This window comes from Haematobia irritans, chromosome 1, assembly GCF_050003625.1.
Source record: "Haematobia irritans isolate KBUSLIRL chromosome 1, ASM5000362v1, whole genome shotgun sequence".
NCBI classification, from domain to species: domain Eukaryota; kingdom Metazoa; phylum Arthropoda; class Insecta; order Diptera; family Muscidae; genus Haematobia; species Haematobia irritans.
In genome coordinates, this window is record NC_134397.1 from 112,003,969 (window position 1) to 112,076,057 (window position 72,089).

At 35.8% G+C, this 72,089-nt stretch overlaps 2 protein-coding genes across 2 annotated transcripts; both read right to left on the bottom strand.

The window, feature by feature from the left end:
- Nucleotides 1-10,350: 10,350 nt before the first annotated feature.
- Nucleotides 10,351-11,296, bottom strand: LOC142231048 (uncharacterized). The gene is made up of 2 exons (XM_075301671.1): nucleotides 10,777-11,296; nucleotides 10,351-10,706 (listed from the first exon to the last, which is right to left on the bottom strand). Exons 1-2 carry the CDS (start codon nucleotides 11,294-11,296, stop codon nucleotides 10,351-10,353), a joined length of 876 nt encoding a protein of 291 aa, XP_075157786.1.
- A 101-nt stretch (nucleotides 11,297-11,397) lies between these two features.
- On the bottom strand, nucleotides 11,398-18,175 carry LOC142231058 (uncharacterized). The gene is made up of 3 exons (XM_075301680.1): nucleotides 17,856-18,175; nucleotides 17,646-17,698; nucleotides 11,398-15,191 (listed from the first exon to the last, which is right to left on the bottom strand). The coding sequence occupies exons 1-3, from the start codon at nucleotides 18,173-18,175 to the stop codon at nucleotides 11,398-11,400; spliced, it is 4,167 nt and encodes a 1,388-aa protein (XP_075157795.1).
- Between the last annotated feature and the right edge of the window lie 53,914 nt (nucleotides 18,176-72,089).

The window sequence follows — 72,089 nt, forward strand, 5'->3', positions numbered from 1 at the left end:
TTTTCGCGATGCGCGAGCAAAATTTTGATACGCTGCTCTTCTTGCTTGGACGGCATTTTGACAACTGAAGAGTGAATTCCAAAATCAAAATAGGAGCAACATTCTACACACACACCTTCAAAATGAGGGGTGTTCAGGTTTTTTAAATGCAAAATTGAAAGAAATGCGTCATGTTTATATTGACCAAATTTTGACCGTATCACCCTTTATTTTTATGTTAGCCTGACACCAATGCAGGCCGGCTTAATGTCGAAGTCATTTAAACTAAATATTATTACAATACATATTCGAGCTTATTGGACAAGTTCTTTTCAGTAATAGTACTAATTCCCTGAATCTTCTTGTCCAATAGGCTCGAATAAGTATTGTAATAATATTTAATGCTACATTTATGCATACGAATCCGCGTATGCACTGCAAGTGATCTTTGTATTAGAAAATATTGAGAGGCACCCAGTTGAGGAAGCCATCACCTGTTTATGAACCTTAATGGAAGCGTTCATTTCTGCAAATGAAATCTATTTACGCATTTGTAATTAAATACCAATACAAAACATCTTTTAACGTTACGCTGTACTTTTCTAAATAAAATCATTACAATAACATCGTTAACGGCGAATTGCGTATTCCATTCGTGGAAGCTTTGACTACCATATATTTTGGATCTTTAAATATTTGGAACATTAAGGAAAAGTACTCTTCTTGTTGCAAAATGTAGTAAACTCTGGAAATTGGAAAAATTCCCTACATTTGTAGAAAAAATGAAAAATCTGTCCTTTTTTTCCCTACAGATGTAATTTAGGAAAAAATCCCTACAAAAAAGGATTTTTCCCTACGCATGGCATCACTGGCTACAGTGAACTTCTATGAAATTGAGCTCAAAAGTACTGCTTATTCCACTTCAGACAAATTTCAAATCGATTGGACTAAACCTGCGACCACGAAATGGTCCTGAGCATATATGTGTCTATGTCGTCTCCTTCTGTACCCTCAACAAAATTTGCCTCTATAAAATATACTCACAAACATATTCTAAAACAAAAATTATGTTATGTTTCACCATAAGCATATAATTTTTAAGGTTACGAATACACGATTTATTGTGTAAATTGAATAATGTTTGGATTGAAGCATTTACAATTTTTGATGTTGATAAATGCAGGCTCATTTATCAACATAAAAAATATGTCTCTCAAGCAGAACACCATTCTCATTTAGGTTTCTCACTGTGTTACGTTGATGTGTTTCGTTATCTGTGTCTGTCGCCATCTTTATCTGTTTCTCTATTCTCTCTTGCCCTATCTAACATATCAAACATATATATGTTTATACGAAAATTCTAAATTAATAAATGTGTGCATCCAGAGATATTATAGAGTGAGTACAACAAATGTGGTATACCAATTTGTTTTTCGATAGCCAAATTTTTTGTTTTTCTCCGATGAGGCTAAGATTTACCATATTCATTTTACTTGTGTTAGCCATCTACGCAACTATGAGCGAAAAGTAAGAAACCCATAATTTCGGATATAGTTGCGAATTTATTAAAAAACACATTAAGCACGAATTCATAAAATGTGCAGGTAATGTGGTACACCATAATGTAGATTTTTTTTGTAAAAAAAAACTTTAAATTCAATATATGTATCGCAATTGCATACATTTTATGCTTATTTAGTACTCGTCAGTTAGTTATATCCGAAAATTAATAAATTGAAAATATACCTTCACACAAAACGAAATGATTAAGAACCACAAAAAACATTCGAGCACAGGTATATGTTATTTTTTTTCAACTGGCACAAAGAAAGAGTTGCAAAAATCAAACAGATCTTTGATTGCTTCATTCTCTGAAAGCCACAATCTATACAGCTTGATTTAGTTATTCGTATGTTGTTATATAGAGAAAAAAGCTACTATACCACATTACCAGCCTGTACCACATTTGCTGCATTCACCATATTTAAGAAAATGTGATGTCTCAAACATAATATGTTCTAACATATACGTCCCAAACATGTTATACTAGTTTATGAACATTATATGCTTGCACTTAAAAATAAAGTGCTAAAAATCTGAGTATGTTTGCAACACCTACATGGATATGCAGGGTTGGCCTGTCACAAACTGTGACTTTTGCGACATACATTTGCGACGGTATAATACGTATGTCGCAAAAGTCGTAAACCTACTGTAGAAAACCAAATTTTGAATAGAAGAAATCCTGCAAATTTGTGAAAGTTTTCCCATGGTCAAGCCTATTTTCTTAGGTGGTATCGAAATTCCCGTTGGTGAGTGTGCAAAATACCTTGGGGTTATATTAGACAGGAGACTGAACTTGAAAGCTAAGAAAGGACGAGAAAATCCACGGTTACGCTGTACTCGTGCAAAAGGCAATAGGGAAAATGTGGGGACTAAAACCGAAAATTGTGAATATTCCTAAGAATTGAAACTTCTTCGCACATACCATCGTCTCGCATTCGCTGCCTAGCTGACGCGACTAAAGTATTTTCAGTTTGCGACTTTTTTTTACTTTTTCTACATTTACGACGCGTATGTGACGTTTACAACTTTACGACAGTCGCAAACCTAAAAAAGTTTGATACAGACCATCTCTCTGGATATGTAGGTGTTGCAAACATATGCACTAAGTTATGCCCTTAATTTGAAGTTTTCTAGCCTAAAAATCAATGCTGGTAATACAAATTTCAGTTGACTGAGCTCATTTCAGGTGGACAATTAGGCAGCACCAACTGCATTTTCCAAACTAACACTAGGAAAGGTTATTCAAAAGATAAAATACAAATATTTGGCACTACTCTTATTTGCGACAATGATTAATATCTATGACAAAATACAGGGTGATAGGTGTTAAAAAAATGGGGATTTAGGAGAGGATGTCAAAATCACTAACTGACACCAATAACGCTAAATGAATATACGTCTCCAGAGGCTGTATTTGTTGTGGACTGTACACCCAGAAAAAAGTGACCCCTTCTTTGAGTTAAAATGAACACATTGTGAAGAAAGTTGAACTTCGTATAGCGCCAAAGACATTTTTATTTTTTTAAACGATGTTTTTCGTTGAAATTAGAATTAGAATGCATTCCATATATTTGTTAACATTTTCCCATATTTATGTACCCTTATACTACAGAATGAAAAAATTTAACTGAATTGAATTCATATATGGAATGATTTTATTGAACTTTTTTCATTCATTGGGACAAATCTTACTTATTTGTGGTAAACCTTTTTACTTCAAACTTACAACTGCTTACCTTCGTTTTTAAATACAATTTTATTTATTTATATAGGCAATTTGTTCTTTAATAAAATACACGTTTTATTAATATATTAAATCTATTTATCAACAGGATCCACTGGCCTTGAAATATTAGTTTATTATTCCACTATTTCCAATTTCCATGTAATGTCATCAACTGTAAAACGCATTTTTTCTTCTTCTTGTACCTTTCACTTTTAATAAGTTTGTCCTCCTATTACAATTTCAATACCTACAAATATAAAAAAAAATCATAAACCAATTTTTTCCCGAAAGGTTAGCGTCACTGAATGTTATCTGTTAATTGAAGATTCCAAAATGAAGACGAATGAATGGGGTTGTTATTCTGTTTTCTTTCTTTATACACCATCACGAACGTAATTTTGAGTTAAGCCTTTATTCGAGGATGATCTCACCAAGTAATTCTATCCGTGGCTGCGGAAAAATATGAAGTGTTTGATTGAATATTTCCTACCAGACAGGAAGCCTATCGATTTTCTTTTTAATTCATTTTTATAACTAGTTGAAAACTGAAATTATCTTTTGACATTTATCCATATTATTACCATCTTTAGTGCAACTCGTACAATTTCATACATTTCAAGTGTTTCTTAAACCATAATATTTTTCCGTTACAATTCAAAATTCAAAATCATTAATTTCAATACATAGTTAATTCAAAAAAGGGTTATAATTAAATTAAGTCTAAATAGTCTTGTGTAGACATGGCGCCGGAATGATCAGTTTGGTTTGTGGCACATAGAACCAGGGATCCGCAGCGGAGCAAGCCCTTTTTTTGCCGGAGCGGGAGCGGCATTTCTAAAATCCGGAGCGGTTTCCAAATGAAAAACCGCTCCGCTCCGAATAAAATATTACTTGAATGAAATGTGTAACTTTGAAATTACACTGTGTAGGTAATTTCAAATATACCTAGTACTTAGCGTAGTGTGAGTAAACGTTTAAAATGTACGATATGTATTTTTGTACGTACGTACATTGGGGAAAACACAACGTGTTTTTTTAGTAATTGTTTTCAAAAACGGCAAATGTCAAAATATATCTCCACACTGTTAAAAAATATGTTTTTCATATGTTCCGATATAAACAAAATGTGTTTCGGGCACAATATTTAAACACAATATATTTAAGTGCAAACATGTAATGTTCCTAAACTAACACTAAATGTTTGGGACACATATATTATTATGTTAGAATATATTATGTTTGGGGCATGAATGTTTCATAAAAATAATATGTGTAAATGTAAACATATATAAATTTACAAATTTCAAGTAAACATATATATGTTGTGATATTTCATTCATTTTATTTTATTCAGAAAGAGTATAGAGCAAGAAATGGAGATGAAAACCGGAAGGGTTGACGAAAGATATCAACATAACACGGCAAGAGAATCAAAAGAGAGCTATTTGTGTATGTTGTTTCGGAAAACTATTTTATGATAAGACCAAACATTTGATATGCTTAAGTCTAAATATTATTTAATTTGAATATTAGAATGAGTATGCGGAGTAAAGAGAATAGACATTCGGAACCAAGAGAATATACATTTGAAAAAAAAAAAACAGCATGTGTTTTCGACTTGAGAGCAGCATTTTATGTATGTGTGAACATGTGTTTTGTTTATCATTTTGACATTATGGGCACAATTTTTTTCTTGGTTCCTTAAAAGAAATCGGAACGTACAAGGAGTAAGTAAAAATATTCAGGCAAAGGAAATTAAAAAAAACCGTGGAAAATATACAAAAATTACAAAGGGATCTTCATAAAAATAACGAAAGGGCATGTATGTTTATACTCTACTCCACGTTCTTCTTTTGTTAGAGTTTTTGAATTCCTTTCAAAATTTCAAATTTTATACCAAAAACAGTTTTTTGTTACAAAATTGTTATTTTTGCAATAAAAAATAATATTTTATCCAAAAGCTCAGTCCATTTCGTTTATATCAAGCACTGTTCTTTTCTGACTGTAAATCTTTAATAGCCCACATTTCGAAGTTTCATTATAAACATGTAATATAGTATAAATATAAATGTATAAATTAAAAAAAAAAGGTGTTCGGTCGGAGCAGGGATTGAACCCACGACCCTTGGCATGCAAGGCAGACATGCTAACCACTGCTCCACGCGGCCAACAAATATATGTTTTTGTTAAATAATGTTATGTTTGCATGGGCTCGTGGGCGCTGCAAACTATGCTATATAAATGTAACTTATAACGATAATTGTCTACTGGTGACTATAACAGCTACGTAGCCCAGTGGATAGTGTGTTGGCTTACAAACTGTATGGTCCTCGGTTCGAATCTCCGTCCAGGCGAAAGGTAAAATTTAAAAAAATTATAAAATTGAATAATTTCTTCAAAATTATTTGTATTACAGAAAAAGGTGCTAAGAACTAAAAAATTTCGTGGAAGTGAAAATTATGTGAGGGAATGAGCACAATCTTCTTTGGGGAAAATTCTTGCAAGCATATAATATTTTTGGGGTGAAAATGCTTCCAAACATAAAATATGTTCACATAAAACAAACATGTGTTGGCAGTATCCAATAATATATGTGCTTCCTGCAAAATATGTTTGGAACATATGTTAAAGAAGCGATTTTTTTTGAGCGTGTAGTATGTGTTGTAAAAGTAACAACAGTACTTTCGATCAATTTCATCCGGTTTACTACAAAGATGTTTGTAATGAACGTCAAATAAATGCAATTAAACGATCTTATTTATATTTAATTTTTTAGTTTTCTACATTGAAAAAAATATTGTCGTGAAGTCAAAGATTTCATGTCCTTAGAATAAGAATGCAAATTTTGCTTAACATGGAAGACGCATTTCTCTAAAATAAAGTTTTTTTCCTTGTCCAAAAGTCAATAAACTTTTGAATGAAGTTGTAATGTCCTTATAATTAAGTGATTTTACTTACAAATTTGTATCATAACATGAATGATAAAATTTTTGAGGTAAGGTCAACGTGACTTTAATAATTAAGAAAAATTCTTTTTTTTATAGCATTCTATATCCTAGCATTCTCTTATTTCTGATATTAGTTCTCGAAAATTTAATTAAAATTATGGATAGTTTCAATTTTGGTTGAAAAATGTGCGCATATACATTTATTTTAAATTTTTCTCACATTGAAAACAAATGACTTGATTTGTATTATTGCATGATATCTACTTTTTTGAGAACGAACATTTCTTAAAAACGCTATTCGAAAATGTATTTTTACAATAAAGGGGAAAAAAGCGAAATTAGGTAACACTAGATCTGAGTAAGAATATTCGTAGGTATACCACGGACTGAATTCGATGGAGGTTGTTGCAAACATAAACATACACACATTACAAATATAACAAAACCTCTTCTCTACGTCTGTTGCAAAACAAAACAAGTAAGGAAAGTCTAAAGTCGGGCGGGGCCGACTATATTATACCCTGCATCACTTTGTAGATCTAAATTTTCGATACCATATCACATCTGTCAAATGTGTTGGGGGCTATATATAAAGGTTTGTCCCAAATATTTACATTTAAATATCACTCGATCTGGACAGAATTTGATAGACTTCTACAAAATCTATAGACTCAAAATTTAAGTCGGCTAATGCACTAGGGTGGAACACAATGTTAGTAAAAAAATATGGGAAACATTTAAATCTGAAGCAATTTTAAGGAAACTTCGGAAAAGTTTATTTATGATTTATCGCTCGATATATATGTATTAGAAGTTTGGGAAAATTAGAGTCATTTTTACAACTTTTCGACTAAGCAGTGGCGATTGTACAAGGAAAATGTTGGTATTTTGACCATTTTTGTCGAAATCAGAAAAACATATATATGGGAGCTATATCTAAATCTGAACCGATTTCAACCAAATTTGGCACGCATAGCTACAATGGTAATTCTACTCCCTGTGCAAAATTTCAACTAAATCGGAGCAAAAAATTTGCCTCTGTGGTCGTATGAGTGTAAATCGGGCGAAAGCTATATATGGGAGCTATATCTAGATCTGAACCGATTTCAACCAAATTTGGCACGCATAGCAACAATGCTAATTCTACTCCCTGTGGAAAATTTCAACTAAATCGGAGTTAAAAATTGGCCTCTGTTGTCATATGAGTGTTAATCGGCCGAAAGCTATATATGGGAGCTATATCTAAATCTGAACCGATTTCAATAAAATTCTGCATACTTGACTACACTACTAATTGTACCCTAATTTCAACCTAATTGGGATAAAACTCTAGCTTCTGGGACCGTATTAGTCCATATCGGGCGAAAGATATATATGGGAGCTATATCTAAATCTGAACCGATTTCAATAAAATCTGGCACACTTGACTCTAGTACTAATTGTTCTTCTTCTGCAAAATTTTAAGCAAATTAGGGTAAAACTCTGGCTTCTGGGGCCATATAAGTCCATATCGGGCGAAATATATATATGGAAGCTATATCTAAATCTGAACCGATTTCTTCCAAAATCAATAGGGTTCTATTCTGCTTTGCACATACTTGTGCCAAATTTGAAGTCGATTGGACTAAAACTGCGACCTAGACTTTGATTACAAAAATGTGTTCACGGACAGACGGACATCGCTATATCGACTCAAGAGCCCACCCTGAGCATTTTTGCCAAAGACACCATGTGTCTATCTCGTCTCCTTCTGGGTGTTGCAAACATATGCACTAACTTATAATACCCTGTTCCACAGTGTGGAGCAGGGTATAATAAAACTCAATTGAACAAATAATACAATGTTTGTACTATAATTTTCTCGAAGAGGAGCGGAGCGATTTTTTTTTCTCGGAGCGGAGCGGTTTTTTTTTTTTCCGGAGCGGGAGCGGAGCGGAGCGAAAAAAATGGACCGCTCCGGATCCCTGCATAGAACTGAAGCTAATGAGCGAATTGCGTCTGATAAAAGATACTGATTGAGAGATGTTTGAGGGGCGGATTTGGTATTGGATGGTGGGTATTTCTTGTTGACCTTCCGCTGATTTGAACCCGTCTTTACACGATTTTGTTGCGTCCGTTTTTTGTGTTGTGCTAGAGGCGTATGAGAATTTGGTGAAGGTTGCCATTTTGTCCCAACCCCAACATTTGAAGAAGCATAAACCATGTGCTCATTCGGATGTAACATGGTATGGTGGTACACCGAAAGAATTTTCTTCGTAAAAAGAACCAAAAATTTCGTTAAAAGTACGAAATTTGTCATTGTTTTACAACCAAAGAAACTTTTCCTTAAAAGTACGAAATATTTCGTACTTTTTACGAAGAAAAGTTCTTCCAAAATTTTCGTAGTTTGTAAGAAAAAAATTCGTACTCTTTATGAAAAATCTTCGTACTTTTTATGAAACAATTTCGTTCTTTTTATGAAAATGTTTCGTACTTTTTATGAAAAAATTTCGTAGTTGATTATCTTTTAGTGTACTAAACCTGTTTAGCCTCCCAAATCTAATGGGGACTTTTTATATCACCGGCGGAGCACTTCTGGAGCTATCCACAAAAAAAAAGAAAATTATGGCACAAGTTGAAAACACCATGCAGTGGCACAATAAAATTCTTGTAAAGGTTTAGTTTGTTCTCTTATTTCAGTTTATTTAAGCATTTCTTCTTTAGTTCAGTTTTATTTGTGATACAAATTTACGATTATATTCTTGCGATAATTACAATTTCAATCAAAATTTCAATATAATTTAAATTCGATGACTTCACGATGATTAAACCTTTTTTTGAACTAACACTCCTACACCAATTAATATAGTAATAGATAGATAGAGAATAAACTTAAGATTAAAGGATGGAAAAATATCCCAACTCCCACAAAGTGGCCATATTTCCACAATAACTCGATCTTAACATCCAATGAAAGTCCAGCCAATACAACTTCACAGATGGCGTTGACTTCTAACGTATCTCTAGTATCAACATCCCGGCCCCTTTGCAGTACTCTGCAAAAAAAATATGATAAAATAATTCAATTCCTTGTAAATGTTCTGGTACACCATCGATTCCAATATAACAAATTTTATAGATGAAAATTTCCCTCAAATGAAGATAAGGATAAAGTTAAGGCAAACAGGTTCCAGAGATGATATACCCAAAAATAGTAAATTGCGCGAGAGGTTTCCCGAACGTTCCACCAACGACTCCATTCCGTATAATTTTTGAATATAGATCACCCCCTAACGAAAGGTGTACCTCACCCGACATATAGAACTTGGGATCCGCCAGTTGCAGTCCTGGGTATTCGTCAATAATGCGACTATCCACTGATTTCTTTGGCGTCAATATTCTAAATCTTTTACGGACTTCCGCATATATCTGAATGGCATGGTTCATTCCGCTGCCTCCACGTAGTTCCAATGAGCACCTTACTCGGTTTCCAATTTTTACTAGCGGTTGGCCCAGTTTTCGGGCTAGAGACTCATCTATTATAGTCGTCTCCGCACTTTGATCTATTAAGGCTCGTTCATAAACATGGCGATCACCACAAACAATCTTCACAACCGCTGTCGGGCGGAGCATTATAGACTCGTGAATACTATACGAGTTAGAAGGGTTCATCAATTCCTTACGAGCAGGATCGTTTCTCGGGATGTATAGGAGACAACTTCTCTTGATTTGTTTGAGGACGAACTAGGTCCCACTTGACGCCTACTCTCGGACGAACTAGGTCCTTTTTGGCGTTTGGAGTCAGACGATCTAGGTCCTACTCCAATTTGAGATTTAGACGAACGAGGTCCTAGTCTCTTAACCACACTTTTCACAACCTTTCTGGACGAACATGGTCCTGGTTTATGAAGCAAAGTATGGTGCATATCACCACATTTCTTACATCGTCCCTAACTGCTACACGTGCGCCAGGTGTGATCGTGGGCCGAACAGCCGGCACAATGTTTGTATATTGAGACAATCCTCATTCGTTCTGAGTAGTCCATTGTCAGGAATTTTCTCGGTTCTCTGAATAATATTTCTTTGCCTTAACCATTGTACAAAATTAACTGAAAGGAAAAAAAATAAAAAGAAAGGAAAGAAATTTTCTGGTTAATCCATAGGAAGAGGAACCAGTTTAACTATGGGACGTACAAGCGGACCCTTCGACGTTCGGATCTCAGCAACCCTGACCTTTCCATCCGCTCCTGGGAAAACCTCTGATATTCGGCCTAACCTCCATTCACTAGGTGGCAAATTGTCATCTCGAATGACAACCATATCTCCTACCTTTAGATTCGACTCAACAGTTTTCCATTTATTCCGCTTAACTATCTCCTTCAAGTATTCCTCTTTCCAACGCATACACAAATTTTGGTTAATTGCTTTTACCCTTTGCCAACGATTCATGATAGAAAGGGGAGCCTCATTGATCTGTGGCTCTGGGGGTGACAAAATTGGACCACCAACTAAAAAATGCCCAGGAGTAAGGGCGTCAACACATGAAACGTCCTCCGATAAAGGGCAGAGAGTTCAAACAAGATTCAATTCGGGCTAAAAGCGTGGAAAATTCTTCAAAAGTGTATCTCAAGTTGAACGTAATTCTTCTAAAATGATGTTTGAAGGATTGGACGCCTGCTTCCCACAGGCCACCCATATGTGGCGCTCCCGCTGGATTAAAATGCCAATTTAAACCATTATTAGAGTAACTTTGAACTATCTCTGAACTTGTATTTCGAATGAAATTTCGAAAATCTGACCGCAATGCCCTTGACGCTCCTACGAAATTCGTCCCATTATCCGAAAACATTTCCTTGGGACAGCCACGGCGAGAAACAAACCTGGCAAATGCCGCTAAAAAGGTAGCTGTTGTTAAATCGCTAACAGCTTCCAAATGAATCGCTCTGGTTGCGAAGCAAACAAAAATCGACGCATAGCCCTTGGTAATCAGACAAGCTCTCCCTCTATAATTTTTGATATCAAAAGGACCGGCAAAATCAACACCCGTTCTCGTAAACGGCCTGTCAATAATTGTCGTAGCCACCGGTAAAGATGCCATAATCTGTTCCTTCGACCGTTTCGAACAAATCGCACAAATTCTGCACTTGGCTATGACAGATCTTATTAAATTTCTAGATCTTGGGATCCAGAACTCAGTTCTCAGAACTCTGAGAACTGATTTCCTCCATGTAAAGTAATTTTGTGAATAAAGGTTATCAAGAGCCGTGAAAGTTGGCTCTCGTATGGCAATATAATTGGATGTTTCTCATTAAATGACAAAGAGGTTGCATTAGCTAGACGTCCTCCTACTCGAATCAGTCCTTCCCCATCGATAAATGGATTTAAGTTAAGCAACTTGCTTGTAGTAGGCAGAGGACGGTCGTTTGATAACCTGAAATACTCGTCCGGAAAATAGACCTTCTGAGTGACAATAATTAGTTTTATTTTAACCAGTTGTGACTCACTAAACGAAGAGTGTTTTTCTGACATTTGTGACGACTTCCTCTTTACCAGTAAAACAAATCTGTAAACATATGACATTACTCGCAACGCTCTTGAGTATGATGAAAAGCGAAGAAGAATATCTTCAAAATCCTTAATATAAGTAAAATGTACATTTATGCTTCGACATTCTTCTTCAGTGTGAAATTCGTTCCCTAACTGAACATCCCAGACACTCGAAGCTCTCATCCATGATGGGCCATGCCACCACAAAGAATTTCCAATTAATCCATGTGATCGAACACCTCTTCTTATAATGTCTGCGGGGTTATGTTCTGAAACAACGTGTCTCCAACAGTCCTTCCCAACCAAATCTACAATTTTCGATACCCTGTTAGAAACGAAGGTTGTCCAGGAAGCAGGGGGTTTCTGAAGCCAAGCAAGCACGATCGTGGAATCACTCCAGCAAAAAAACTTGATACATTTATTGTCAAAGCTTAGATCCGCCCTCAAATCGCCTATTAGTTCTGCCAATAACAGTGCTCCACAAAGTTCCAATCTTGGTAATGAAATTGTCTTTAAAGGAGCTACCCTTGATTTAGCTAGCAACAAATGGGTTTGAATATCCCCATCAGCAGACTGTACCCGGGCGTACACATATGCTCCATACGCCTTCTCAGAAGCATCAGAGAAGCCATGAAATTCAATGTGGCAATTTGGGTCAAACCCAATCCAACGCGGTAGTTGAACGTTGTTTAAGTTTTCATAATCCTTCACAAACTGCCTCCATTGAAGATCACTAGACTCAGTCAAGCACTCATCCCAATCTGTTTTTTCCGTCCATATTTGCTGCATCAACATCTTCGCCACAATAATTGCGGGCCCTAACCAGCCAGCAGGGTCGAATAGAGTAGAAATTATAGATAAAACCCTCCTCTTTGTAAAAATGTCCTCCTGAAGGATAGGTTTTACCGAAAAATAGAAACTATCCTTTTTGGCATTCCACCTAATGCCCAATGTCTTAGCCTTGCTTTCCTCATCAATTTCTAAAAAGTGCTCACTCAGAAGGTCTTCGGCTGGTAAATCCCTCAATATACGTTCATCATTTGAAGTCCACTTCTTCATAGAAAATCCCGCCGAAGATAAGGCCGTGATCAACTGATTGCGAGCGTCTAGAGCCAAAGAGATATCGTGTGATCCAGCGAGAGCATCATCAACATACATCATATGTCTTAAAATTCGTGCTGCCAATGGCAACTCATCCTCGACATCCTTGGCTAGCTGCAACAAACTCCGTATTGCCAAGAAAGGCGCGCAATTGATACCAAAGGTTACCGTTTTCAGTTCAAAATCTTCTACCGGCTGCCTAGGATTGTCTCGAAAAATTACTCTCTGGAAACGGGAGTGCCTATCATCGACAAGTATTTGGCGATACATCTTCTCAATGTCGCCATTAAAAACATAACGATAAAACCTCCATCTTATGATCAACAACGTCAAGTCGTTCTGTAAAACCGGCCCGGGGTAGAGAATATCGTTTAAGCTTAGGCCACTTGAAGTCGGACAAGATGCGTTGAAGACTACCCTCAGCTTCGTGGATGTGCTCTCCGGTTTCACCACCGCATGATGAGGCAAATAAAAATCAAGATCCCCTTCCGATGACTCAGCTACTTTAATCATCTGTCCTAAAATTTCGTATTCCCTTATTACGGTATCGTACATGTCTTTCAAATCCGGTTTCCGTAACAAAGAAGATTCATTCCTCAGAAACTGCCTGAATGCCTTGGTCCGGGACATTCCCAATCCTTTTCCTTCCGCATGTTGAGGTTTGAATGGCAGACACACGATAAACCGACCATCGGTGGACCTTCTAGTTGTTCTCGTGTATAAATCTTCACAATATGTTTCCTCCTCAGTCATAACAGGGGCCATTGGTGGTTCTTCCAGTTTCCAGAATTTCTCCAATTGTTGGGTCAAAGAAACCTCGGCGCAGAAGGAAACCGTCGTGCCACTCTCACTATCGAGCTGACCAGTCAATACCCATCCAAATATAGTGTTCTGGGCCACAAGTGAGCCAAGGACATTACGCTGAATACCATACAGAATAACTTGTGGGTAAACATCTGCACCAATTAAAATATCCACCTGATCGCTTTTCGCAAAGTACGGATCTGCTAATCTTATATCACCCACAGAAAAGCGTTCCGGGAGTGAAATGGAGGAACTAGGCAATCTCCCTGTCAGATGCGGAAGTACCAAACCACATATTTCTATTCTAATGTCATCATCCCTTCCTGATGTCAATTCAAATATACATTGTTTCTGAGTCAAACCGGCCAATGCATTGTTTAAACCAGATATCCTGGCGTTTATTCTTGTAGTCGGTAACCCGAGACGCCTCTGAAGCCTTTCTGAAATAAACGATGCTTGCGATCCAGGATCCAACAAAGCCCTCGCATTGTACAGTACCCCATTCACCCTAATATTCACTATGGCAGTACCTAATAAAACATGCCTGGACGATGTAGCAAAACAGTTCTGAATATCCTGCTCCCTGTGAGAACTCTCCTGAAAATTATCTTGACCCGTAGCAGGACAGTCTACACCAACCGTGATAGAAGTGGATAATGAGGTCTGCGAATCCCTGTGTAACAGCGTGTTATGTCGAAGCTTACATCTCTCGCAGCTGAGTTTACTAGAACATTGGTTCAACCTGTGTTTATTACTAAAACAATTAATGCAAAGATTATTCTTCTTAATGACAGCAAATCTATCCTCCTGACTCATCCGTAAGAATTTATTACAATTCTTCAGAAAATGATCCTGGGAGCAGGCAAAACAACTAATTTTATTAGAACTAGTCTGGTAGGTCCTCAATTTCCTCTGTGAAGGAGGTTCGTTAACATCAACATGGGAAAAATCGAAAACGGTTTCCAACGACTGGAATCTAGCTGTCAAAAATCTATCAAGATCTGCCCATTTCGAAATTTCGGTCTTATCCTTCACTGTCTGTTCCCATAATGAAAGCGTTGTCATTGGAAGCCTGGTAGAGCACAAAAATACAAAAATTGGATCCCAGCTCTCAATGCACACTCCATGCAGCTTTAAAGAGGCAATGCAGTTATTAATCTCTCTCTGAATTCTTTTTATTTCCCCCGCGGACTCGTATTTGACAGGCAGCAAATTAAAAAGGATTTTGAGCTGACTATTAACTAGAATTCTTTTATTCTCATATCTGTCCTTCAGATTATTCCATGCAACTTCGAATCCTTCGTTAGTCAATTGAGACTTCTTAACAATCTCCAATGCCTCCCCTTGTGTATTCTGACGCAAGTAGAACAACTTCTCTACTGGGCTTATTGACTGACAATCGATATAAACAGCCGTAAACATATCCCTAAAGGATGGCCAAGAAAGGTAATCACCATGGAAAATTTCCGTAGTACAAGGAGGTAATCGCAAACGATGATCGTTACCTCTATTTTCCCCTGACTGAGAAGTCATCGGACTGGCTGAAAGCGCAGTGGACGTGAGAACGGACCTACTCAAAAAAGACTGAGAAAGTTCCCCCATCCCTGCGGCGCAGGTTATATATGCCTCCCTACACTGTCTAAAAAGATCAGACGCCTCCTTTTCCTGCTCCTCTGCGCATTCGCAGTCTACGTTAAATTTCTCGTAGGATGTCTTAACCTTGTTCCATAAACTTTTAAACTCCTCTTTACGTACCTCCACCGTATACATTGTGTGTGCCGCAGTAGACATCGCATTGTACTCCCTCTCAAATTCCAAAAATAATGCCGCAAACCTTTTAAACCGGATCCGCCATTTCGCGATATTACCCTATCTAAACCAGACTCAATCAATGTCTAAAAAATACAATCATTCTCCTTCTCTTATTGCAAATTATTTACTCTCGCTTTTAAGATCACTTCGACACCTCTTTATATGACAAGTGTCCAAGTGAATCAAATAGTAAATAGGATTCTCTTTCTCTCATTGAAAATTATTAACTTTCGCTTTAAGATCAATTTGATACCTCTTCATATGACAAGTGTCCGGCTCAAAAGTAAACCAAAAATTAACCTCGCACAGAGAAATATAAGTCATATACGTACGTACGCTGTTGGTGCACTCGCCGTAAAGGAAAAAATATAAGGATAGAAACCAAATAATTAAAGTAACATACCAGAACTCCAGACATTTACCAAAAAGAGCAAAGTAAAACAACCAAAACACACTGGTGAGAAGAGATCTTATTAACTTTTGCACAAGTTGTGTGTTCACCTTTTTTTTTTTTTGTTTTATTATTTCACTTGTCAACAGTTTGAATATAAGTTATTTTATTTTTCACTTTTCACTTTAGTTTTGATTTTGGTTTCCTTATCACATTTAATATATTGATTTATCCAAAAAAACCAACCACTCTTACAACAACAATACATTTGATCCAATCCAAATAATGAGCATGCTGGAGAGAAGGTCGAGGGTTGCCAGATCGCAGACTATAGGGAGGGATTTCAATCGTTTCAAGTAACTAAATTTTTAGTTTTTCAATATTTTCAACAATTATAATTAAAACACTGCACTTGTTTGGATATTGTGCTTCATACAAAACGCTCCTCTTGCTCCTAGATCCGGTTCGGAGGACCTTGATTATCTTTTCGTGTACTAAACCTGTTTAGCCTCCCAAATCTAATGGGGACTTTTTATATCACCGGCGGAGCACTTCTGGAGCTATCCACAAAAAAAAAAGAAAATTATGGCACAAGTTGAAAACACCATGCAGTGGCACAATAAAATTCTTGTAAAGGTTTAGTTTGTTCTCTTATTTCAGTTTATTTAAGCATTTCTTCTTTAGTTCAGTTTTATTTGTGATACAAATTTACGATTATATTCTTGCGATAATTACAATTTCAATCAAAATTTCAATATAATTTAAATTCGATGACTTCACGATGATTAAACCTTTTTTTTGAACTAACACTCCTACACCAATTAATATAGTAATAGATAGATAGAGAATAAACTTAAGATTAAAGGATGGAAAAATATCCCAACTCCCACAAAGTGGCCATATTTCCACAATAACTCGATCTTAACATCCAATGAAAGTCCAGCCAATACAACTTCACAGATGGCGTTGACTTCTAACGTATCTCTAGTATCAACAGTAGTTTTTATGAAAAATGTTCGTACTTTTTATGAAAAACTTTCGTACTTTTTTCTGAAAAATGTTCGAACTTTTAGAAAAAAAATTTATAGTCGAAAGTGCATTTGGTTGTAGTTGCAAGTGTGAAAAATGACATCACTACTTTACATCTTAAGTTTTTGAATAATTTTTAGTTTTATTGCTTCACTTTTATTCATAGCGCGCTATCACCCAAATGAGAAGTAGCATAGACTTGCATAAAAAAATAGAATAAAGGAATGCACTCAAGCACATTATAAAAGACAATTTAATGCCGCGAACGGAAATTTTACAACTTCAATGAAACTTCTTCGTTATTTCAAAGAAAATGTTTCGTACTTTTTATGAAGAAATTTTAACGCAGAATGTTTCGTAAAATATTCGTAAAAACTTCTTCACAAAATTCATGAAATGTGAAGAAAGTTTCGTTAAAAGTACGAACTTTTTACGAAGAAAAGTTAATGTAGAATGTTTCGTAAAAGTTTCGTATATTCGTAAAATGTTCTTCGTAAAATTTACGAAAATGAATGAAAATTTCGTTATTTTAATGAAGAATTCAGGGAGAATAGTTAATGAAGAATTCTTCGTAAAATTAACGAAGAGAATTCTTTCGGTGTAATTACGGCATTTACGACATTTTTTGAAAAGCATTTGGCAACTGTGTGACTCTTCGCTAAGCAATTTACGCAATATTTAAGTTGACGTACTGTTCGGCATCTGTCTATTAGCTTCATCCTTATAAATTTTGGACAGGTTCGTATACTGTGAAACCGCTTACACAACATGCAGCGATATATCTCTGCATTGCGTGATTCGTTGGAGTTAGCTGCTCTGTAAGGATAGAAAGTAAAGTGTGGTTAAAGTGAAAATAACTCTCCAATTTGTTGGAGATTTTGAATTAATGTAAATTTGATTCGGGTACGTTTAAGCACGGCAGTAAGCATAGTTTGACAATGGGCCGTTTTATGAGACCCATAGCAGTACGCACTTGAAAACACGAGTTTTTCCATCTAAACAGGGTTGAGTCTCTTCGATTCGACCAAGCCGCCATTCACTAGGCGGTAGTAGTTCGTCAATCACTACTACCAAATCACCTTTTTTGATATTACATTGTGGTGCTTTCCATTTGTAACGTTTTTGAAGCGGCTTCAAATAGTCTTCTTTCCAACGAATGGCGAACTGATGATAAATGGCCTTCAATCTTGTCCAACGATTTATTAACGAAAGGTTCGGAGATAGTGGTTCAGGTAAGGCTACCATCGGTGATCGTTTAAGGAAGTGGCCAGGTGTTAACGCACTTAGATCCATTGTTTCTTCCGAAAGAGCTGATATGGGACGGGAGTTGAGAACGCCTTCTATACAGCTAACAATGTGGCAAGTTGCTCAAACGTAAACCCATGTGTGCCTGGTAATTGTTTAAAATGGTGTTTTAAACTTTTAACAGCTGCTTCCCATATGAGGAGCATGATGTGGGATGAAGCTCCATTCGAGGCCATGGGACGAATATTTATTCGAAATATCAGATTATGAGCTTTTTATGAATTGGGCTCCTACAGTTTCGTCCATTGTCCGACACTACCTCGGAGGCCGCAGAAGACAAATCTGAGCACGGTTCCAAATGTACCGCTTTCGTTGCAAAACACACAAATACGTATACATATGCCTTAACAGATGGTGATTTACGTAAATATGACATTTTCAAGTCGAATGGACCGGCAAAATCTATTCCAGTTACATGGAAAGGTGGGGAAATAGTACAACGGTCAAGTGGTAATGGAGCCATCATTTGCGAGCACTGGTTTTGCTTAAAAATAACGCAGATTTTACATGTATGGATTATTGTTTTAACCCGCGGTTTAAGTCTAGCTATGTAGAATTTCATCTGCACCATTCTGCACATGAGCACGCAGTCTGCATGAGCTAAAAACTCATGCAATTGGGAAAGGTAGAGATAGAGAAATCTGGAATTGAACTGAAGAACAATTGGATGGCGCTCATTATAAGGAAGTGTCGATTGGGATGAACGTCCATTTACACGAAGAAGTTTGTCTTTGTCAAGAAATGGGTTCAGTGTTGACAAATAACTTTTTTGTGTCGTCCAGAAGAGAAGTGTACTCATCTTTAAAATAATAGCGATGAGATAGTTGAATTAGCCTTCGTCTTACAAACCATATCTCCTCGTGAGATAAATTTACACTGGAAAAGGTGTACTCAGATTTTGTACTAGGATGTAACCGTCGATAAAAACGAAAAATATAAGAGATAACTCTTAAAGTTCTATTACAAGAGGAAAATCTATCCAAAATATCCATATTTTCAGCCGTCACATGAAGATTTTGTACTAACTTTTTTGGTTCTAGACTACTTATGGGAATCATTTCTGGTCAAGAAGATAAAGAACCTGTAATCCATGAGGGACCATTCCACCATAACTTTGGGTCAACTACATCTTGAGGTTTGCAACCTCTTGTGCCTAGGTCCGCAGGGTTATCATGAGAGGGAACAATCAGAATTAACCACAACGTACACACAAGCACAATAAGCCGCTTTAGATGCATCAGCGAAGCCATGGATTTGAATGCGATCTGAAGGCATATATCGAATCCATCGAGGAATTTTTATATTCGCTATGTGTGAGAAATCTTCCATAAGAGACTCCCATGTTAGATGTGTGTCCAAGCCTTCCAGCCATAGCTGTTGCATAAGCATTTTGGCTCGTATGATGATTGGGGTTATCCAACCCACTGGGTCAAATAGTTGCGCGACTGCCGAGAGAATAGTTCGTTTTGCTATAGGTAAGGTTAGGTTAGGTGGCAGCCCGATGTATCAGGCTCACTTAGACTATTCAGTCCATTGTGATACCACATTGGTGAACTTCTCTCTTATCACTGAGTGCTGCCCGATTCCATGTTAAGCTCAATGACAAGGGACCTCCTTTTTATAGCCGAGTCCGAACGGCGTTCCACATTGCAGTGAAACCACGTAGAGAAGCTTTGAAACCCTCAGAAATGTCACCAGCATTACTGAGGTGGGATAATCCACCGCTGAAAAACTTGTTGGTGTTTGGTCGAAGCAGGAATCGAACCCACGACCTTGTGTATGCAAGGCGGGCTTGCTAACCATTGCACCACGGTGGCTCCTAAGCTCGTTTTGCTATACCTTTAGTTGTTTCTGTGTGATTCAAATATATGAAAAACTGTCTCTCAATTTGATTCCTAAAGTTTTTGTAGAACTATTCTCATCCAGCCTTAAAAAGTCTAGGTCATAGATATCTTCGGGAGGCAAATGGGCCAACTGCTGCGAATCATTGGCAGTTATTTTCTTTAAAGGGCAACCCGCTGACGTAAGAGTAAATATTAATTTGATTTGGAGCTCTTTTGTCTCTTCTAAAGAAAATCCACCGGAAAGTATGTCGTCCACATAAGTTTCTTTCCTTAATGTGTTAGATACTTCCGGGAACTATGTTTCATAGTCTGACGCAAGCTGAAGAAGGGTTCTGATCGCCAAAAACTGCGCTACACCAAATGTAACAGTGCGTAATTGATAATCTTTAACTGCGCTATCAGATGATATCTGATAGAGAATTCCTTGATATGGACGATCATTATTGGGGTGCACTACAATTTGCCGATACATTTTTTGAATGTCACCGCTGAAGACATATTTGTATTTTCTCCAGTTCAATACCGTAGATATCAGATCTGTTTGTAGAGTGGGACCAGTTAACAAAACGTCATTGAGGGAATATCCCGATTTAGAGAGGTATTGAACACAATTCGTACCTTGGTACTTTTGTGCTCGGGTCGAACTACTGCGCGATGCGGGAGGTAGAAAGAACAAAATTTTCCATCCGAAAAAAATTCTTCACACGAGGTTTCTTCCATGTGGCCCATCGACAAATATTCATCTAAAACCGCGTTGTACTGCACTTGTAACCCAGGGTTCTTTGACAAGGACTGTTCCATTCTGGACAATTGACCAGGGGCAATGAATCTTGAAGACCCAAGATGCATTGTTTCAGAAAATTCTTTCTTAAAAGGCAGTCTTACAGTGTAACGACCGTCAGATCCACGTACAGTGGTATTCCTGTACAATTCCTCACAATACTGATCCTCGTCTGATACTGGATGAGATGTGGGAATTTCTTCTAGTTCCAAAAATTTCTGCAGAATTTCATTAAGAGAGGAAATCTCAGAAGGAGATACATGGGTGGTGAATGTCTGAACTCGTTCTGCTCTCATGGGACCACTTAACACCCAGTCAAATACAGTGTTATAAGCAGATGCTTCCCCACAAATATTCCTCTTAATTCCGTCGATATTTAGTAGTCTTTCGGAGTCATTGCCCAGAATAAAGTCAATTTGCGAGGATTTATTGAAAGAGGGATCTGCTAGATCAATTTCTCTCAGATCGCTTGGGCATGAAACTGAAAATTAAACAGAAGGCAAACGCTGTGTTACCTTTGGGAGTACAATAGCAGTTATAGGTATCCTGAGATTGTATCTGGATGAGAAAAACACTAGTTCGCACTCTTTATTCGAGGATAGTTTTTTGTTCACCCATGCCAAAAATATCAAACGAGGCTTTCCGATATGGAATTCGAAGAATATCACGGATTCTTTCCGACAAAAACGTTCATTGCAAATCAGGGTCTATTAAAGCCCGAATTGTAAAGAGTTTCCCCCAGTGTTCAATTTGAACAAGTGCTGTACGAAGCAAAATAGTCTCATTGCTTGAAGAATAATTTGCTTGAAGCTGAACATTGCGTACAAGACCCGATGTCGACGGCCCTTCGTTCACATCCTTTCTATGGTTTCGACGAATTTCTGTTGTAATCGAGGCATTTTCCACCCTATCGCTCCCAGGCGCTGTGATAGTTTTACCTTTTAAATGCAAAAGAGTATGATGCGATTTGTGACATATAAAGTATTTATTTCTACTTTTGCATTTCTGTCTCTTATGAAACGGAGAGAGGCAATTATTGCATAACTTGTTTTTAAATACAAAGTCTATCCTCTCTTGCTCCGAAAAATTTTGGAATTTAGGACAAATACGCAATGAATGATTGCCCTCACATAAGGGACAAGAAGAATGCAATTTTTCCTGGGAATGGTAAACCTGAGTTCGATTAACCCGCTGGTCAGTGTAATTCTTTTGTAGAGCGAATGCTTGATAAACGCTCAACAATCTCAAAACGTTCGATGAGGAACTCATCCAGTTGAGACCACATCGGTAAATCGTTGTGGGATTTCACGGATTGTTCCCACAAGGATAATGTCTTATCTCGGAGCTTTTTCGAGATTAAATAAATCAAAATAAGATCCCAGTGCTTTATCTTGACATCGCGTGTGTTTGAGGGTAGACAAGCAGTCATTTACCGTTGACTGTATTCCCTGGACAGACTCGCTTGTCTCCACTTCTGCCACCGGGATATTAAATAATATTTTAAGTTGGTTGTCAACCAACACTCACTTATTTTCATAGCGAATCTTTAGAGCCTTCCACGCTAAGTCAAAATTTTCTTCACATAAAGTGTATATTTTTACTATTGCGCCGGCTGAACCCTGAGTTTTATTCCTGAGATGGTATAATTTTTGTGCGGCAGTAAGTTTATGGTGGTTTACGTAGACCGCCGTGAACATGTCACGGAAAGACGGCCACTCTTCTTATCCACCTCTGAACACCTCCCTGTCACAGGGAGGCACTTTTATGTACACATTGGGTGAATCGATAGCTTGGGTCTCAAGACTGTAACGCGGTATTGGGAAATCACTCGGTGATATCCCTATTCTAGGAGCCTCTGCTCTAGGATTTGTGGAGGAAGTTACCCTCGATATGCCCAATAAACAAGACCTAGAAGCATATATGCCTCAAAACATACTGTAAAATTAACCCGAGCTTTCTCCCTCACTTCTTTGGTTATGGCCGAATCGGAGGATAGCATTAGGGACTCGTAAGAAAAATTGAAACTTGTCCATCGAACTACCAAATCTTCCATTTTAGCCTGCACCAAAGATTCGGTTTGTTGAACCAAATCCACATTCTCGACATAACTACAGAGCATAAGTAAATGATCATAATCAAAATAAAACTTGCGTTCGGTTACAGTTATAACCCTTTCCCTTTGGGTGGTATCGTCTAAAGAATCGTTCGACATTTCCCTCGAATGGAACCAAAAACTGGTATCGTGAAGATTAATATGTAATTTATGTCGTTACAAAATAGGCAATTTATTGCAATATACAGTATATTCAGAAAGATCTGTACACTTTATAGTATTTAAACCAGATTTCGTTTCACCTTTCAAAGTAAATATCGATGTCTACATTCCAAAGTGCGTTAAGTCTAAAAAGTGAATTTTACAGGACACAAGTTCAAAGTTTTGCTTTTTGAAATTTCTCAAAACCCGTATAAGATAGAAATTCCCTTATTTTCGGTCTTAAAATCATATTTTTTATAACTTTTTTTTTTAGTATATACGAATAGTGGTAATAGACCATGGCTAAAAATGACTTAGATCACTTTAGACCCAGCAAAGCTTTTTGCCCTTTTGGTTGGACATTTTTTAAAACTTTAATAACAGGCTAAGTACAATATTAACCATAACTTTTGATAGAAGTGTCCAATTAATTCCAAATTTTTACAGGATGCATTTCACATCAAACAGCGAACTCCATCAAAACATGCTAAGTCGACTTAGCGTACTCTGGAATGAGGCCATCGATATGTATATGGCGAATATAAGAAAATATATAAGACTTAACACAAGATTATATATACATTAAATAACTGTATCAATAATCCCAAAAATTGGAAAATTCATGTAAATAAAATAAGTAAAACAAGTAAGGAAAGTCTAAAGTCGGGCGGGGCCGACTATATTATAACCTGCACCCCTTTGAAGATCTAAATTTTCGATACCATATCACATCCGTCAAATCCGTTGGGGGCTATATAAAGGTTTGTCCCAAATACATACATTTAAATATCACTTGATCTGGACAGAATTTGATAGACTTCTACAAAATCTATAGACTCAAAATTAAAGTCGGCTAATGCAATAGAGTGCAACACAATGTTAGTAAAAAAATATGGGAAACATTTAAATCTGAAGAAATTTAAAGGAAACTTCGCAAAAGATTATTTATGATTTATCTCTCGATATATATGTACTAGAAGTTTAGGAAAATTTTTACAACTTTTCGACTAAGCAGTGGCGATTTTACAAGGAAAATGTTTGTATTTTGACCATTTTTGTCGAAATCAGAAAAACATATATATGGGAGGGAGTCACCGTGGTGCAATGGTTAGCATGCCAGGAATCGAACAAGGTGGTGGGTTCGATTCCTGCTTCGACTTTTCATCGGTGGATTATTTTTCAGCGGTGGATTATCCTACCTCAGTAATGCTGGTGACATTTCTGAGACTTACAAAGCTTCTCGAAGTGATTTCACTAATTTCAACCAAACTGGGGCACAACTCTGGCTTCTGGGACCGTATAAGTCCATATCGGGCGAAAGATATATATGGGAGCTATATCTAAATCTGAACCGATTTCAATAAAATTTGGCACACTTGACTATAGTACTAATTGTTCTTCTTGTGCAAAATGTTAAGCTAATTAGGGTAAAACTCTGGCTTCTGGGGCCATATAATTTCATAAATTTCAGTTCAACAGATAGAGAGATTCTAATTAATTCTTATGAACACTTTTACATATATATAAATCCTTTTGGACAAAGGCAATAATTAATTAATCAATTAATATTTTTCTATTTTCTTTACACCGGTCAAATTTCGAAGATTTTTTAACATGCAATTCCCAAAATAAATTATGAATACGAAAACATAACTTTACTCATGCAACCAAAACTACGTGCGGTGTAAAACTTTTTCTCGATATTAGCACTTTTTATGATCGGAAATTGGCAACTCTTCCAGCAAAATTCTCCTGTAAAATACGATCCACATTGGCAATGAGAGCGAGATATATGTGGAAACCAATTATCATTCGTTGTGTGAGAAACACATATACATATATACTAAATATAATAAGATTACCCACATTGTCAAGCAGGAGGACTATGTTAAATGTAACTTTTGTGATATTCAAGGAAAAATTGAATCAGAATTTCTCCTTGGTAGAATTCTGATCAACGCTCCGATCAGAACGAATAGAAATTTTTGCGAATATCTTACTATGGAGCCAATTATGCTAATAATGATCCTTATCGGCCATTATGCCTACAATTTAATCAACTTAATAGGGAGCCACCGTGGTGCAATGGTTAGCATGCCCGCCTTGCATACACAAGGTCGTGGGTTCGATTCCTGCTTCGACCGAACACCAAAAAGTTTTTCAGCGGTGGATTATCCCACCTCAGTAATGCTGGTGACATTTCTGAGGGTTTCAAAGCTTCTCTAAGTGGTTTCAGTGCAATTTGGAACGCCGTTCGGACACTTGTCATTGAGCTTAACATGGAATCGGGCAGCACTCAGTGATAAGAGAGAAGTTCACCAATGTGGTATCACAATGGACTGAATAGTCTAAGTGAGCCTGATACATCGGGCTACCACCTAACCTAACCTAACCTAATCAACTTAATGGTATTATAAACTTGTCTGAAAATCGAGAATTATTAAAGATAAATATTATTTTACATTTAAATAGATACGAAATAATGTACATATTGGTCTGTAAATATGTATATAATAAATGCAGAATGATTAAGACATGGCAATTACCAGACATAAATATTTCTTATCACCAAGCAACAAAGATTTTTGAATATTGTTAAAACATAATTAAAAAGGAATTAGTCCGGCGTCCTTTCACCTTCACTCAATATTCCATTCAATTATCATTTTAAAGGTTAATCGGAAGCAGCTACTATACTTTATAAACTTATATTCTAATTTTAAAAGAAATATTTATCAATGGCTATGAAACTCACACTGAAAAAAATATTTACGTGGTACTAAAGATTGCGCAACCTAAATTTTAGGACGCGCAATTTACAAAATACAAAATTCTTAAAAAAATACAAATTTCTTTAAAATAATGCAATTTTAATTAAAAGAAAGTTTATAATCTTTGTATCAAAACTTGTTTTTATTAAATGTTGGAGATACAATTTCGAAATTTGCGTCCCTCCCTTAAAGTTGTATGTCTTCGAACTAAAGCCAATTTTCCTTAAAATAAATGAACACACTTTTGATTTAAAGAAATAGTCCTTAAATTAACTAAAATATTGAATCTTTAGATTTAACATAAAACGATTCAAATATAGGCTAAGAATTATTTTGGGGATCTTGCATCTTTGGTAGAACGCATCTTTTTGGAATTAAGATAACATTTTTTTACTTTGAAGTACCCGTCCTAATGTGGATTTTTAAATTGACATATTAAATAATAGCGTTATTAATATATCGTGAAAAGAGAATGAAAATTCGATAAATGAGATCTGTATCCTAATTTTCATCCTAGATTTACAGCCAGATAGGTCGCTAAAAATGTCTTTATTCTTAAAGAAGCTTTATCTTTGGCTCGGAATCAATACCAAAATCCTTACAGGAAGGTCAAAATCTCTGGATCAAAGTAAACTTTTTATAGAGTGCGGAGAACATCATATTCAAAGAGTAAAATAATTTATCGGTGTTATTATACCACACTTTCATTTTTATATTATGTGACATACTGTGTAACAGGGTATTATAAGTTAGTGCATATGTTTGCAACACCTAGAAGAAGACGAGATAGATATATGGTGTCTTGGCAATATTTCTCAGGGCCGGTCCCTGAGTCGATGTAGCCATGTCCGTCCATCTGTCTGTGAACACATGGTTGTGTCGCAGTTTTAGTCTAATCAAGTTTCTGCTTTGAGTCAGATTGATTTCGGAAGAAATCGGTTCAAATTTAGAAGACGAGATATATATATGGTGTCTTGGCAATATTGCTGAGGGCCGATCCCTGAGTCGATATTGCCATGTCCGTCCGTCTGTCTGTGAACACATGGTTGTGCCTATTGATTTTGGTAGAGCAATATTGCCAAGGCACCATATATCTATCTCGTCTTCTTCTAGGTGTTGCAAACATATGCACTAACTTATAATACCCTGTTCCACAGTCTGGCAATAAAATATAAAAATTAACGTATGGTGTAATAACACCGTTAAATTAATTTACTCTTTGAATATGATGTTCTCCGCACCGGCCCTGAGCAATATTGCCAAGACACCATATATCTATCTCGTCTTCTAAATTTGAACCGATTCCTTCCAAAATCAATAGGGTTCTATTCTGATTCAAAGCAGAAACTTCATAAGACGAAAACTGCGACACAACCATGTGTTCACAGACAGCTGGACGGACATGGCTATATCGACTCAGGGACCGGTCCTGAGCAATATTGCCAAGACACCATATATCTATCTCGTCTTCTTCTAGGTGTTGCAAACATATGCACTAACTTATAATACACATTTTTAGCGACCTAAAATGTCTTTATTTTCCTATACTTTTAATACATATCTATCGACCGATACATCATATATACACTTTTGCGGAGTTTCCTCAAAATTGGTTCAGATTTAAATGTTTCCCATATTTGCAGAGTATAATATAGTCGGCACCGCCCCACTTTAGACCTTTCTTATTGCAAAATAAACCAAAAAAGCCTAGTGATAACCCACTTTTTACTACAACCACGGCTGTTGACTCGAACGGACTTTAATACATCATTTTCAACAGCTTCAACTCCGACTCCGAAGTCGGGTCCCCGTTATTTAACTAAATCATATTTTGTTAATATTCGATTTGTAATTTTATGGTGCAAGGTACCGAAATAAATTATCTTATTTGCCATATTTATTTATGCGTCCAAAGGACCACTAAATTTAAATTTTGACGCGAATTCCACTTCGACAAACTTTAGCATTTTATGCGAATCTAATTTGTGTAAATTAGAAGAAGCGAGTTTTTTGTGAACAAAGACAATCTACCTAATCAGGTTTGAGGGTAAACATTTTTAAAATAAAAATATGAAAAAGGCTAGTTATAAAAATATTCTTCATTCAACCGTCGAACTGAACGGACGTGTTTTTAATAGCGGATTATTTCATCGCAATAAGTATTTATTACGAATTTCAAGTGTAGTGATCAGGGCTGTGGAGTCGAGCCAATTTTGCTCGACTCCGACTCCGACTCCAGCATTTTTCATCAGCTCGACTCCGACTCCGACTCCGGAGTCGACTCCGGGTACTATAACTAAATCTCATTTTAATACCACTAATTTGTAGTTCTATTGTGGGGGTACCGTAAGTTGATCGATATAAAGTATCGTATTTATTTATGTGTGCAAAAAAAAGGTCTTAATTTCACATTAGATGCCAATTAAACTCTCTATTTAAAATTTGGGGCAATGTTTAATAAATAAAATAATGCTATAAATACCCATCATAATATGAGAAGATACCAACAGTATATGTATTTGTGGACCAAAATTATTGATACTACCTCAAATTCTTTAAATTTGTTGCGAGCTATATAAAGGTTTATATTCCCATATGCATGAATTTGAATCTGAATCGATTTAGACAAAATTGTATATACTTCTACAAAATCTATGTACTTTAAATTTAAATCTAACGTTATGGGACGTAACGCAATTTTAACAAAAAATAAAAATGCAAGGAAAGTCTAAAGTCGGGCGGGCCGATTATAATATACTCTGCACAACTTTGTATTTAGATCCTTATTTTGATAAAATCTCAAATCTCGGGCAATATTTGGGAAATATTTATAATTGTTTAGACAATTTCGCAAAAATGCATTTATGATTCATTCATTGAAAAATTTGAAAATTTGAGTCATTTCTACAAGTTTTCGACTTAGTAGTGAGCATCAGTGAGCATACAATTTTGGAAAAATTTTTTTCTAGTAAATAAAATTTTGCAAAATTTTCTACAGAAACAAAATTTTGACTAAATTTTCTATAGAAATAAAATTTTGGCAAAATTTTTTAAAGAAATCAAATTTTGACCAAATATAAGAAATAAAATTTTGAATAAAATTTTTATAGAAATAAAATTTGGCAAAAATTTTTATAGAAATAAAAGTTTGAAAAAGTTACCAATAGAAATACAATTAAAAAAAATGGGTAGCAAATAAAATTTTGCAAAATTTTTTATAGATATAAAATTTTGCAAAATAACATAATCTATAGCAAAATGTTGACTAAATTTTCTATAGAAATAAAATTTTGAATAAATTTTATTAGAAAAATATATTTCTATTGTAATAAAATTTCGAATACATTTTTTATAGCAGTGAGCATAAGTAAGAAAAAAATTTTGAGAAAATTTGCTATAGAAATAAAATTTGACAATTTTTTCTTATAGAAATAAAATTTTGAAAAAATTATCAATAAAAATACAATTTTAGAAAAATTTTTGTGTAGTAAGTAAAATTCTGCAAAATATTCTATAGAAACAAAATTTTGACAAAATTTTCTATAGAAAAAAAACAAAATTTTTTATTACTATAAAATTTTGGCAAAATTTTCTATAGAAATAAAATTTTGACCAAATTTTCTAATAAAAAATTTTCTATAGAAATAAAATTTTGACGTAAATTTTTATAGAAATAAAATATCAATAGAAATAAAATTAAAAAAAAAAAATTGTGTAACAAACAAACTTTTGCAAAATTTTCTATAGAAATAAAATTTTGCAAATATTCAATAGAAATAAAATTTTGACTCAATTTTCTATAGAAATAAAATTTTGACTAAATTTTCTATAGAAAACAATATTTATATAGTAAAAAAATTTTGAATAAATTTTTTATAGAAATAAAATTTTGACGAAATTTGCTATAGAAATAAAATGTTGACAAAATTTTTATAGAAATAACATTTTGACAAAATTTTCTATAAAAAGCAACTTTGAAAAAATTTTCTGTCAATATTCCACATATGCATATGGCCTTAAAATAAAATCTGCTAGTCTAACATTCTAGGAAACATCAAAAGATAGCCGTAATTGGAAGTTGATTTTCATTTACAATCATGCTGTACATTGATCGAATGAATAACGCAATGGAAACTAATTTGCCTAAAAACTTGCTTAGTTACAAAAATGTGAAGTGTTTTAAAAAATTTGGTTTAGCCGGAGTCGGAGTCGAGCAAAACTTTTACGACTCCGACTCCGACTCCGACTCCAGCAAAATCTTCAGACTCCGACTCCAAGACTCCGACTCCGACTCCGGCTCCACAGCCCTGGTAGTGATAAATTAAACCATCATGCAGCGAAATTCTAAGTCCACTGGGTTGCAAACTTCAGGGCCCAGTGGACGGGTATCGACTGAAGATATAAATTTAGGCAATGACTAAGAGTTAGGCCCTGTAGACGGGTCGACAGGTTGCGATAATTTGACAAGTCGAACCTTCCCTAAGGTAACGACATCAAAAGGAGTTAATCCCTCCAGAAAGAGATTTAATTTCATTTCAGACTTAAGAAACGCAGAAAACGCGCCTTGTTTATCCTAAAGAAATTAGGATCAGTCGACCCAAGCACGTTGTCGACTAAGCAAAGCAATTCCTTAAAATGGGCGCAAGGAATTTTTGAAGCTGGAAAGAGGGAAAGATCGTCGGATGAACTGCCAACTTCCAAAAGGGATCAAAGATCGTTTGCCTCAGTGGCAAAAACCGTCTTGTGATGGCGATTGTTAACAGGTGAGCAGTGGACGGTATTGTTCCAAAGCACAAGTGGGGGCAAATTGAGAATGCTTTGTCTGGCGTCTACTCACATGTGCTAGAAAAGTTTCCCGACCCAGATCCTCGACACCAAGAGTCTGGTTGGTATAAAGGACGATTTAAGCTTGTCGCATTTGAGGACCAGAGGTCTATAGAATGTTTTAAAGCTACGTTGATATTAATTGGTGAAGTTCGGGAAGGAGCAGCTCTAGAGATATTATCGAGAAGAAAGACATACCGGCTAGACCTAGAGCACATGCGTGGATACCTGCAAACCCTCCTCACCCTGAATCTATTTTAAATCGACTGCAACAATGCAATCCAGATCTTCCAACAGCTGATTGGAACGTTGGCCATTTGGATGAAGTGGATGGACCAAGACGGCTTGCAGTGTTTATATTGAACACTCAGTCTTTGCCACATCTAGCAAAGTTTCAGGGCCGTGTATGTTATGGCTTTCATTATATCCAAATGAAGGTATATAAAAACGATCATCTAAAGGATTCAGAAATGGACAAGAATCTGTCTGAATCAGAAGTAGGCGGATCCTTTTGCGAAGCCGAGGGAGATACCAAAGTTGAAGACATGGATAGATACCGTATGCGAGAGGAGATTTCTACTGCCTCAAAACTCACCAAAGTTGAACCGATGGTTATTGCGAGAGTCACCGAGATCTGTGAAGAAGACATTCTTGATGACTCGATTGAAACGGCTGATGTGACGTTTGTTGAAAATATCGATGGTCCTACGGATTCTCCAGATAAATCTCCATCATTGTAAGGCTGCATATGCTGCCTTAAAAGTTCTCCTGATGAAAGGGGACATAGACATAGTTCTTATTCAAGAATCATATGTTTATTAAAAACAAAATATGTGAATTAAGTACTTCGGGGTTCAAACTATTGCAGTATACTGGTAATGATGTAAATCGAGCCTGTATATTTGCTAAAAACGAGCTTAACTTGTTTCTGCTTCCTTCAATGTGCAATGCAGACACTGTCGTTGCCAATTTAGAAATAGCCAAATGCAAATATTGGGTATCTTCGGTCTATATGGGACATGACAGGGAGATGCCTCCATGTGCCGTTAAGACCTTAGTGGAGGAGTCACTGAAAACAAAGACAAAACTCAACCACCATGGTGGAGTTAAGTAATACGAGGAAATCCTGCTCTTTAACAAAGCAAAGTCCACCAGAGCTCCTGAGGATTGGAACGCTTACAAGAAGAATCTGAGAGGATACAACTGAGAAAGGCTCACCATAACTCTTGGAATCATTACTGCAGCAGTATTGAGAATACGTCCGAGGCTTCCAGACTACGGAAGGTACTAGCATCCACTAACTCCGCTCCAGGTTTCATTAAAACATCGAAGGGCAATTGGACAACGTCCAGTGAGGAAACGCTGGACACAAATTTTCCTGGAATTCAGATGGTCGAACCATCTTCTGGCGGTGCTACAGTGGCTCAGCGCCCATTTCCAATCGAGGAAATTGTATCGGAATCAAATCCCCCGGACCTGATGAAATTACTACGGCGGAGTAACAAGCAGTGACTGACAGAATCATCCCCTGGTTGTCGGCGTTATATATATGATGTATCCACTTAGCATATATTCCAGGAAAGTGGAGGGAAACAAAAGTCGTTTTCATACCTAAAGTGGGAAAAGCCTCGCACTCGAGTGCGAAGGACTTCCGACCAATCAGCTTATCCTCATTCCTACTTAAGACTCTGGAGAGGATGATAGATATTTATCTTAGAACTAGCATCGATTCAAGTTTGCTCTCGAAACGACAGCATGCATACTCGAAGGGCAGGTCTACTGAGACCGCATTACATGAACTAGTCAGCTTTATTGAAAGCTCACTATCTGTCAAAGAATACACAATCGTGGCGTTTCTAGACATCGAAGGAGCGTTCAATAATGTCCATCCGAGCTCGATATTAAATGGACTGACAACTCTGAATGTTGATCCATGTATACTTAGGCTGTTAGACGAACTTCTAATGAAGAGACGTATTTCAGCCAGACTAGGACAAGCAAACATACAAAGGTATGTGAACGGAGGCACTCCCCAAGGAGGAGTTCTATCACCTCTTCTTTGGAATGTTGCTATAAATAACCTTCTGGTCACCCTAGAAAAAAAGGATAAAAGTGGAGGCATACGCAGATGATGTGGCGCTAGCATTCAGGGGAAAATTCCCATCCATCAGAGATATTATACAGAGAGCCCTCCGGATGACTGAGAAATGGGCGAAAGATAATGGTCTTGGAGTAAATCCTTCATAGACCGAATTAGTCATGTACTGCAAAGATCGCAAAACTCCCACGGTTAAGCCCATATCCTTAGGGGGTATTGAAATTCCCTTTGGTGAGTGTGCAAAATACCTTGCCGTTATCCTGGACAGGAAGCTGAACTTTAAGCTTAATATTGAAGAAAGAACGAGAAAAGCCACGATAGATTTGTACTCGTGCAAAAAGGCAATAGGAAAAAAGTGGGGACTAAAACCGAAAATTGTGTATTGGCTATACTCGGCAGTGGTTAGACCTATAATGCTATATGGTGTTGTAGTCTGGTGGCCGGCACTTCAGCAACCGACAGTTTTAGATAAAGTTCAGCGTATGGCGTGCTTGTGTATCTCAGGCGCATTCAGTAAGACAGGAACAGATTCCCTTAATGTCATGCTGCATCTGTTGCCTTTAGATATTTTGGCCAAACAGTCAGCTGCAACAACGGCTGTGTGGTTGCGCGAGCTATCGCTGTGGTCGGATAAAATGTACGGTCACAATGCCAGATGTGCCTAACGTAGTGGATTACACCCTGGCGAAACCACTTTTCGACAAAAAGTTTGAAACTCTAATTCCCAACAGTGAGGCGTGGTGTACACAGACCCCGGGGAATAAAAGATGTATAGATTTCTACACTGATGGCTCCAAATTTGGTGGACAAGTGGGTTTTGGAGTATATTCCAAAGATCTGGAACTACGAATAGCGGAAAGATTACATACCACTGTAGTGTTTTTCAGGCTGAATTAGCACAAAGAGAGGTGGCGATTTGGCTGAGAAGTAATGTTCCAAAAAATGTCAGTCAACCTGCAATAAAATCCTTGGACTCTGTGTTCCTTAACTCGAAAACGGCCATCGACTGCCGCAAATCTCTCAACAAGTGTTCTCAAGACGTCAGATATCACTCTTGATATCTGCTATAATGGGTCGCTGCTTTATAGGCGATTTTGCAAAAACTATTGGCGTGAAGTATAATGACAGCTCATACAATAGTCATGTAATCTTTTCTTGTGTGAGTGCTCTGCATTTTGTGTAAGGCGTAAGCAATAGAGGTGTACACGTGAGTAATAGATTACTAACGCTCACGCACACTCACGACTGAAAAATCATACTCACGCACGATATTTCTTGGTAGGACTCACGCACACTCACGAAAAGAAAATTTGTACTCACGCACACTCACGCAAATTTATTAATTTTATGATTAATTTACCTTACCGAAGTGTCTGAAAACATGAGCATTATTAAACTCTTAACATCCCAGGTGTCACTAAAATTGTAATTGAATTTAACTCTTAATCGTTTTATGTTGGGAGCAGGAATATTTTCGTGAGTGTAATTCGTTACTCACACACACTCACGAAGATATTATTTTCGTGACTCACGCACGACATTCTGGTTTGTTAATCACGCTCACGCACACTCACGCTGTTATTATGAGCGTGACTCACGCACGAATCACGAAAATTTTCGTGGGTCACTACAATTTCGTGTCACGTCCACACCTCTAGTAAGCGAATTTTAGAGGCATATAGCTTTAGATTACTGGCGGACCTGGTTAACTTAAGCAGTCTGCTAATGTTTTTGGAACAATCTGGTTGGTTCAACAGAAGAAAATAATCGATAAAGTTCAGCGGTTAAAACTAGAAGTGCCCATTTGTAATAGGTATTTTCAGCTAATGTGGTATCAGAATGGACTGAATAGTCTAAGTGAGCCTGAAACTTAATCGGGCTGCCACTTTAACCTAACATACCCTGCAAAAAATTTTGGAAGTTCTTCCAAAGGCACAACTTTAAAAGCACTTCCAGAAGATGTACTCACAATGATGTTCTTAATTTTAACTACCCAGGAAGTTCTTTTAATTCAACTTTTTATATCTTTGTTTTTTTCATACTTTTAATGGATAATTTTAACTTTTTTTGTTTCAAATGAGTTAAAAACAGAGCAAAAATTCATAAAACGGAACAAATCATTTAAATTTTGACGAAAAAAAACAAGTATATACGGCCGTAAGTTCGGCCAGGCCGAATCTTATGTACCCTCCACCATGGATTGCGGCCGATGGCATGCCATCTTAAAACTTCTTAACATCATCTTCTAAATTGTAAGTGAGTCCATGCGGGATATATAGTAGACAAAAAAGGTCGATTAAATGCGTATATTTAGTTCTTGACCGGTACATATAGGGAAGAAATAATTACGAACCGATATGAACTTTTATGCGGTAATTATAGATCCGGAATTGAAATATGGGGGTCGCTTCGGATAGGGAGTATATATACAATTATGAACACGAGTCTACCACTAAAATTGTAATTGAATTTAACTCTTAATCGTTTTATGTTGGGAGCAGGAATATTTTCGTGAGTGTAATTCGTTACTCACACACACTCACGAAGATATTATTTTCGTGACTCTCGCACGACATTCTGGTTTGTTAATCACGCTCACGCACACTCACGCTCTTATTATGAGCGTGACTCACGCACGAATCACGAAAATTTTCGTGAGTCACTATATATAATATAGATCGATACGGGATAATTTTGGCATGGTGGCAATCGGCCATATACTAGCGACATGTACAAATTTTCAACCGTATCGGATGAATTTTCCTCCTTCAAGAGGCTCCGGAGGTCAAATCTGGCGATCGGTTTATATGGGGGCCATATATAATTATGAACCGATATGGACCAATTTTCGCATGGTTGTTAGAGACCATATACTTACACCACGTACTAAGTTTCAACCAGATCGGATGAATTTTGCTCCTCCAAAAGGCTCAAAAGGCCATATCTGGGGATCGGTTTATATAAGGGCTATATATAATTATGAACCGATATGGACCAATTCCACGTACCAAATTTCATCCGGATCGGACGAAATTTGCCTCTCTTAGAGGCTCCACAAGCCAAATCTGGGGATCGGTATATATGGGGGCTATATATAATTATGTACCGATGTGGACCAATTTTTGCACAGTTGTTAGAGACCATACTTACACCACGTACTAAAATTCAGCCGGATCTGATGAAATTTGCTTCTCTTAGATGTCTGTTGAAATCACGCTAACTTCCGAACGAAACAAGCTATCGACTTGAAACTTGGCACAAGTAGTTGTTATTGATGTAGGTCGGATGGTATTGCAACTAGGCCATATCGGTCCACTTTTACGTATAGCCCCCATATAAACGGACCCCTAAATTTGGCTTGCGAGGCCTCTAAGAGAAGCAAATTTCATCCGATCCGGCTGAAATTTGGTACATGGTGTTAGTATATGGTCTCTAACAACCTATCAAAAATTGGTTCACATCAGTCCATAATTATATATAGCCCCCATATAAACAGATCCCCCGATTTGGCTTGCAGAGCCTCTAAGAGAAACAATTTTCATCCGATCCGGCTGAAATTTGATGCATGGTGTTAGTATATGGTCTCTAAAAACCATGCAATAATTGGTCCATATCGGTCCATAATTATATATAGCCCCCATATAAACCGATCGCCCGATTTGGCTTGTAGAGCCTCTAAGAGAAACAATTTTCATCCGATCCGGCTGAAATTTGGTACATGGTGTTAGTATATGGTCTCTAACAACCATGCAAAAATTGGTTCACATTGGTCCATAATTATATATAGCTCCCATATAAATCGAACCCCCAATTTGGCTTGCGGAGCCTCTAAGAGAAGCAAGTTTCATCCGATCCGGCCGAAATTTGGAACATGGTGTTAGTATATGGTCTCTAACAACCATGCAAAAAGTTCGTATCGGACGAAAGATATATATGACAGCTATATCAAAATCTGAACCAATTTCAACTAAATTTGGTATGCATAGTAAAAATGTTATCTCCATTTCCTGTGCACAATTTAAAGTAAATCGGAGGAAAATTTTGATCTACGGTGGTCATATCTGTAAATCGGACGACAGATATATGTGGGAGCTATATCTAAATTTCAACTAAATTCGGTACGCATATTTATAATGTTAATTCTACTCCCTGTGCAAAATTTTACGTAACTCGGGGTAAAACTTTGGCCTCTGGGGCCATAGGAGTTTAAATCGGGCGGAAGCTATATATGAGAGCTATATCTGAATCTGAACCGATTTAACGGATATTTGCAAAATTTACGAGACTCACAAAATATTCGATTATACGAAATTGGAAGAAGAGCGGTTAATAAATAATAAATTTATGACCAGATCGGTTATAAATATATATGACAGCTATATATAAATCTAAACCGATTTTTTCCAAAATCAATAGGGATCGTCTTTGAGCCGAAAAAGGAAGCTGTGCCAAATTTGACGACGATCGGACTTTAACTGCGACTGGACTTTGCACACAAAAATACATCAACAGACAGACAGACAGAAAGACGGATATCGCTAAATAAACTCAGAATTTAATTCTAAGCCTATCGGTATACTAAAAGATGTCTACGGTCCCTAAAAAAGATGGCTACTCCTTCTTGCCGTTACATACAAATGCACAAATTTATTATACCCTGTACCACAGTAGTGGTGAAGGGTATAATTATAGCTTCCAAGGACATCGGTTGTATATGGATATTTCCCAAGTAATTATCTCCATACACAAAATTTGGGCCGAGGGGAAATTTCCGTATTTATTTATGGATCTCAAAATTCTCTAAATTCAAAATTTATGACAAATGAAAATTTTAGACTGGGAAAAATTTCTTAAAACAAATCGGAAGATGGGTTTATATGTAGGTGCTATATCACAAAATTGTCCGTTATGACCCATCTTCGAACTTGAATTGCCTGCCAAAAATTCAGAACATTAGGTTCTACTGCTGTATTGCCTTAAAATTGTATCCTTATCAGGAGTACATATAGGGTCAAAAATCGATATTTTAATATGTTAACAAGTATATACGGCCGTAAGTTCGGCCAGACCGAATCTTATGCACCCTCCACCATGGATTGCATAGAAACTAGAGTTGGGTAGTTCCGGAGCGAACTAGCTCTTTGGAACTATTCCGTGGCTGGAACTAAATGAAGTGGATCCGATACCTTTACTCTTTCAGCTCCTCAGTTCCTTATATTAATTTCGTTGTGTACTCATTCCATTTCTTTCGCTCTTTATGACAACAGCCCTCACTTGAATTGAAGTTGCATTTTCTAATTTTAGTCCCAAAATCTTTATTGTACAAATTAATGTTCCAGAAATTTGATTAAATTCTTGTGAACTTTTATGTTTTACTTAAATTTAAGACTGTCATCCACAATCGAATTACTTTGGGTGTGGTATCTTAAAACTTCTTAACATCGTTTTCTAAATTGTGAGTTAGTCAATACGTGGTATATATTGGACAAAGGTATGGGTGTACCTACCCATAGAAAAATTATTACCATACGGGCTCCAATCAATACCGTACATTATTGATAGTTAGCCAAGCCCGTATGGTACAATATGAATACCGAACGGTACAGGCGGTACACAAAGCATGAAAGTACCATACGGTATTATGAGAATACCAAAATGGTATTAAAATAATACCTAAGAGGTATTAATATTTATACCATTAAGTTATTGATGTATAAACAGTGTGGTATTACCAAATAATACCAAAACGGTATCGGGTTTAATACAAACCCTGTATTTATTGTTATAATACATATTAGTTCAATAAAACACACGTAACAATGACTTTTCCTTTAATACATTTATAAAATACATAGTACATACACTTCACCACTTTTTTCATGCAAAATTAATCTTTGCATTTTATGTCCCATCATAGGCTCTGTATGCCTCAAGCTGCCTGTCGTGAGATTTGGAAAGCTTTTGTATGTCTCTTACGTATCTAATGAGAGAATGGTTCCGAATTAGTAAACACTAATAATACCAAAACATTTTATACTTACGAATACTTCGCTATATCCACAAATTTAGTTTTTTCAGTCATAATGTTTTCCAAGAAATATTGCAATTAACGCGTCTATTTACTTTATGTGAACAAACTAAACTACTAAGGCGACAACTTAGTTTTTAGCAACGGCGACATATCTTATGCTACGGGTATGTGATAGTTACTACCATAATAATGCCGTATGTAAATGATTTGATAGAAAGTGGTATCAAAATTAGAAGGTAATGTGAACCAATCAATTAATACCAAACGGTAAGGGCCACGTACCGCCTTTTTTCTACCAGTGTAAGTCTACAAATAATTACGAATCGATATGGACTTTTGCACGACACGTAGAGAGCCAGAATTGAAATATGGGGGTCGCTTATGTGGAGCTATATACAATTTTGAACTTGATATAGGCCAATTTTTGTGTGATTGGGGATCATTTATCTGAGGGCTATATATAACTATAGACTGATATGGACCTAGTTAGGCATGGTTGTTAACGGCCATATACTAGCACAATGTACCAAATTTCAACTGACTCGGATGAAATTTTCTCCTCCAAGAGGCTCCAAAATTTAATCTCGGGATCGGTTTATATGGGGGCTACATATGATTATGTACTGCTATGGACCACTTTTGGCATGGTTGTTAAATATCATATACTACCACCACGTACCAAATTTCGTACCAGATCGGATGAATTTTGCTTCTCCAAAAGGCACCGGAGGTAAAATCTGGGGATCGGTTTATATGAGGCTTATATATATATATATATATATATATATATATATATATATATATATATATATATATATATATATATATATATATATATATATATATATATATATATATATATATATATATATATATATATATATATATATATATATATATATATATATATATATATATATATATATATATATATATATATATATATATATATATATATATATATATATATATATATATATACATATACATATATACAGTGGTGGTCATACAATTAGAAACGCTATTTGTGTACTGAATTTTTTATCACCTTTGCTCCTATAGAGCAGAATTTAAGTAAATATGCAATACATATTATAGCTAGTACTTTATCATATATATCCTTGCTATTTATCCTATGTTTTGTCTTATTCCCGAAGATGGCTTATTACAGTTTCGTCTTAAATCCAAAATTGTTGTGGTCACATTATTAGAAACAAAAACAAAAATTAATTTTATTCCAAATTTTCTGTGAATTATAAAACATTTAAATTAATATAACCAGCTTCACGGCATCGTGAAGCTGGTATCGAATTCCAAACTTCCCTTATATTTCGAAAGTGATCTTCATTATTTTTAGGAGTCTTTGTTTTTAACATTCGTTGCACATCCCCCCACAGGTTTTCTATGGGATTTAAATCTGGACTTTGCGGTGGCCAGGACAAAACCGTGGTTTTTGTATTTTTAAACCATTGTTTTACTACACGCGAAGTGTGCTTCGGATCGTTATCCTGTTGAAAAATGTACGTTACAGGCATATGCGCGAATGAGTATGGTTCCATTATATTTTCCAATATATTTTTATATTGATGTTGGTCCATGCGTCCATCTATGCGATGTATCGGGCCAATACCATACCAACTGAATGCTCCCCATACCATCACATTTCCGCCTCCGTGTTTAATTGTCTTGATTGTGTATTTGGGATCCAATGATTTGTTCAGAGGCCTTCTAACGTAGCATTTTCCATCCGATCCGAACAAATTAAACTTTGATTCGTCACTCCATAGAATTTTTTTCCAGAAACTTAGAGGCTTCTTCAAGTGCTCCTTTGCAAATTCTAACCGTTTCTTAATATTTTTACTTGTAACTAGCGGTTTTTTTCGTGCAATGCAGCCATAAAGCCCAGCTTCATTAAGTCTGCGTCTGATAGTTCTGGATGAAATAGGCTGCGAAATTTGTGGGCTTACAATATCATTTATTTCACCCGGAGTCAAAAATGGATTGGCTTTGCTCGTTCTAGCAATAACTCTATCGTCCTGTTGAGTTGTTTTTCTAGGTTTTGGAGCTCTTTTTGGGTTCTCGAAGCTTCCCGTATCTCGATAAGTTTGTATCGCACCAAAAACCATTTTTTTGGAACAACAAAATCGTTTTGCTATGGTGGACATAGACTGCTTTTCTTCGTAATAGCAGCGAACAATCAACTTGCGAAGTTCCGGGGTACATGACTTATTCTTGCCCATATTTTATCTGAATTATTTTATAATGTAGTTGGATGTTAATTAAAAATAAAAAGAAACACTACTTACCTTGAGGTAATCAAGATTTGCACCAAGTATAACGGCGTTTCTAATTATATGACCACACTCAAGAACACGTGTAAGACAAATTGACACAATTATTTCAAAATGGTGCAAATGTTTATTTCAATATACACTTGCAACAACATGTTGAACAGTAGTGAGAACATAACGGGAATATCGAAAGAGAGAGATGAACTTTGAGAAAGTTGTGAACTCAAACGCAAATGAAAACTCGTCGTTTCTAATTATATGGCCACCACTGTATATATATATATATATATATATATATATATATATATATATATATATATATATATATATATATATATATATATATATATATATATATATATATATATATATATATATATATATATATATATATATATATATATATATATATATATATATATATATATATATATATATATATATATATATATATATATATATATATATATATATATATATATATATAATTATGGACTGATATGAACCAATTCCTACATGGTTGTTGGATACCATATACTAACACCACGTACCAAATTTCAATTGAATCAGATGAATTTTGGTCTTCCAAGAGGCTCCGCAAGCCAAATCTGGGGATCGGTTTATATGGCGGCTATATATAATTATGGATCGATGTGGACCAATTTTTGCATGGTTATTAGAGATCATATGCTGACACCATGTACCAAATTTCAGCCTGATCGGATGAAATTTGCTTCTCTTAGAGGCTCCGCAAGCCAAATCGGGGGATCGGTTTATATGGGGGCTATATATAATTATGGACCGATGTGGATCACGTTTTGCATGGTTGTTAGAGATCATATGCTGACACTATGTACCAAATTTCGGCCGGATCGGATGAAATTTGCTTCTCTTAGACGATTCGCAAGCCGTTTATATGGGGGCTATACCTAAAAGTGGACCGATATGGCAATACCATCCGACCTACATCAATAACAACTACTTGTGCCAAGTTTCAAATCGATAGCTTGTTTCGTTCGGAAGTTAGCGTGATTTCAGCAGACGGACGGACATGCTCAGATCGACTCAGAATTTCACCACGACCCAGAATATATATACTTTATGGGGTCTTAGAGCTATATTTCGATGTGTTACAAACGGAATGACAAAGTTAATATACCCCCATCCTATGGTGGAGGGTATAAAAATGGACAATACAATTCAGCAATTCAGTTCACATTCTAGTAAAACCTATTTTTTATATCACCGTGAAATGTCATCCATATAAATACACTTTAAATAGACTGAAATCCAGCACTTCGTTTTTCGTTGTTCGATTAAAAACCCTAATCTATCTAATTTGTCAAATATTTCTTTAGTTAAAATATAGGAATTTTTCAAATCTTGTTTCGCCGGAGTCGGAGTCGAGCAAAATATCTACGACTCCGGCTCCGACTCCAACAAAATCTTCAGACTCCGACTCCACAGCCCTGCTTCTGCTTCAAACTACACGGAAACACTTCTCACGGCCCAATGAGCATGCACATACAGTTGGGTCAAAATCGGTCCAGTAGTACACAAGAACATAAAACGCTAAATATTGTGCCGTTGTCGGACAAACTTCAAACTACACAAGAACACTCCTGACGGCCCGCAGAACATGGATATAAAACGGTCGAGTTGTTTTTGAGTTTATTATTCACGAGCATACACTCCATTTTTATTTATATAGAGATATTTCATATACAATATAAATATCTACACTGTAAAATATATTTGTTTTCTTAAAGTAGTGGCATGCGCAGCTGTGATGCTCTGCAATCGTTGTCATTGAAGCAGTCGTCAAAGTAAATACGACTAATTATCAGGAGATGATTTTCGAATCAGCTTTGGGCCGACAAGACTCGACCTCGTCATATAACTCGCAAGAATGGCTAAAGACCCATATTTTTACTTTTTGCACAAAAATTTTCCAGATGAATTAAAGCTGCTCTTCATCTTGAATGACGAGCGTATTGCTCGACATCAATTATGAATAAAATATTCTATGGTAATAATTCAACACAAATGTTTGTTGCAACAGGGTGATATCATTTTACATCTCATATCCCATAAATATAACATTTACTAACATGTATGTACAGATCAAGTAATGAATTAAACGAAGGTTTAAATTCAAACCAATAACACATATAAAAGGCATTTTGCAGTTTAAAAATTTAAGCCTGTAGTGCACAATTAATTTCTCGTATTTTGACACATTAAACGAAACGAATTTCAATGCAATACAATTATATCCATTCCTTTAATCCTAGGCAATTTCAAGTAAAGTAATTAAACATTTTATGACATCTTTTCAACTCACTGACATCCCAAGCCACTTATCTTGCCCTGGCTCTTCACTTGCCTCATCATCATCGTTGTTTTATTCCAACTGTGGTCATGATTTATTCATTTGATTTGGCTTTCATCGCACACAAAGAGACAGGGGCAACTATTTAATTGCCTTTCGCCATTTAAATACGAAATATCCACAAGTCACCGCACCACATCCTCATCACCGAATGTAGAAGCAAATACAGCCATTTGAAATCCTTGTCATGGTCCAGGGGAAATGGGAGAAAACTATAAAATAAAAGCTTCAAGATAAAAAGCGATCAAACATCAGAACCATAAGACAAAATAATCATTTTACTCAAGAATATTGGCCTGCGGTTACAGACATACTCAATACCAGACCACCTGACTGTTGTGACCCCAACCCACGTCCTCTGATATCCTAGTCGGAATGGTAGTCAAACATTCATATAAAAATCCTTTCTAAGATGCTTAACTCACAAGTGTTCGTTGTATTTTCCGTTGTGAAATTCCCCTGATAATTTTGGCTTTTATGGCAAAGTAAAATAATTCCATTTGCTTCCTTTGGCAGACCTCTCTCATTGTTTGCCCAGTGCCTGAATGCATTCTACGCAAAGTCAATCTAATAAAATTTCGTAGAAAAAAGGAGAAAAAGTTAAATTTGATTGCAAACAAATTTAACTCATAGGCAAAGTTGCGGACAGGCGGAGAAAATGCATGAAACTTCTCTCACATTAGTCCCAGAACTAATCTTGATGTTTGGTTACAAGTTGTTATGTTTTTCTTTCTCTCTCTCTCTTTCTCTCCCAAAATGCATACGAGTGCCACAGAAAATGCATTTTTATCAGATTAGAATTTTTATCTAGGAATAGAAATCGATAAAAAAAAATGGAAAAGTCGAAGGCGGCTATTTGTAATTTTGAAATATGGTTAAATTTGGGCCTGGACTTTTTTGGTATTCAAAATCCGATAAATCGGCAAATTGGCATTTTCGCCATAAAAGTCCACTGAGCGATTTTACTTTCATAAAAAATAGAGAGGTGAATTCCAACATTCCCGTCATCTTAATGTCCCATAAGTACGAGTATTATAAGCTGGAACAATTTTACAGAGTCAGCAAAAGCCCAGAATCCAACAATGTAGGAAATGCAGTATGATTTGTTGTCAACATAGTATTTTCATCTAAAGAAAGAAAACATCACGTTCGATGTAGGAAACTCTTCTAATAGCTTGAGATGGACAAATGTAAATCACAATTACTGTTCAGACAATTTTAACAAATTCACTACACTGTCTGTTGACGGAAATATTCATATCCCTCAATCAAAACTCTATAGCTTATCGTCCCAATCAAATTAGCTCCACCGGCTTTCAAATCTCTCTTTTCATGATAGCAAAAACATCATTATCATCATCAAAATATCATAATTACCTTGCTGCTAAACTAAGTTCGATTATAACTGCTGCTATGGAGTCAAACATTACTGGGTGTATCTGTCCCCTCACTTGTGCAAAGATAATAAAAGAGGAATATGGGAGATTGGCTTGCGTCATACCAAATGTTGCATTTACCAGATTAGTTTAATACATGTTTGTAATCTTTTAGTTGTTTTTCGTTTTTATTTTTTAAATGAAAAATGCAATTTTCTTAATGAAACAATGTTAAATTTTAGGCAACAACAAAAAAATTAAATTTTCCCCTTCATGGAAATTTATTTCGTGCTCTTAATTTCTTTTTATTTGCATTTTAATGCTATGTCAATACTTGTCGTATACGCGTTTGGTTCGAGTATTAAACTAATGTGGTAAATGGTTTGATGTGCTCAGTAGCCAATCTCCCATCTACCTCTTTTATTATCTTTGTACTTGTGAACCAATGTAGCCGTCGAACCTATACATACATCAAACTTAATTGCAACCAAAGATTATAGAAGAGGAAGATTGGCTACTGAGCACATCAAACCATGTACCACATTAGTTTAACCCTTCGTTGCATGACATTGCATATATGCAATGATAGTTTCTTGCCTGTCTAGCTCCTATTCTTTTACATATTTTACCATAATTTTTTTTTTGTTATTCACATTTTGGAAGCCCTAGATTATATTTGATAAGGATTTTGTCCAGTATCGTAACAATTTCATTTAAATAAAGCGAAATTAAAATAAGCATTTTGAGTACCTCGAAAAATTTAACTTATTTGTTTTAATATTATGAAACTTTCTTAAAATTTTTTTAAATGTAAATATAAAATGAAAAGTTTACTCTATTCTAAACGCTACGTATATAGTTTTATAATACAAATTATATTTGCAAGTGCTCTACAATGAATGATATCATATCTGCAATTTTATGCGTTTGAGCCGATATGAACTGTCGTTGCATATATGCCATATAATTGCATATGTGCAATGTCATGCATTCAATCAATTTTTGTTACTACTAGGACACTTAATATGAATGTGAATATAAATCCGAGTATTTTGATGATGATGGAGATTTAAACACCGAGTTTGATATAAATCGAGGTCGTAGAAGAAGATTCGAGTTGATCCTTGCCCTACATCGTTGGAGAATCGTATAACATACAAGCTGCTGGGTTGTAATTGTTACACGTATAGCATCGTGACAGATATGTTAAATGGGTTCAACATTTTTTTGCGGTGGTCTATCCCCTGTCAATATGTTGGTGACAATTTTAGGTGTTTAAAAGCTTCCTCATGGTGGAAGACCGTTCTAACTCGGAACTATAGAGCTTAATATTGAATCGAACTACACTCAGTGATAAACAGAAGGTCAATATTGTGGTATCATAATTAACTGAAAAGTCGCCATTATACCTACCCTAAGTAAAAACTAGGGTCCAGATTTCCGTGTATCATATAAGCTGGTATATACCAAAACCAGTTTTCAGCATGTGGAACGCTCCAACTTCTTTGTTCCATCATCCGATTCATAAGCGTAGAATTTGACATAAACAGAGTTCCAAAGTCTCTTTTTCGACATACACAAGCATCCGCTGCTCTTACTCGGCACAGATGTGGCTCCAATTCTAGGTATCAGGTAATGATTGTTATGACGTTTCTGTTCCTCTTTTCTTTAAGCATGGTAGTTCTCCAGTCTTTTTCTTGTTTGGGTCACTCCCTATGTTAGAAGTTTCGTCGCCCCTCCTACCATTGCACTGTTCTACGTGGAACAGTGCAATGGTAAACGGCAAACGGTCTCGCATCTATGGGATTGCGTTCTCCAAGTTCACATCCCTTTGTGTTAAATGCAAAACTGAGGAACTCTGTACATCAAAAAAGTCAGAAATTATTTAGAATCCCAAGAGTTTGACTTTTAATATTGCACCCCGAGAAGGAATATGATCACCTCAAACATGTTTCAGAAGTAAAATGTTAGTTTTCGATGGGGAACATGTAACATGTTTGACGCAACCATGCTATCTGATTTTGTCAAACATTTTATATTTGGCGAGAAAACAATTTTTTTAGTAAAAATGTTCCATTTTCCCCAACCATCAATAAAATTGTTCATTTAAAACATGTTTGATCTCATCACTTTTCTCCTCTACCTGTGATATATAGAGATAACAACGTTGACTAAAGAAATTGATTATCTGCATGAAATTGCATATATGCAATGTTACGTAACTTTTGCTTCAGTGATCAGAATCGAACGAAAATTGGTTTACGGTATCATAACTCCATATACAACAATTCTAACATACTAAATAATTTTTATCCTTGCTCAAATTAAATCATGCAACGAAGGGTTAATACTCGAACCAAACGCGTATACGACAAGTATTGACATAGTATTAAAATGCAAATAAAAAGAAATTACACGCAAAAAAATAATTCTTTCCTCCCAAACGAAATTTTAGACAAACAAAGTTCGTTTCTCATTTCCTTTTCGTTGAAAGGAAGTGTATTTGGAAGAAAAGTATATACTTTATGTGATAAACGTTTATTCTTTTCCAAGATGTAAAAACAATTTCATAAAGACTAACTCAAAAAAAAAAAAATTCTGGCTAATTGCATTTTCCCCTCACATCTTTCTCACTTCCACGAAGTTTTTAGTTCTTATCACCTTTTTCTGTAATACAAACAATGTAGAAGAAATTATACGATTTTATAAATTTTTAAATTTTTTTACCTTTCGCCTGGACGGAGAATCGAACCGCGGACCATGCAATTTGTAAGCCAACACACTATCCACTGAGCTATGTAGCCGTTATTGTCATCAATAGACAATTACCTATATAAGTTATATTTATATGGCATAGCTTGCGGCGCCCACGAGCCGATTAAACAAAGTTTATTTCACAGAAAAAATCATTTAGTTGGACACCATGGAGCAGTGGTTGCTACGTCTGACTTGCATGCCAAGGGTCGTGGGTTCGATCCCTGCTTCGACCAAAGTTTTGTTTTTGTTTTTTGTTTTTTTTTACATATATTCCAGATATGTTAGGAAGATTCCAAAAAAATGTTTAACATTACATTGTAGTATATTAAAATTTGAACTGTAAAATGTGTCTTATTAAAAACCTAGAGTCAGAAAAGAACAGTGTTTGATATAAACGAAATGGACTGTGTTGTTGGTTCAAAAATAACTTTTTTTATTAAAAAAATTAACACTTTGTAACAAACGAAGTTTTTTGGTGATAAAAGTGTATACTTTTCGAAGCAATTCAAAAAACTCTAACAAAAGAAAAACGTTTTCGGTACACGTTTTGCAAACGTTTTTTTTTCTTTGCGTGTAAGAGTACGTAATAAATTTCCATAAAGGGGAAAATGTATTTTTTTTTGTTTTTGCCTAAAATTTAACATTGTTTCATTAAGAAAATTACATTTTTCATTTAAAAAATAAAAACGAAAAACGAAAAACAATTAAAGATTACAAACATGTATTAAACTACGCCAATCTTCCTCAAATCTATAATCTTTGATTGCAACAACAACAGAACATATCAGCAAGGCCGTAGCCAGGATTTTAATTCGGGGGGGGGTTCAACTTAAAAAAAAAATATTCATATAATCTCATGTGTAGAAAATTTTATTTATGCATAGGTATGTATACAATATTTTTATACCCTAAACTACATAGGGGTTATTATACCCTAAACAACATAGTGGTTAGGGTATAATAAGTTTGATCTACCAAAAAATGTGCCTACCAGAAATATTGATTTTAGACCCCATAAAATATATACCGATCGACTCAGAATCACCTCCTGAGTCGATCTAACGCATGGTGTCCGTCCGTCTGTCCATGTATTTGTTGTTCACAGGATTCCGGTCGCAATTATTAACCGATTTTGATGAAATTTGGTACAGGGAGTTTTTTGGCACAAGGACGAACGCTATTGAATTTGGAAGAAATCGGTTCAAATTTAGATATAGCTCCCATATATGTATCGCCCGATTTCGACAAATGGGGTCACGTTGTGCTTTTTTTCAAACGGATCGTCACCAAAGTTGGCAAAATGTAATATTTTTACCGCCCTTCAAGTCTGCAAAATTTCATCCAAATCGGTTCAGATTTAGATATAGCTCTCATATATATGTATCGCCCGATTTTCCCAAATTTGGCCACAAACCCCTAATTTATCAACCGATCTTATTCAAAGTTAGCTAAATGTAATCTTCCATAGCATTAACTATATGTGTAAAAAATCATCGAAATCGGTTCAGATTTAGCTATAGCTCCCATATATATGTACCGCCCGATTTTTCTAAATTCGGCCATAAAACCCTTATTTATCAACCGATCTTACTCAAAGTTGGCTAAATGTAATCTTCTTTAGCACTAAATATATGTGTGAAATATCATCGAAATCGGTTCAGATTTAGATATAGCTCGCATATATATGTATAGCCCGATTTTCCCAAATTTGGCCATAGAACCCTTATTTATTAACCGATCTTACTCAAAGTTGGCTAGATCCAGTCCACTATAGTACTAACGGTATGTGCAAAATTTCATCAAAATCGGTTCAGATGCAGATATAGCTCCCATATATGTATCGCCCGATTTTGAAAAATTCGCCCCTAATAACCTTATTTTTGACCGTAGAGGCCTCATTTCTTAACTGATCTTTCTCAAATTTTGCACAAGGTAACCTTTTGTGATATTAATCAAACTCGCAAAATATTATGCAAATTGGTTCAGATTTAAATATAGCTTCCATATATATGCATCACTCTATTTTCCCTAAATTGGCCATAGTACTCTTATTTATTAACCAATGTTACTCAAATTTTAAATTTTGATGTACTACCCGATCGTATTTATACGTACTTGTAGCTCTTACATAAGAATATTGCTCGATTTTTACAAATTTGGAGTTATTACCTACACTAATTGAACGATTTTCTCTTTTTTAATAATGGGCTCAATATTAGTGGCATACTAACTCTTTTTTGGTGCAAAATAAACTATAGCTCCTAATATTAGACATTTCTGCTCAGATTGTGACACGACACCCATAAACATGTACCCCCTTTTATGTTCTCCAAAACCTATACCAATGATACCCCAAATGCTTATGTTTACTAATTCAGTAGGGGTGGTTTAGGGTATGATATAGTCGGCCCCGTCCGACTTTCTACTTTACTCACTGGTTATAATATTAAATTGAGCCGACGGGCTTTTTGGGCAGCAAATAAATCAATGACTTCTTCAGTCGGCACATTTATTCGGCAATGAACCGACATTAATGCCAATCCTTTCTTTGAGTCTACTCTCGCTACTCGAATTTCTTAGATACGCCTTTAATCTCTTCATTGTTGAAAATGAACGTTCGGATGAGCACGTAGTAACTGCAGGGATAGAAAATGCAGTACTATAGTACTTTTTTCAAACCTTTTTCACCCCGGTCAGTACCGTAGTGCCCCCGCGAATGATTTAGTACCTTTTGTGTAGACATTTTTGAGTCGACATCAGATTTATGGTACAATAGCTTTGACAAAATATTTTAATATTTTGAGAAAGTCTTTATCAACCTTATTTGCTAATAGTCTTTTACAAATATGGCAAAACAGACATGTTCATGTGGGAAGAAAATCTCGATTTTGTAAGACATAGTCAAAAACAGGATTTTATTGAACATCAAGAAAGTTTATGCGATTCTATATTATCGATTTTTTATTTCGGTAGAAAATGTTGTCAAAATTTTATTTCTATATAGAATTTTTGCAAAAGTTTATTTTTATAGAAAATTTTGTCAAAATTTTATTTCAATTGAAAATTTTGTCAAAATTTTATTTCAATTGAAAATTTTGTAAAAATTTTATTTCTATAGGAAATTTTTGCAAAATTTTATTTCTATAGAAAATTTTGTCAAAATTTTATTTTCTTTAAAATTCAGTCTCTCGACAATAATCTTTCCGCTCAAAAAATACCTTTTTTTTCCTTTCCTAAAAATTGTATTTTCCATCCCTGAGTAACTGGCAAAGTGACCAAAATTTTTAAAAGAATATGCACGTTTGGAAATATCTCTTTATTGCTTCCATCGCTGAATTAGGCAGGTTTTTTCGCAGGTTTTGCGCCATTTCATTTACACTTGTGTGTTTGGCTGTTTCGTTGTTGTTGCTATGGCCAAACAAAGCGAGTCATGTTCACAAAAAGAACAACAAACACACATAAAAAGCAGAAATACATTTTCCAAAAATGAAATTTGTGGTGCGAGAACAAAAACAATTTGTTTTTTTCGACCGTCGTTTGACGGGCTTTTCAACTAGTATTCTATGATTTGTGCAAGTTTTATAGGTAAGCGTTTTTCAAAATAAAACCTCCAGCTTTTCTTCAACATCTTCGATAAGATGTTTCTATGCAGCTAAAAATATATATTTATTTATATAAAAATATTCATTCATTTCGGGGGGGGGGGTTTGATCCCCCTCATCCCCCCCCCTGAATACGGCCTTGCATATCAGGAAGAGCAGAATAGCAGCAAGCAGATCAATATTATTGGTGTTTGCACAAAAAAATAAATATTTCTGATTCAATCACGAAGTTGGTTGATCCAATTAATTTTTTAATTGAAATGTCTTCAATCACAGAAATGACAGTATCAATTAAAAAATTAATTGAAAGTCAAAAAAAAATTAATTGACCCAATTTAAAGATTTATTGATACTATTAATTTTTGTAATTGATTTTTGTGTCAATTAAAAAATTTGTTGAATCAATTAAATTTTTAATTGAATATTTTTTAAAACTTAATTAAGACTTTAAGTGGAAACATGTTCCTGAAAATTTTTTCTGTGTATCGATACAGATCAATTCTTATTGATTTGCAATTGATTTGTAAACAACATCGAACATATTTGAATAAATATATTAAAGTGAATGTATATATGTTTCTACGAATAATTATAATATAATTTTATTTAGTTTTGCAAAACCAATGATTATAGATTTGAGGAAGATGTGAGATTGGCTGGCGTCATACCAAATGTTGCATTTACCAGATTAGTTTAATACATGTTTGTAACCTTTAAGTTGTTTTTAGTTTTTATTTTTTAAATGAAAAATCTAATTTTCTTAATGACACAATGCTAAAATTTGAGGCAACAACAAAAAAAAAACTACATTTTCCCCTTTATGTGAATTTATTTCGTGCTCTTAATTTCTTTTTATTTGCATTTTAATGCTATGTCAATACTTGTCGTATACAAAGATTATAGATTTGAGGAAAATAGGAAATTGGCTTGCGTCATACCAAATGTTGCATTTACCATGTTAGTTCAATACATGTTTGTAATCTTTTAGTTGTTTGTCGTTTTTATTTTTTAAATGAAAAATTTAATTTTCTTAATGAAACAATGTTAAATTTTAGGCAACAAGAAAAAAAATACATTTTCCCCTTTATGGAAATTTATTTCGTGCACTTAATTTCTTTTTATTTGCATTTTAATGATATGTCAAAACTTGTCGTATACGCGTTTGGTTAGAGTATTAAACTAATCTGGTAAATGATTCGATCTCCTCAGTAGCTAATTTCCTATCTTCCTACAATTTATAATCTTTGGTCGTATACGCGTTTGGTTCGAGTATTAAACTAATGTGGTAAATGGTTTGATGTGCTCAGTAGCCAATCTCCCATCTTCCTCTTCTATAATCTTTGTGCAAAACCATGTTTCATTGTATATAATACCACAGACTTCTTGTTCGAAATGTTGAAATAAAATAGTTCTCTTCGTTTGAAACTATCAACTGAACAATACTAAGTATCCTTCAATTGTACATCAGTTTAAATAAATTTTTAGTCTCTTTTTTTATTTTGCCATTTTGTTTCGATTTATGAAATAATTTCTCTGCTTAAAATAAAAGGGGTAAATTTCTCAAAGCTTTCTTTCATTTTGCTAAATAGATAATTCTGGAAGTTTTCAATGCTTTCCACTATTTATTTTTCTTTGTGCGAAAATGTTGAATTGATCTTTGACACAAGAAGAAACAGACCGAAGTAGATAAAAAGCGCCTATCAACCCACGAAAATAAATGTACGTTTAATACTACTCTTGTAGCGGCTCTGTTTTCTTTTCTATTCTATGGTTAGACTTAAGCATATTAACATTTGGTATGACGCAAGCCAATTTCCTATCTTCCTCAAGTTTATTGTCTTTGTCCACAACAACACATTTCGCCCAAGTAGTATCATAATTAGAGGTGTGAAATTTCACTCACACTCACGCACATTGACGAAGCAAAGTGTTTATTCACGCACGCTACGTGTGGTCGCCACTAACACTCATGCACATTCACGAAATGAAATCCAGCACTCACGCACGAACTACTTTTAATGACTCACGCTCACGTACGATTCGTCACAATTCACGTAACTCAGGACAAATTCACCATACTCACTATATTTTCCAACCGGGAATGAGCAAAGGTAACAAAATTCATGAATAGAATGTAGTTCGACAGCTAAATTAATTTCAATTAACATACGAGTAAGATTTAAATCTTGATTTTTTTCATGAGCGTGATATTGCAGAAATTTTAGTCACGCACATTTACGAACCAATTTTATTTCTCACGCACGGCACATTTGTTTCAGTCCCATTCACGCACATTCAAGGGAATTGCTTCAGATTTCGTTCACGATTCACGTGATTCATGCGTGTCACGACAATTTCGTGTCACACGCACACCTCTAATCATAATGTCATACATAATGCTCGAGAAAATACAAACATGTTACATATTTACCGTCCAAATATAATACTTTGCTCTGGGATGTGATCAAATTCCTTCTTTGGATGGATGATGGGCGTATTTCAGGTGCGTATAATTTGGAACTCTTCCTATGTCACAGCACTGCCGTTAAAAAAAATAATAGCGAAATGGTACAGGAAATAGGAACTAAAAGCATATTAGGGAATAAGGGTAAGGGTATGCTGGAAAGAAGATGTCTGAGTGAACATTGAAATAGGCCGCCATGACTCATGAAACAGGATTCTCTTCTCACAATATCGGTATATCAAAGACATTCGTTTTTTAAGGGAGTATTAACTTTAATTTTGGTAGAAAATTGCGATTTTCAGCAAAAGTCAAACTTTATAATTTTCGTCCAATTTAACGAATTTTTCTAAATGGCGAAACGGCCTGACAATATATCGTTCGTAAAACCGAGCTTCGACTGTATAACAGGTTGGCTGATAAGTCCCCGGTCTAACAAAGAAAAACACATTTTTGTTGTCAAAATTGGTTTTTATTATTCAACATAGTTCCCTTCAAGAGCGATAGGTTAGGTTAGGTTATGTGGCAGCCCGATGTATCAGGCTCACTTAGACTATTCAGTCCATTGTGATACCACAGTGGTGAACTTCTCTCTTATCACTGAGTGCAGCCCGATTCCATGTTAAGCTCAATGACAAGGGACCTCCTTTTATAGCCGAGTCCGAACGGCGTTCCACATTCCAATGAAACCACTTAGAGAAGCTTTGAAACTCTCAGAAATGTCACCAGCATTACTGAGGTGGGATAATCCACCGCTGAAAAACTTTTTGGTGTTCGGTCGTAGCAGGAATCGAACCCACGACCTTGTGTATGCAAGGCGGGCATGCTAACCATTGCACCACGGTGGCTCCTGAGAGCGATACAACGATTGTAATGACCTTCCAATTTTGTTATACCATTTTGGTAGTACTCCTTCGGTTTTGCCTCAAAATAGACCTCAGTTTCGGCGATCACCCCTTCATTGTAGCCAAATTTTTTCCTTGCGAGCATTCTTTTGAGGTCTGAGAACAAGAAAAAGTCGCTGGGGGCCAGATCTGGAGAATACGGTGGGTGGGGAATCAATTCGAAGCCCAAATCATGCCATCGTTCTCAATGACTTGTGGCACGGTGCGTTGTCTTGGTGGAACAAGACTTTTTTCTTCTTCATATGGGGCCGTTTTGCCGCGATTTCGACCTTCAAACGCTCCAATAACGCCATATAATAGTCACTGTTGCTGGTTTTTCCCTTCTCAAGATAATCGATAAAAATTATTCCATGCGCATCCAAGAAAACAGAAGCCACCTGTCGCTGTCCACTCAGCCGACTGTCGATTGGGCTCAGGAGTGTAGTGATGGAGCCATGTTTCATCCATTGTCACATATCGACGGAAAAACTCGGGTATATTACGAGTTAACAGCTGCAAACACCGCTCAGAATCATCAACACGTTGTTGTGTTTGGTCAAATGTGAGCTCGCGCGGCACCCATTTTGCACAGAGCTTCCGCATATTCAAATATTTATGAATGATATGACCAACACGTTCCTTTGATATCTTTAAGGCCTCTGCTATATTGATCAACTTGATTTTACGGTCATTCAAAATCATTTTGTGGATTTTTTATGTTTTCGTCGGTAACCACCTCTTTCGGGCGTCCACTGCGTTCACCGTCCTCCGTGCTCATTTCACGACGCTTGAATTTTGCATACCAATCAATTATTGTTGATTTCCCTGGGGCAGAGTCCGGAAACTCATTATCAAGCCAAGTTTTTGCTTCCACCGTATTTTTTCCCTTCAGAAAACAGTATTTTTATCCATTTTTTCCATTTTTTTCACAATAACAAAAGTTGCTTCACAAAAGACGCTCTATCTCACTAACTAATTGACTTACAGACGTCAAATTTTGACACGAATCATTTGAAGGTTGGCACTATATAAAAATAATATGCATTTAATACTAGCGACACCATCTATGTATCAGACCGGGGACTTATCAGCCAACCTGTTAATACCAGCGACGCCATCTTTGTGTCAGACCGGGGACTTATCAGCCAACCTGTTATATATAAATTTTGCATATATATGTGCTCTATTTGAGAGATATATTTTGTTGTGGATATATGGGATTGAATTCAAATTTTTGAGGGTGTGCAATAACGAACATACTCTCTCTCTCTTTCTCTCTTACATACAGTCAGCAAAAAAAGTTGTACATCAATCAATGTGAAATAAATTGTGAAACGACATAGAAAATATCGAGTAAATATATACGTTTTATACCTTGAATTAAAGCTTGAGATCCCGATCCCAGCTACAAAATAGAAAGAAAATTAATTCACATTTATTTCGGTTTAGGGAAAAACAATAACAAAAACAAACAAGTATATACAGCACTAAGTTCGGCCGGGCCGAATCTTAAATACCCACCACCATGAACCAAATATTAGGGTTTCCTTTGAAATTTCAGGAAGGCTTGAGGACTTGAGGACACTTCCCGAAGATAAATTTGAAGATTTCACCTGTGAGGACTATATCAGATTCTGGATTTATAAGAACCATTTTGGTTTGAGTTTTAGAGGAATCATTAACATCTCTTGTAAGTGTGCAAGAAAATTATAAAATAACATCTTGATTTGAAATCAAGAAAAATCGGGAGATCGGTTTATATGGGGACTATACCAAAACATGGACCGCTACTCACCATTTTTGGCACACCTCTTTATGGTTCTCAAATACCTCTAGAATTTGAAATTGAGGCAAATTGGATAAAAACTACGGATTCTATAAGCCCAAGAAGTAAAGTCGGGAGATCGGTTTATATGGGGGCTATACCAAACCATGGACCGACACTCACCATTTTTGGCACACCTCTTCAAGGTCCCAAAATACCTCTAGATTTTCAATTTCGCGCAAATTGGATGAAAACTACGGTTTCTATAAGCGAAAGACCCCAAATCGGGAGGTCGGTTTATATGAGGGCTATACCAAAACATGGCCCGATATAGCCCATCTTCGAACTTGACCTGCGCGCAGACAAAAGACGATTCTGTGCCAAATTTCAGGACGATAGCTCCATTATTGAATGCTGTAGCGTGATTACAACAGACAGCCAGACAGACAGACAGACGGACAGACGGACAGACGGACATGCTTATATCGTCTTAGAATTTCTCCCTGATCAATAATATATATACTTTATATAGTCGGAAATCGATATTTCGATGCGTTACAAACGGAATGACAAACTTATTATACCCCGTCACCATTCTATGGTGGTGGGTATAAAAACATTTAATTTCGCATATATCAATAAGGACGTTTTTGAGAGTTTCTTTGCTAGAAATATTAGATTTCTTCAGCTTTGTTTTGATATATGCCATAGGTGGTCAAATGGATTCAAGTCCGGGCTCTTTGGAAGGTGAGGTAATACTTTTTTGGTGCTGTATATCAAATATTGTTTAAGAATATGGGACGAATGCTTGGGGTCATTATCTTGGACACACACAAATCCAAATTCCAGACTCATTTTTGGGCAGATTCGGCCAAATTATTCTTCAGAATTTGTAAATTATCTATTTGGTATATGTTTTTCCGACTGTATATGTTTACACAAAATTTCTAAATTTATATACCTTCTGTTTGTATTCAGTCACATTAAATTTAAGACAAATATATAATATGTTCTAATACTTTAATATTTATGTCCCAAACATTTTATACCAGTATATGAACATTATATGCATGCACTTAAATATGACGTGGTAAAGAATTGAATTCCAAACATATATTTGTTACACCGAAACATACGGAAAAGAACCCTTTTTCTGGATGAATGTTGACGATTAACTATATTAGATTGGGGACGTTCTAAAAGGTCCTTTTGCTTTGCCCCTAGTACATTTACTTTTGCATACATGTTAATATGGTTACGTGAACTTCAGTGCGGCTTGAAGCAATGCTGCTGATAGAATGCTGAGCATTGGACTGTTGATGCCTGCCACCAAGGCCAGCTTTAACCGACAGGACTGACAGAAAAGTAAAATGAGCATTTGGCTGCAGCGTTGCCAGCATTGCTTTAACAAAAACCGCAAAGATTTCCCCAAAAAATAGCTAAAAAGGGCTAAAAAAATAGCTAGAAAAAAAGCTAAATTTTTTTGTATCAAAAGTCACATTTTTGATTGAAATTTAACAAACATAAAGGCTTAATTTCCCTCAAAATGCATATTATTTTCATTTTAATTCCACTTCTGTGAGACTGTAACAATATCTAAGTCATATTAGCTCTGTTTGCGTATTCGATACATTTTGATTACTATCACAAATTTTTACTGGAAGTCCTTCGTTTTGTGGAAACTACCTTCCCAACACCTCTATTTTATTTACTTGTTGTTTTAAAATATTAAATGATCTAAGCATGCTTTGGATTTGGTAAAAAGATGATTTGACATTTTTTTAAATTAAAATTTTAGTTTGGTTTTGAAATTGTGAGAAATTCGAAATACATTACTTTTATTTAAATTGTAGAAAATACCTACAGTTTACATTTCCCAGTAAAAACAATTTCCTGTTCTTCATGAGCTATCAAAGTGCTTTAAAAACGTGCTAACTCCAACTTAAATTTCCAAATTCAGACTCGACTACAGATACACTGTTAGAAAAATATGTTTTTCATATGTTCCGATATAAACAAAATGTGTTTCGGGCGCGATTTTAAACCACAATATATTTAAGTGCGAACATGTAATGTTCCTAAACTAACACTAAATGTTTGGGACATCTATGTTAATATGTTAGAATATATTATGTTTGGGGCATGAATGTTTCATAAAAATAATATGTGTGAATGTAAACATATATAAATTAACAAATTTCGAGTAAACATATATATGTTGTGATATTTTATTCAGAGAGCGACAAAAAGAGAGTATAGAGAAAGAAATAGAGATGGAAACCGGGAGGGTTGACGAAAGATATCAACATAACAAAGCGAGAGAATGTGAAAAAGAACAATTTCTGTGAAACCGCTTGTATGTTGTTTCGGAAAACTGTTTTATGATAAGGCCAAAATTTGATATGCTTAAGTCTAAATATTATTTAATTTGAATAAAGAGAATAGACATTCGGAACCAAGAGAATAGACATTTGAAAAACAAACTGCATATGTTTTCGCCTTGAGAGCAGCATTTTATGCATGTGTGAACATGTGTTTTGTTTATCATTTTGGCATTATGGGGACAATTTTTCGTTAAAATAAATCAGGGGTCTTCATAAGAATAACGAAAGGGCACTATACTCTTTTTAGAGTTGGGACAGTAAAATGAAATAAGGAGGAAATAGTGAAAAATTACACAGTAAAATGTAAAAAAACAAACTTTAGTTCCTCTTTATTAAAAAGTAGTCCACGAGGAGTTGACGGACACCATCAACTATAAAAGCGGGCATTAAGTTCGAGTTTTACAGCTAAAACAATTTAAAAAGTTTATTTTCATTAAAATGAATTATTAAAGAAAAATAAAAGGAATTTTAGAGCGATGGTGTTAAATGCTAGTAAAAAACTGTTCACTCCTAAATAAATTTATGTTTATATTATAAAATTATGTATGTATGTTTATACTCGACTCCACGTTCTTCTTTTGTTAGTTTTTGAATACCTTCCAAATTTTAAAGTTTTGTACAAAAACAGTTTTTTATTAAAAAATTGTTATTTTTGCAATAAAAAATAATATTTTATCCAAAAATTAGTCAATTTTGTTTATATCAAGCACTGTTACTGACTATAAATCTTTAATAACACACATTTCGAAGTTTCATATAAAAAAAAATTAATATAGTATAAATATAAATGTGTAAATTAAAAAAAAAAAAAAAATGTTCGGTCGGAGCAGGGATTGAACCCACGACCCTTTGTATGCAAGGCAGACATGCTAACCACTGCTCCACGTGGCAAACAAATGTATGTTTCTGTTAAATAATGTTATGTTTGCATGGGCTCGTGGGTGCTGCAAACTATGCTATATAAATGTAACTTAAAACGATAATTATCTACTGGTGACTATAACAGCTACGTAGCCCAGTGGATAGTTTGTTGGCTTACAAACTGTATGATCCTCGGTTCGATTCTACGTGCAGGCGAAAGGTAAAATTTAAAAAAATTATAAAAGTGAATAATTTCTTCAACATTATTTGTATTACAGAAAAAGGTGCCAATAACTAAAAAATTTCGTTGAAGTGAAAATTACGAGTATGTTAGGGAATGAGCACAATCGTGTTTGGGAAAAATTCTTCCAAGCATATAATATTTTTGGCTCAAAATGCTTCCAAACATATAATATGTTCACATAAAACAAACATATTAATGTTTCGGCAGTATGCAATAATATATGTGCTTCCTGCAAAATATGTTTGGAACATATGTTAAAGAAGCGATTTTTTTTGAGGGTGTAGAAATTATTGTGTGTATACGTTTTTAAAATAAAGTGTTGAAAAACATCTTCTTTTTTGAACGCTATTTTGGTTTGTGGTCAAGATACAAAAACTCCTCACAATTAAAGACTATTTCATTAATTTTAGAATTTTTTAGAATTGACCCTAGCCTTCTTGCATGGAAAGATACCCATACTCTTCAACCGTCGAACTGAACGGACGTGTTTTTTAATAGCGGAGTATTTCATCGTAATAAGTACTTATTACGAATTTCACGTGTGGTGGAAATAATAAACCACCATGCAGCGAAATTCAAAGTCATCCACTGGGTTGCTAACTTCAGGGCCCAGTGGACGGGTAACGACTGAAGTTATAAATTTGGGCATCGACCAAGAGTCAGGCCCAATTAGTCGACCTGTAGACGGGTCGACTGGCGGTGACACTTTGGCAAGTCGAACCTTTTCTAAGGTGACGACATCAAAAGGAGGCAATCCCTCTCGAAAGAGATTCAAGGAACGAAGAAATGCTTTGTTTATCCTAAAGAAATTAGGATCAGTCGACCCAAGCACGTTGTCGGCTAAGCAAAGCGATTCCTTAAAATGGGCTCAAGGAGTTCTTGAAGCTGGAAAAAGGGAACGATCACCGGATGAGCAGCCATCCTCTAAACGGGATCAAAGATCGTTTGCCTCAGTTGCAAAAGACAGCCTTGTGATGGCTATTATTAATAAAGGAGCATTGGACGGTATGATTCCAAGGCAAAAATGGGGGGAAATTGAGAACGCGATGTCTGGTGTCTACTCAGAGGTGGGAAAAAAGTTTCCCGGACCAAGTCCTCGACGGCAAGATGCTGGATGGTATCAAGGACGATATAAGTTAATAGCTTTTGCAGACCAGAGGTCTATGGATTGCTTTAAAGCTGCATTGATGCTAATTGGTGAAGTTTGGGAAGGAGCCGCTTTGGAGTTAGTCGATAAAAAAGACATACCGGCTAAACCTAGAGCACATGCATGGATACCGGCAAACCCTCCTGATCCTGAGTCAATACTAGAGAGACTAAAAGAATGTAACCCAGATCTTCCAACCGCCGATTGGAAGGTTGGTCGTTTGGATGAGGTGGATGGACCAAGACGACATGCGGTGTTTATATTAAACATAGAGTCGCTGCCACATCTAGCCCAGACCCAAGGACGCGTAAGTTATGGCTTTCATGATATTCATATGAAGGTATACAAAAGCGATCAGCCAAAGGATTCCGAAACGGACAAGCCTCCGGTAGAGTCAGCAGTGGAAAAATCTCCTAGCGAAGCCGAAGGAGACATAAAACCTGCAGACTATGGCGAAAATCATATGCGGGAAGTTTCTACAGGCTCAAGCCTCACCAAAACTGAACCGCGGATTGTTGCGAGAGTCACCGAGATCTGTGAAGAGGAAGCCCTTGATGACTCAATTGAAGCGGCTGATGTGACGGTGGTTGAAAATTTGGATGGTTCTACGGTTCCTCCAGATAAATCTTCACCATTGTAAGGCCGCTTGTGCTGCCTTAAAAGTTCTCCTGATGAAAGGAGACATAGATATAGTTCTTATTCAAGAACCATACATATATAAGAACAAGATCTGTGAATTAAGCACTCCGGGTTTCAAACTTTTGCATAATACCGGTACCGATATAAATCGAGCATGTATAATTGCTAAAAACGAACTAAACTTGTTTCTGCTTCCTTCATTGAGCAATGCAGACACTGCCGTAGCCAGTCTAGAGATATCCACATGCAAATATTGGGTATCTTCGGTCTACATGGGACATGATAGGGAGATGCCACCCTGTGCCGTTAAGACCTTAGTTGAGGAGTCACTAAAAACAAAGACAAAACTCATTATGGGATGCGATGCAAATGCACATCATAGTATTTGGGGAAGTAGTGATACTAATGCAAGGGGAGAGTCGCTAATAGAGTTTATTTTGCGTACTAACCTGGTAGTTTGCAATAAGGGAGATGCACCAACCTTCGTCACCAGGAACAGACAAGAGGTTTTGGACGTAACGTTGACCTCTCCGGAACTGAACGATAAGATATCTGAGTGGCAAGTTTTGAGGGAACATAGCTTCTCAGATCATCGCTACATCAGTTTCAGATTGGCTGTTCGTACTTCAAAGACCATATTTCCGCCAAATGTTAGGAAAGCTGATTGGAATAGGTATAGGGAATCGTTCAATTCGATGATACCGGAAATGCCGGAGACAAATATGAGCACTGTGCAAGATATCGAACACGCAGTGGAGCGGATTACTAAGGCCTTCAACATTTCACTGAAAGCTGCTTGCCCTAGAGGAAAGCCAAGGGGAAAAAATCGGCCGCCATGGTGGACTACAGAGTTAAGTAATATGAGGAAATCCTGCAGGAAGCTCTTTAACAAAGCAAAGTCCACAAGAGCTCCGGAGGATTGGGACACTTACAAGATGAATCTGAGAGAATATAAACGAGAACTGAGAAGGTCTCAACAAAACTCTTGGGATGATTACTGTAGCAGTATTGAGAATACGTCAGAGGCTTCCAGACTACGGAAGGTACTAGCATCCACTAACACCGCTCCAGGTTTCATTAAAACATCGGAGGGAAATTGGACAACGTCCAGTGAGGAGACGTTGGAGGTACTTTTGGACACACACTTCCCTGGAAATCAGACGGTTGAACCATGTTCCGGCGGTGTAACAGAGGCTCAGCGATCATTTCCTATCGAGGAAATTGTGTCGGAATCTAGAATAAAATGGGCTTTAAATAGCTTTGGACCATTCAAATCCCCCGGACCTGATGGAATTACTCCGGCGGAGTTACAGGCAGTGGCTGAAAGAGTTATCCCCTGGTTGACGGTGATATATAAACGATGTGTAAACTTAGCATATATTCCAGAAAAGTGGAGGGAAACAAAAGTCGTCTTCATACCTAAAGCAGGAAAAGCCTCTCACTCGAGTGCGAAGGATTTCCGACCAATCAGCTTATCCTCATTCCTACTTAAGACGCTGGAGAGGATGATAGACATGTATCTTAGAACTAGCGTGGATTCAAGTTTGCTCTCGAAACGACAGCATGCATACTCGAAGGGCAGGTCTACTGAGACCGCATTGCATGAACTAGTCAGCTTTATTGAAAGCTCTCTATCTGTCAAAGAATACACAATCGTGGCGTTTCTAGACATCGAAGGGGCGTTCAATAATGTCCATCCGAGCTCGATATTAAATGGACTGACAACTCTGAATGTTGATCCAGGTATACTTAGGCTGTTAGACGAACTTCTAATAAAGAGACGTATTTCAGCCACACTAGGGCAAGCAAACATACAAAGGTATGTGAACAGAGGCACTCCCCAAGGAGGAGTTCTATCACCTCTTCTTTGGAATGTTGCTATAAACAACCTTCTGGTTTCCCTAGAAAAAGAAAGGATAAAAGTGGTGGCATACGCAGATGATGTGGCGCTAGCAGTCAGGGGAAAATTCCCATCCACAATCAGAGATATTATACAGAGAGCTCTCCGGATGACTGAGAAATGGGCGAAAGATAATGGTCTTGGTGTAAATCCAGCAAAGACAGAACTAGTCATGTACTGCAAAGATCGTAAAACTCCCACGGTTAGGCCCATTTCCTTAGGGGGTACTGAAATTCCCTTTGGTGAGTGTGCAAAATACCTTGGCGTTATTTTGGACAGGAAGCTGAATTTTAGGCTTAATATTGAAGAGAGGGCGAGAAAAGCCACGGTAGCTTTGTACTCGTGCAAAAAGGCAATAGGGAAAAAGTGGGGACTAAAACCAAAAATTGTGCATTGGCTATACACTGCAGTAGTTAGACCTATAATGCTATATGGTGTTGTAGTCTGGTGGCCGGCACTTCAGAAACCGACTTGTTTAGATAAAGTTCAGCGTATGGCTAGCTTATGTATCTCAGGCGCATTTAGTAAGACAGGAACAGACTCCCTTAATGTCATGCTACATCTATTGCCTTTAGACATTTTGGCCAAACAGTCAGCTGCAACAACGGCTGTGCGGTTGCGCGAGCTATCGCTGTGGTCGGAAAAAATGTACGGTCATAGTTCGGTCCTCAAAATAATGCCAGATGTGCCTAACGTAGTGGATTATACCCTGGCAAAACCACTTTTCGACAAAAAGTTTGAAACTCTAATTCCCAACAGTGAGGCGTGGTGTACACAGACCCCGGGGAATAAAAGATATATAGATTTCTATACTGATGGCTCCAAATTGAATGGACAAGTGGGGTTCGGAGTATATTCTAAAGATCTGGAAATTCGAATAGCGAAAAGATTACCTAATCACTGTAGTGTTTTTCAGGCTGAAATATTAGCAATAAGAGAGGTGGCGAATTGGCTGAGAAGTAATGTTCCAACAAATATTGGCATTAATATATACTCAGACAGTCAACCTGCAATAAAATCCTTGGACTCTGTGTTCCTCAACTCGAAAACGGCCATCGACTGCCGCAAATCTCTCAATGAGATGGCTGAGCAGTACAATATTCACCTAATATGGGTGCCTGGCCATAGGAACATACCGGGGAACTGCGAAGCGGATGAGTTGGCAAGGCTAGGGACTACCTTACATATTCCAGGGGAACTGGAATTTGTTGGTATGCCCCTAGCTACCTGCAAGCTCATGCTGCGTGAGAAGGCTGTTAGGATGGCAAATGTTCGATGGGAGAATTGCAAGGGTTGTAACGACACCAAGCAAATATGGCCCCATTTCAACTTAAACCGCACACTAGATATGCTAATGTTCTCGAGACGTCAGATATCACTCCTGATATCTGCTATAACGGGTCGCTGCCTGATAGGCGATTTTGCAAAAACTATTGGCGCGAAGTATAATGACTATTGTATGAGCTGTCATGATGCGGAGGAAAAAGAATCAATTAAACACCTCTTGTGTGAGTGTCCTGCATTTTGTGTAAAGCGCAAGCAACTTTTAGGAGCATATAGCTTCAGATTACTGGCGGATCTGGAAAACGTTAACTTAAGCAGTCTGCTAATGTTTTTGGAACAATCTGGTTGGTTCAACAAAGAAAAATAATCAAGAAGGTTCAGCGGTTAAAACTAGAAGTGCCCATATGTAATAGGTACTTTTAGTTAATGTGGTATCACAATGGACTGAATAGTCTAAGTGAGCCTGAATCTTAATCGGGCTGCCACTTTAACCTAACCTAACCTACCCATTTTTAAGTTGAATTACTTAACTATAAGGACAAAACGACTTTATCGGCTTTTGGACAAGGAAAACAGTTTATATAAGAGAAATTCACAAATGCTATTATAACCAAAATTCGCGTTCGTACACGCAGAGAAGAAACATGATTGTCACAACCATATTCGAAGAGCAAAATAATATGATAGGAGCTATTTTTGCGGCGACCATGTAACATTTTAACCTGCAACCATGTTGGCTCAGTGAACATGGTTCTAAGAAAAATATAATTGTCCTCATCTAAAATGTTATTATATTGATAACAAGTAAGGAAAGTCTAAAGTCGGGCAGGGTCGACTATATTATACCCTGCACCACTTTGTAGATCTAAATTTTCGATACCATATCACATCCGTCAAATGTATTGGGTGCTATATATAAAGGTTTGTCCCAAATACATACATTTAAATATCACTCGATCTGGACAGAATTTGATAGACTTCTACAAAATCTATAGACTAAAAATTTAAGTCGGCTAATGCACTAGGGTGAAACACAATGTTAGTAAAAACCAGTAAGGAAAGTCTAAAGTCGGGCGGGGCCGACTATATTATACCCTGCACCACTTTGTAGATCTAAATTTTCGATACCATATCACATCCGTCAAATGTGTTTGGGGCTATATATAAAGGTTTGTCCCAAATACATACATTTAAATATCACTCGATCTGGAAGAATTTGATAGACTTCTACAAAATCTATAGACTCAAAATTTAAGTCGGCTAATGCACTAGGGTGTAACACAATGGTAGTAAAAAATAAATATAGAAAACATTTAAATCTGAAGCAATTTTAGGGAAACTTTGCAAAAGTTTATTTATGATTTATCGCTCGATATATATGTATTAGAAGTTTAGAAAATTAGAGTCATTTTTACAACTTTGCGACTAAGCAGTGGCGATTTTACAATGAAATTGTTGGTATTTTGACCATTTTGTCGAAATCAGAAAAACATATATATGGGAGCTATATCTAAATCTGAACCGATTTCAACAAAATTTGGCACGCATAGCAACAATGCTAATTCTACTCTCTGTGCAAAATTTCAACTAAATCGGAGTTAAAAATTGGCCTCTGTGGTCATATGAGTGTAAATCGGGCGAAAGATATATATGGGAGATATATCTAAATCTGAACCGATTTGGCTGGTATTTTGCAAGTTTTTCGAGACCCATAAAATATTCGGATGTACGGAATTTGAGGAAGATCGGTTGATATACACGCCAATTATGACCAGATCGGCGAAAAATATATATGGCAGCTATATCTAAATCTGAACCGATTTTTTCCAAAATCAATAGGGATCGTCTTTGAGCCGAAACAGGATCCTATACCAAATTTTAGGACAATCGGACTAAAACTGCGAGCTGTACTTTGCACACAAAAATACATCAACAGACAGTCAGACAGACGGACAGACAGACAGACGGACATCGCTAAATCGGCTCAGAATTTAATTCTAAGCCGATCCGTATACTAAAAGGTTGGTCTATGATTACTCCTTCTTGGCGTTACATACAAATGCACAAACTTATTATACCCTGTACCACAGTAGTGGTGAAGGGTATAATGAAAATCTTATAATTGCAGCTATATATAGGTCCCCAAGTTATAAGGAAAACGAATTCTATGAACATTTCGAAGACATGATGGAGACAATAATTGAATATAATACTGATGTTGTAATATCTGGTGATTTTAATATTGATTGGTGCAAAAATAGTACACAAAAGAGTAAAATACTTAGTATGATACAGGACAATGGAATGAAACAGATAGTCAGCGAATATACAAGAGTAACAATGACATCAAAGACAACTATTGACTATGTAATTACAAATTCAAAAAGAATTAAAGTTAAAACAAATGATATGTACAAAATCTCTGATCATGAATGCATAGATATTATGGTAGAATGCGGCTGTAAACAAAATGAGAACCATCGTTAACGAATGTTTCAAATACAATACAAAACTGTTTAGAAAGGAATTATGTACAATACTGGATTTGGAAATGCAAAACAAGAGATATGAATATCCCAATATATTGAAAATACAATAAAGAAATTTACAAAAACTCTTCAAATAGAATCTACTAAACATCAAACTGCATGGTACAACAATGAACTGTTTGAATGAAGATGCAAAAAATGGAGAAATATAGAAAAGCTAAGCTTGAAAATACAGTGTACTCATGGAATATTTATAAAAAACAAGAAATATGTATAAAGCGAAAATAATAAATACCAGAAATAACTATACAAAAAACAACAATATAAATGGAGCGAAAGATCAAAAACAAATGTGGAGGGAGATAAAAGATTTGGTACTAAGGAATGAGGAATGTGCAATAGAGTCTGTGATATTTAACCAAATAGAATATAAGGACAGCAAAATGATAGCGAATAAATTCAACGAATATTTTGTAAATAGTATTAGAACGATAACAGATGAAATAGACGATGTGCAATACCAAAATACAATACATATGACTAGTACCAAATTCCAATTCAGGACCATAAACATGAACGAGCTTTTGGCAACTTGCAAACAACTTAAAAATAAGCCAGACTTTAACAATGTATCGACAACAATAATATTAGATAATTGGGATAAAATTGGAAATATGATACTAAAGACGATAAATGATTCACTTGAAAGGGGAGTTTTTCCAGAGAAATGGAAAAAGACTATGGTGATACCAATCGAAGAAGTTCAGAGAACAAAGAAATATGAAGAATTTCGACCAACAAATACATTATTGACGTGCGAAAAATTTCAAGTGAGCATTTGAAACGATTGATACACTCTTAGAAAAATATGTTTTTCATATGTTCCGATATAAACAAAATGTGTTTCGGGCACAATTTTAAAACACAATATATTTAAGTGTAAACATGTAATGTTCCTAAACTAACACTAAATGTTTGGGACATCTATGTTAATATGTTAGAATATATTATGTTTGGGGCATGAATGTTTCATAAAAATCATATGTGTGAATGCAAACATATATAAATTTACAAATTTCGACTAAACATACATATGGTGTGATATTTTATTCAAGGCGACAGAGAGAGTATAGAGAAAGAAATAGAGATGGAAACCGGGAGAGTTGACAAAAGATATCAACATAACACAGCGAAAGAATCAAACGAGAACAATTTCTGTGAAACCGCTTGTATATTGTTCCGGAAAACTGTTTTATGATAAGGCCAAAAATTTGATATGCTTAAGTCTAAATATTATTTAATTTGAATAAAGAGAATATACATTCGGAACCAAGAGAATAGACATTTGTAAAACAAACTTCATATGTTTTCCCCTTGAGAGCAGCATTTTATGTATGTGTGGACATGTGTTTTGTTTATCATTTTGGCATTATGGGCACAATTTTTTTTTCTTGGTTCGTTACAAGAAATCAGGGGTCTTCATAAAAATAACGAAAGGGCACTATACCAGTAAAAACTGTTCACGCCTAAATAAATGTATGTTTATATTATAAAATTATTTATGTATGTTTATACTCGACTACACGTTCTTCTTTTGTTGGAGTTTTTGAATTCCTTCCAAATTTTAAAGTTTTGTTACAAAATTGTTATTTTTGCAAATTGCAATAAAAAAATAATATTTTATCCAAAAATCAGTCAATTTCGTTTATATCAAGCACTGTTACTGACTATAAATCTTTAATAACCCACATTTCGAAGTTTCATTATAAAAATTTAATATAGTGTAAATATAAAAATATGTAAATTAAAACAAAAAAAGTGTTCGGTCGAAGCAGGGATTGAACCCACGACCCTTTGCATGCAAGGCAGACATGCTAACCACTGCTCCACGTGGCAAACAAATGTATGTTTCTGTTAAATAATGTTATGTTTGCACGGGCTCGTGGGCGCTGCAAACTATGCTATATAAATGTACCTTATAACGATAATTATCTGCTGGTGGCCATAACAGCTACGTAGCCCAGTTGATAGTGTGTTGGCTTACAAACTGTATGGTCCTCGGTTCGATTCTCCGTGCAGGCGAAAGGTAAAATTTAAAAAAATTATAAAAGTGAATAATTTCTTCAACATTATTTGTATTACAGAAAAAGGTGCCAAGAACAAAAATATTTCGTGGAGGGGAAAATAACGAGTATGTTAGGGAATGAGCACAATCGTCTTTGGGAAAAATTCTCCCAAGCATATAATATTTTTGGGCTCAAAATGCTTCCAAACATATAATATGTTCACATAAAACAAACATATTAATGTTTCGGCAGTATCCAATAATATATGTGCTTCCTGCAAAATATGTTTGGAACATATGTTAAAGAAGCGATTTTTTTTGAGGGTGTAGAGATATCTTAATACAAAAATTATATATGTATGGAATACAACACAAGGAACTAAAGTGGTTTAAATCATATTTAAGCAATAGAATACAAAGAACTAAAGCAAATGACGTGATTTCAGAAGATATTAGAAACGAATACGGAGTTCCACAAGGTTCGATACTAGGTGCATTACTTTTCATTATATACATAAATGATATGGCAAATGTATTGGAAGAAAGTGAGATAATATTTATGCAGATGACACATTAATTTTTACAGAAGCTGAAACGGCACATGAATGCTATATACAAATGGAAAAAGACATAAATGCGCTTAATATTTGGTTAAATATGAATAGAATAAAACTTAATGAAAGTAAAACTAAAATTATGGAAATAAACATGAACACTGATAGAAGAATTAGAATAAACGACAAAGAAATAGAAAAAGTAACTAATATAAAGTACATTGGAATAATCATTGACAAAGATTTAAAATTTAAAGAACGCCTGGAACATATATGCAAAAAGATAGGAAAAAAACTTTGATTTTTCAAAAGAATAAGAAATCAAATTTCAACGACAACAGCAATAAATATATATAACACGATGGTTAACCACATTTTGAATATGCTTCAACAGTGATATATACGTGTTGTACGCAGAATCAAATTGAGAGGCTACAGAAACTGCAAAATAAAGGTATGAGATGTATACTAAGGATGAATAGATATGCAAATATAAGATGGATGCTGCACTGTTAGAAAAATATGTTTTTCATATGTTCCGATATAAACAAAATGTGTTTCGGGCACAATTTTAAAACACAATATATTTAAGTGCAAACATGTAATGTTCCTAAACTAACACTAAATGTTTGGGACATCTATGTAAATATGTTAGAATATATTATGTTTGTGGCATGAATGTTTCATAAAAATAATATGTGTGAATGCAAACCAGGGATCCGGAGCGGTCCATTTTTTTCGCTCCGCTCCGCTCCCGCTCCGGAGAAAAAAAAACCGCTCCGCTCCTCGCTCCGCTCCGAGAAAAAAAAAATCGCTCCGCTCCGCTCCACGCTCCGCTCCTCTTCGAGAAAATTATAGTACAAACATTGTATTATTTGTTCAATTGAGTTTTATTTTATTTAGAAAAATCGGGCGGTACATATATGGGAGCTATAGCTAAATCTGAACCGATTTCCATGATTTTTTGCACATATAGTTAGTGCTATAGAAGATTACATTTCGCCAACTTTGAGTAAGATCGGTTGATAAATAAGGGTTTTATGACCTAATTTGACAAAATCGGGCGATACATATATATGGGACCTATATCTAAATCTGAACCGATTTCGATGAAATTTTCAGACTTAAAGGGTGATACAGAAGATTATTTTGTGCTAAATTTGACGACGATCGGTTAGTAAAAAAAGTGCAACGTGACCCCATTTGTCGAAATCGGGCAATACATATATATGGGAGCTATATCTAAATTTGATCCGATTTCTTCCAAATTCAATAACGTTCGTCCTTGTGCCCAAAAAAACTCCCTGTACCAAATTTCATCAAAATCGGTTAATAATTGCGACCGAAATCCTGTGAACAACAAATACATGGACAGACGGACGGACGCCAAGCGCTAGATCGACTCAGGAGGTGATTCTGAGTCGATCGGTATATATTTTATGGGGTCTAAAATAAATATTTCTTGTAGGCACATTTTTTGGCAGATCAAACTTGTTATACCCTAACCACTATGTGGTTTAGGGTATAATGACTTTAAAACAATGTGTTGAAATATTTTATTAATTTTGAAGATTTTTTCAGAAATATTAAATCCATTTTGACTTCATTAAAGGAAGTATTCTAGGAAGCATATGTTAATTTTTCATTTTTTTAGATTTTTTTCGTCAGTTGTTATCAAAATCCTTTAAAAACGAGTTAACGAGTTATTTTTTTTCCATATTAAGACTCGACTTCCAGTAGAAATTATGCTATGTTTCAAGTAAAAAGCGTCTTTAAAATAAAGTGTTGAAAAACATGTCTTATTTTTTAACGATTTTTTGCTTTGTAGGCAAGATGCAAAAAGGAAACAAATTTAAAGACAATTTTATTAATTTTAAAGAATTTTTCTTATTATTAAAGTCACGTTGACCTTACCTCAAAAATTTTATCTTTCATGTTATGATACACATTTTTAAGTAAAATCACTTAATTATAAGGACATTAGGTTAGGTTAGGATAGGTGGCAGCCCGAAGTATCAGGCTCACTTAGACTATTCAGTCCATTGTGATACCACATTGGTGAACTTCTCTCTTATCACTGAGTGCTGCCCGATTCGATGTTAAGCTCAATGACAAGGGACCTCCTTTTTATAGCCGAGTCCGAACGGCGTTCCACATTGCAGTGAAACCACTTAGAGAAGCTTTGAAACCCTCAGAAATGTCAC

What these genes read in the sequence shown, in the direction of transcription:
- LOC142231048 (XM_075301671.1), bottom strand. Translation starts at nt 11,296, where the DNA reads ATGGCATCTTTACCGGTGGCTACGACAATTATTGACAGGCCGTTTACG. An exon ending in TTTAGCCCGAATTGAATCTT is followed by an intron (nt 10,707 to 10,776) that starts GTTTGAACTCTC and finishes GGCATTTTTTAG; the next exon opens with TTGGTGGTCCAATTTTGTCA.
- LOC142231058 (XM_075301680.1), bottom strand. Translation starts at nt 18,175, where the DNA reads ATGGATCTAAGTGCGTTAACACCTGGCCACTTCCTTAAACGATCACCG. An exon ending in GGAAAAACTCGTGTTTTCAA is followed by an intron (nt 17,699 to 17,855) that starts GTGCGTACTGCT and finishes CTATCCTTACAG; the next exon opens with AGCAGCTAACTCCAACGAAT. An exon ending in GATATATCGCTGCATGTTGT is followed by an intron (nt 15,192 to 17,645) that starts GTAAGCGGTTTC and finishes CTGCGCTTTCAG; the next exon opens with CCAGTCCGATGACTTCTCAG.